Source organism: Asterias amurensis, chromosome 8 (assembly GCF_032118995.1).
Source record: "Asterias amurensis chromosome 8, ASM3211899v1".
Taxonomy (NCBI): Eukaryota; Metazoa; Echinodermata; class Asteroidea; order Forcipulatida; family Asteriidae; genus Asterias; species Asterias amurensis.
This window is the reverse complement of record NC_092655.1, coordinates 3,199,078-3,261,534: the sequence shown is the minus strand read 5'-3', so window position 1 is coordinate 3,261,534 and position 62,457 is coordinate 3,199,078. Positions and strand designations below refer to the sequence as shown.

General features: G+C 37.6%; 2 protein-coding genes across 2 annotated transcripts; one reads left to right on the top strand and one right to left on the bottom strand.

Moving 5' to 3' along the window:
- The first annotated feature begins 9,153 nt into the window (after positions 1–9,153).
- On the top strand, positions 9,154–29,072 carry LOC139940406 (max dimerization protein 1-like). Its single transcript, XM_071936637.1, has 6 exons — positions 9,154–9,378; positions 9,554–9,635; positions 10,763–10,795; positions 18,408–18,522; positions 19,551–19,713; positions 22,783–29,072. The coding sequence occupies exons 1-6, from the start codon at positions 9,306–9,308 to the stop codon at positions 22,905–22,907; spliced, it is 591 nt and encodes a 196-aa protein (XP_071792738.1). The 5' UTR covers positions 9,154–9,305; the 3' UTR covers positions 22,908–29,072.
- On the bottom strand, positions 27,460–53,833 carry LOC139940405 (uncharacterized). The gene is made up of 12 exons (XM_071936636.1): positions 53,673–53,833; positions 50,708–50,772; positions 50,026–50,116; positions 49,505–49,631; positions 49,099–49,143; positions 48,530–48,604; positions 47,586–47,736; positions 45,999–46,060; positions 44,068–44,127; positions 43,528–43,582; positions 37,966–38,070; positions 27,460–27,602 (listed from the first exon to the last, which is right to left on the bottom strand). Exons 2-11 carry the CDS (start codon positions 50,736–50,738, stop codon positions 37,988–37,990), a joined length of 780 nt encoding a protein of 259 aa, XP_071792737.1. The 5' UTR covers positions 50,739–50,772; positions 53,673–53,833; the 3' UTR covers positions 27,460–27,602; positions 37,966–37,987.
- Positions 53,834–62,457: the final 8,624 nt, after the last annotated feature.

Below are 62,457 nucleotides of genomic sequence, written 5' to 3'. Positions count from 1 at the left end.
ACTTGGCTTTTTACAAAAAGTTATAAATATCGTGATTTACTTATTATTTTATGGGGATACTACACTTTGTAATCAAAAGTGACCTAGTACAATCCATGGTCTTTCTGACGGCAGATACACTGGTCATATAAGGGTAATATCATTTTTTTCCAGAAAGAATTTTTCTACAATAAAAATACAGTTTTTATCTATTTTGAGAAGTGCACAGCACTTTCTTTATAATGACAGTTTTTTGGTTTGTTTTTAAATCAGACAGTGCAATTTCGACTCATTTCCACTTCGTGCAATCATGGAGGTTTCTACCTCCATGATGCAATTAACTATTTCCTCCTGTGAACTGCATACAAATTCTGCCTGCCCTGCAGGAAGTCCGGGCTATGTGGTTCTTTTAAAATCGTGATCACAGGTTAGGCCTACCCCCTCCTTGCTCTACATTAATATGGCCTACATGCTCCAAGGTTTTAGAAAAATAACATTGGAAGGGTCTGCTCAGTATTTTGCTGTGGTGTTGAACTGGAGATGTAACACTGAGTGCTCATCGCAAGCGGCATAAGAAAACAGCAAAACCAACAGCATCAACAACACCAACAACATTCCTCACTCTCGTTTATCCATAAAATTAATTGGCTGTGTATTCTCACATACACAACCTAGAGTATGAGTAGGCCTACTCCTATTGCTCCACCCATTGATGAACCATCATCAAGAACACAACATCAACAACAACAACAACAACAACAACAACAACAACAACAACAACAACTGGGAACCTCATTCTCGTCTATCCATAATTGGCAGTGTATTCCCACAAGTCAGACAACCTCTGATAGGATTGCTCCGTCCAGTGATGAACCATGGAGGACAATGTTCCTAAATGCATGAACCATGATGGAGGGATCAACCATCCCCAAGAAGAAAAAAAACAACAACAACAACAACAACAACAACAACAACAACAACAACAACAACAACAACAACAACAACAACAACAACAATTGTAACCTCATTTTCGTTTATCCATATGGACAGTGTATTCTCACGCTACACAACCTCACACTGAGGATTGCTCCAGCCATTAATGAACCATACTTTCTTAAATTAGATAAGAGGAGGATAGAGTATGCGGTGAAAAGCAACAAAGAAATTAACATTTCTATTGAGGACTCGGTCACGAAAGGCCACACCCCGAACTGCGTTTATAATTTGTACACGGTTCAGCTTTCACAGTGACCACCCCAAGCAATTCGAAATATTTGTTGTGCCATCTTGTTCTGCATGAACATCTGATATTATCAACTAGTATTCAGTTCGCTCGCATCGCATACCTACGATCGCCATTCAATCCGCAAGACTAACCCCGAGATAGATCGGGTCACATGACTGGCAAATTCCGTTGACGTCAGCAACCATTCAACCAGGCACCCTAGTTCTAGGAAGCTTGCCTTGCCGTGAGACTGCTGTGTTAAGTACGTGTTTGCACTGCGTGACCCCGTTTATCGACGAGCTAGCTTGAAACACTGCCAATGTTTACATTGTCATCCGGGGACTTTAGATACATTGATGACGCAGTAGGGATGCTTTGCATTTTCTCTCAGCATCCCTAGAACACTGAGACCGAGTTCGAGTTTTGCACTGAAACGTGTTAGTGAAAAGGCAATACATGTAGTCATTAACTCAGCGTAAATAAAACAAGGTTTATGCATTGTCCAGAGTGTTTTTGTTCATTCATAAAAGCTTGTGATTATTGCATTGATTTAACACGCGGCGAACTATAAAAATATTGTGGTTTTGAAAGTTCATACCAGTACCCTTTTCGCCCCCATGGAAAGGTGGGGGGGGGGGGGGTAGAAGATTATTCCGCCAGTCAGTGTCATCAGCAGGTCATACAAATCAACATTGCTTATTTATATCCACTGTCGCTATCAAAATAAGTCTGTTACGAACACATTCCGTGAAAAAAAAACAATTAACTGTTATTTCTGATAAAACATGACCGAATGATTTTGATTGACACTTTCACAAAGCTATCTTATGACGGCTAAATGAAAACTACTTGGGAATAATGTGACTTTCCGAAAAAACAATGAAACACTTTCCCTTAGTTCACTTAGCTTTGAAAGAATCGTTGTCAACAGCTTTGCAAATATCCGTTGGCCTAAATTGTAGCTGATTAAGTTCATGAATATCAATCAACTTGCTCTGGGAAAACTGAAAACACTGACATCAGCAGGAGATCATTCTACACCAAAAAGGAAGATTGGGTGATCGTGAATTTGAGCTACCTGATCTCTAAAGTCAACGCAAACCATTTGCCATAATTGTAAGTGACCTACTTCTCGCTCGAAAGGGGTGCAGATCTTTTTGCCCGTCCAATGAATATAGGCCATTTGCGAAACGCCGGTGTCGCGTGTAATTGTCCTTTATGCAATACTATCCGGAGGACATTATTGCATATAAAATAATGTTCGCCGGACGGTTTTGCATATGCAGTCGTGTCCGCCCGGACGCTGCTGCATGATGCAATTGTGTCTGCCCGGACACATTTGCATACGCAGTTGTGTCCGCCCCGTGCAAAACCGTCCATGCAGTAAATTAAACGCCCTTGGTCGACAGAACACGTTCGCCATTTTTTTACAAGCTAAAGTGCATGTCATGAATGACATGGGAAATGTTCGGCCGTTAGGTATTCCCTGCAATCATAAAATACGTGAATAGTCATACCGCATACGTATGGTTACGCGCGGTGTCCGCCGGACGGTTTTTGCATAGCCCCGGACACAATTGCATATGCAAAAGTGTCCGTAGCAGACAGTATTGCATGGCGGACACAATTGCATCTGACACCGGCTTTGGGTTCGGGCTCAGGCAGGTCCATTGAGTTGGAAAGTGCGCGCTTGCCATAAACGGGGGTGGGGGGGGGGGGGGGCTCAATCGGGGTTACGGAGCCCAGGCACACGAGCCGTGGTTTCCAAGGGCTGCTGTCACATCTTATAATATTTTGAATACGAACAATAGTTTTGGAAACATAATTTGAAAGTATATTTAGGCAATATGTTGCTTTGCAAATTATGAAGTGAGAGCATGCTAATGTTAAATATGCTTGCGACGTGAATAACATGATCATCTCGGAAGAGATGGATCGGACACTGCTGTGAATCACCGGAAGTGTTGGAAACAGGTCAGCTATACAGTTTCGACCACTTCCGGATGGCCGGACCGGACCGGAGCTGAGCGTTGGAGCCGGCCGGCATGAGTGGCACTGTATGATATCGGGACGCACGTTGCAGCTGATGGATGAGTGGCGGCTTCCATCCGCTCCCCATCGGGATGGAGGTTGCGAAACACGGATGCGGTTTGGGATACAACGAATCAATGTTCTGAAAGTGACTATAAGCCAAAAAGAAAAGGCTGCGTTCTTATAGTGTTTTTTTTTTTAGTGTATAACTTACATCACAGCTTATCGTTAATCATGACAACTGCAAAATTTTGACGCAAAAATGTGACACAGCAAGGTTAAATCATGGAGGAATAAATTAGTTTTAAATATACCTCAAATGGATTGCACATGCATGACTTCATTGACCACCATTTTTGATGAGACGTACACGCGTGCAAGGCTGTCAAAGAAATTGTAACACTCCCCTCTCTCCTATTCACAAGCTCCTCCCCCCCCCCATCGACCCTCATTTGCCACCTTGGACCCTTCACTCCTGCGTAGTGTGAATTTATTAATAATAAACTGTAGGCTTCCCTTGCCTTTAATGTGTCAGAGTTTGGTTGATGGGAATCGTATTTCAAATTAGTACTGCTTGTTTGTGTTCATCGAGAGAGTGATATAGAGATCCTCAATTATTATGTCGACCGTATAGTACTGCGACTCTCTCCTAAATTGCACACCGCGCCCAGAGACAAGATTGGTCATTATTGCAGATGACCTTGATATTGTAGAATGAAACCAAGTGTCTGTTCGACCCCACATGATGAGGAGGTGAGATTGACCTTGATGCGGTAAGAGGATGCTGTGGAGGACGGGGAAACGCACGCAAATCATAACTGTTAATTTTGAATGGCTTGGTGAGCACGTGGGATGGGAGGGGAGAGATAGGCGATGTCATCAAGTGATGTTGGATGAGCGTTTGTGCATGAATGTGGAGTTGCCTTAAGACTTTGGCATGCTGTGTACAAATTAAGAGACCAGGAGGTGCTTTATGTTACGATGTCACATCAGATTATAACATGGTCTATATGGTTCATGCTTCTATTACTACCACTTATCTAAACTTATTCTTAAGCAGACCCCTCGACAACTCAAGTCAAAACTCATATGGTAATTACTCAAAATGAATGTTAGCATAAAAACTTACTTGTGGAAAACGAAAAACAATGAGAGAAAAATTAACTTTTCACTCAACAATTAATAGACTTCAGCCTGAGATGGGTGTTTTGTCTTTCATTATTCTCTTGCAACTTCGATTACCAATGGAGTCAAAATGTCCACCTGTTTGTTAATTTATACATTATGTTGTAACACATTAAGTGAGAATACTGGTCTGACAAATTACCAAAGGTGTCCAGTGCTTCTCCTTCGTAATCCCTGCTAAGCCAAGACTTCACCAACCCAGGCGTTAAAAAGGTCCCCATTAAACCCACACAGACCCAATGGGGAAATAATGCAGTTATTATTCAAATGAGGATAAGAAACCTATAGTGGACGAACTTTATGTGAAACGGATAAATCAACACGGCGTCCCCGGTGATGATGCTAAACAAATCCAGAGATCCTTGAAAACGCTTTCTAGCTTGGGTGTTGAATACCCCCCCCCCCCCGCACGAAGGACCTTCGAATTCAGCGAGTATTTATTGTGAATACCATTTTATAGCATACAACCGTTCTTCTGTGACGCATGTGATGGCATGGTTAAAAAACAAACATCGTGAGTTGATACACAAGAAAATCTGTAATGACTTAATTAAACAGTGTTTTATTGTTTGAAGTTCTGCTAGATGTATAAAAGTTATATTTAATTCATGTTCCACCTCGTTGTAATCTTGATTAAATATAACTTTTTATTGTGGGTTTCATAAACATGTATGATTATTGAAGGGCAGGGCCCGGCGGGAGCAAACATAAATTTTAAAGGGGAAAACATAATTCTAATTTTGTGCTGCTGAAAAACTTTAAAAATAAACGAAATGACAGAGAACATAATGCCAGCGTTTCACTTTAAAATGCTAGAAAATCGTGTATTAAACAGGCATTTCTTATTTGAGTGTGAGCAAACAAGAACAAATCGAAGACGAATCACAAATCCACACAAAAATAAAATGTAGTCAAATTTGATCAAAACAAGGGGTTGCTATCTATGTCAAAGCCTGGTGTGATCATCTTCGCTTGGGTATAAAACCAGAGAGTGAAACTGCTCATCAATCTTACACAATTAGATTACAGACTTACATTATGGCTTTTTTAAGGTTTGTTTGTTGCAGTTCTTGATATCGACGCAATAATCTCTACAGAAGGTCATTATAGAATATTGATTGGGAGTCGAGGTGTCATCAGCCACTGGCGGTAAGAAGTCACGTTTTCACTTCTGAACTCCTGATGACTGAAACAATAATTACGCAATGATGCTCTCTCCCTAGTCTCGTTTTTATCGTCGAGTCTATTAAAGGGGCTGGACACTACCAGTAAATACTCAATATAAAACTTTACTTGCTAACAATCAATGATGAGATGTTGATAGTATAACACAATTTGATAAACGGATCCCTCTGAAGTAACGTAGTTTTCGAGAAATAAGTAATTTCCACCAACATTATTTGAATTTGATTTCCAGACCTCAGAATTAGGTTGTGGGGTCCCGAAGTCAAGCATCTGATGAAAGCCCATAACTTTGCGTGACAAGGATGTTTTTTCTTTCATTATTATCTCGCACTTTGACGACCAAATTGCGTTCAATTTTTCACAGGTTTGTTATTTTGTGCATTATGTTGTTTGAGAAGACTGGTCTTGAACAATTACCAAAGATGTCTTTAAATGAGTTGGGTACGTGCGAACAAATTAGCGTTTGTATTAATTGACATGCAAATAGGACGTTATAAAGAGAGAAGTCCCTCGCATAAATCTTTCAGGGTTACTTTAGTTGCACGTTCTCTTCTTGTGATTCAATTTGTCTTTTTATTCAAATGATTGGGACGTGAGAATTTTTTATTTATTTGTATGCATTTTGTTTAAACTCAAGACAGTTGCTGTCTAGCGAAATTTCTCATGATATCCGGTTTATTCCGTGACCACCGTAAGTTGCAACGGGAGGGGGAGGGGTGGGAGGGGAAGGGGGGTCCGTTTTAAATCACAAGTTGGTGGATTGTAAATTTTCTGTGTAAACTGTTAGATTGTTATACACTGACATGAGGTAATTGCGATGTTTTAAAACTATTAAATTTAACGCAGTAGATCATTTCGTCACCACTCAGGCCAGATTGTCCAAGAAGTATTTAAAAAGTTGTTGTTGTTGTTGTTGTTGTGGTTGTTGTTGTTGTTGTTGTTGTTGTTGTTGTTAATGTTGTTGTTGTTGTTGTTGTTGTTGTTGTTGTTGTTGTTGTTGTTGTTGGTTTTTTTTAAAGAGGCTAAAGGAAACGTTGCCAGAAGTGACCCCCTGGAACAATGTGTCCCCCTCTTGTGCCCCCTAAAACTTTACCCTAATTTACGGCACTGTCCTGTGCGCTCGCAGAGCATGTCAACTTGCGGAGCTGAGCATTTTATTTTAAGAACTTATGGCCTAAGTCTTGTATCTTTGTTTTTGTTTTTAAATTCTTTCAAGTTTCGCACTCACTATTTATTTGTACACGTGGAATGTTTTTAACATGTTTTACATAGAGATAATAACAGGAGATTAATCAATTTTGAGATCGATGTCGGTTGTTGATCGGCTTTTCACATTTTCACGTGACTTGTCACCTAAAACAAAGGAGTATCCGGTTACAATACAATCGCATTGCTAACATGACAATAGGTGTGTGTTTTATTGTAACGTGTATACCTGGAAGTGTTGGGATCAACTAAATATTTCTTTTGATTGCAATGCGATCGTGTTGAAAAATTTAGTGATTTGAATCCAATGAAGCATTGTAACGCATCAGAATTTGTTTTTTATTTGTGGGGTTAAGTTCGGTAAACACGTGGTCACGTGGTACAGCTTAGTTTAATCGACGGTTTTTTTTTAAATAGTTATTTTAAACAAAGCATATTGCTGCCACGTGAATAAAAAACAACAATCGCTCGTATCGTGTACGTACACGATTAAGAAGGTGAGATTTCTTTTTTATTCATGTGGCTTCCGTAAGTTTGATTAAAGGCAGTGGACACTATTGGTAATTACTCAAAATAATTATTAGCGTAAAACCTTTCTTGGTGACGAGTAATGGGGAGAGGTTGATGGTATAAAACAATGTGAGAAATGGCTCCCTCTGAAGTGCCATAGTTTTCGAGAAAGAAGTAATTTTCCACGAATTTGATTGTGAGACCTCAAGTTTAGAACTTGAGGTCTCGAAATCAACTATCTAAACGCACACAACTTCTTGTGACAAGGGTATTTTTTCTTTCATTATTATCTCGCAAGTTGCATGACCGATTGAGCTCAAATTTTCACAGGTTTGTTATTTTATGTATATGTTGAGATACACCAACTGTAAAGGCTAGCCTTTGACAATTACCAATAGTGTCCACTGCCTTCAAATCATGCACAGTTCGGTATAAATCAACCAGTGAGAAAAGCGGATTTGTGAATAGGTATTCATCAGAGCCCGAATTTAATTTTATTTGAGGAGGCATGCGGGAGGGATGATGGTTGCTTGGCGAAACGAAGCCAGGTACCCGCATGGTTCAATCATTCGGATTTAACATGCTGTAAAATAACATAGTATCAGTATGAGTTGCCCTTATAACTACCCGCCTTTATTGCAGCATAAATTTCCCTGTAATCTTATTCATACTGCATTTTGTAAAAAAAAACCTGTTGGGATTGCAAAACAAGGGGGGAGCAAATGCATCCAAATCGTTCACTGTATAAAGTGTCTCCACACAGTTACTAACACAACTTTCCACACAACATGTGCAATTCCAAGGAAGGGGCCGGCCAATAAAACAAAGAAAACAAACACCCCTAATTTTCCCATGCACTTTACTCCGAGTATAAGAGAGTGTGCCCAAGTGTTGAAACCGCGCACAGAATTGATTACTCGTCACTTTCTGCTAATTTTAACGCGTAGGCCCTCATGACATTGTATTTTCGTGTGTGAGTTATTTGCTCAAGAGAAACGTCGAGATGCTTTTCATATGCGTGCAAATAGTACCCTGGAATTTGTCTCTGATGGTCTATATCCGCAGTCACATTTTCAATTCTAGTAGTTACCAGACCGAGGTAGGAAGTGGATTTATAGTTTAGTTGGGTTCTGTCTGTAGTGCGAATGATTTAATTATGATTGACTAGTACCATCACAACTCTCGCGATCTGGGAGCGTGACCATCATTGGGAGACTTTCAGAGTTGACCCCGTTATGGATGACCCAATCAAAAAATAGTCCCAGGAGGTCCATACATTTTTCATAACTGATCTTGGTGTAAAATAACTATTTGCAATTACAAAATTTAAAGCATGTTTAGACACCAAGTTTAGGCACCACCCCGTATTGCCTTGACCGCGAGGGATGTAAAACTATTAAACACAGCTGCTATAGTGAATTACTATACTAAGCTTACGATGTTATAGTTTATGTGCGCCAGTGCTTTATCAGAAAAACAGTCATTGTAGTTTATAAATATGAAACATGGCTGACATTGCTTACTTTATGATTTTTATGATGCATAGATAGATCGCGTGCGTATTTTTCGAGGAGGCTTTTTAAACACTGTAAAATCCAACGTGTAAGAGCACGTTGTACGGGTTTGTTGATGTTTTGAGCGAACAGCTGGGCGTGGCGGTACCCACGTGTGCCTCACATGTCATGTCGTCTCAACACAACAAAGCGCTGATTGGCTGTCTAAAAATACCTCACGTAACCTGGTCGTGCAGACCAATGAAATTGGCTGCTTTTACACGTGACAGGCTGCTTGCATTTTGACCTCTGTATGTCATATCAACGTGCGCCTCTAGAGCTAGGCAGGCGCACAACACACGTTCACAACCGAGTAGAAAAAAACAGAACGCGATCGCGACCGTTTGGTGAAAAGACACGTACATGATTTCGACAACAATTTCTTCCAGTTTTCTAGCTTCCAAATCTTGGATATTTTTTTGTAAACCATCATGGCAGCAGTATCTATGACGAACATTAACCAACTACTTCAAGCTGCAGAATTTTTGGAGAGGAGGGAAAGAGGTAAGGGCAAAATTTAGTTTTTCGTTTTGGGTCAGATTTAGGGGATTTGACAGATGTCACGTGCCATTTTTTAGACGGATCTTTCTTACCAATTTACAATACTGTTTTCCTCATAACCTTGCAAAAATATCACAATCACATTTACATTCACAAATACATTTTCCTTTTTTAACAGAACACGGGTATGCATCCACAATGCCATATAACCACGAATCGTCGAGACGGAAACTCAAAGTAAAGAGGCTTCACGCAAACAGGTAGAATACCTTTTTTTCCAGTTTTACTTTTACATAAATAACAAAATATTTTTCCCTTTTTTTGGTACTAATTTCTTTCTCAATGAATGACTAATATTATTTGGTTTGGTAACACTGTACCCAACTATCCATCGTGACTTTTTGGACTTGCAACAAAAACAGAAAATTATAGAATAAACAAAAAGCCAGTCCCTTTTTAATTTACAATGGGAAAACACTAATTAACAAGACAATGGCAGAAAAACTTATTTTTGTTTTAGTTAAGTATTATAACTGTAGTGTTACTTAAGTCAGATAAACTGGAATCCAATCTTTTAAAAAAATTTGGTTATCGTGTAGACAAAATTATGTCAATCATTTACAGGCACAGCAGTACATCATTTAAACATTTGACATGAATATTTCTGAAGGTAAATTACTAGATAACTAGCTGGGGGGGGGAATGAAGTAAATGTTTTAATTTCTCAAGCCTGATTGAAGGTATTCACTGTTATTTATGCATCTCAAATGTATTTTACATTCACATTTTCATCAATTTAAAAAAATTGTTTTAAAAAAATGATTACTTTGATAAATTTATATAGACCTCTCTATCAAATAAAATCAAATGAAACTGACACAAGGAAAGGGAATACAAAATAATGTTCCCCTATTTGTCAGAAAACTGTCCAAAGTAATGGGTAGCTTTTAATGCCCAGTAGTTTTAATCACAAAATAATGATGATAGATGGGATTTTTCATCCCAAAATCTTGACATTTTGCATCACAATTGCATACAAATATTATTGCCTTTTTAAAAATATCATTGACTGGTGTCTAAATTGGTTTTTCTCGACTTGAGCAAACATACTCCTGGGTTAATGAAAACGACATCTGAAAGGGGTAGTTTTAATCTTGTTGGTTTGGTTTACACCCACAAGATGTATGGGGTCATTGTTTGTCTGCTATTGTTAATTAATAAGAGATTTAGCCACACCTAGTACAGTGGGCTATCCTTCAATCAACCGTTAAAAATCAAATTAACTCAAAACAAACCCCCATTGTTGCAGAATATCAGGTTTTCCCAATCCCCAGGTTTGGTAGTTCCCTAAAATATAACACAGAGCTTATTCTTTTATTAATTTCAGTCGGTCTTCACACAATGAACTTGAAAAAAATAGGTAAGTACTGCATTTATTAGTTATGTGTCACATCCACATGTTCGTTGGGTAATAATAAGCATATCCTCCACGTAGTGCACGCTACCCATGCAGTGCACTGTACATGTGGCCCATAGCTACACACATGTACACACACAGCCAACCAACCGTTGGTATGTTGTTGTCCTTCCCTCCATTTTGCTCATGAATAATGCATATATTGATTACCGCCTTGTGACCCCTGCGTGCTAGTTGTGATGATGTCAAAGAGCCCTGTCCTTGTGGATTTCCCAGCATCAATACTTTCCTGTGGGGCCTGGGTTGGCTTGTTTGTTTGTGGTGTGTGATGTAGTGTGTACACGTTATTTATAGGGAGTGACACAGTCATGTTTGTTCTTGTTTTTATGTGGTTGTAGTGTACTACAGTTATGTCGAGTCAACAAAAAACTGCGCAACTTGTTATAATTTGGTAGCTCCAGTGGAATACTGACAAATTGAGTAAATGTAGTTAAAATTATAGCTCAATTGAATATTATGTTGTGGGCTATGCAGTACTTGCTTACTAGAACCTACACCAAATTGTGACAAAGACAGAAACGTGTTAGTTCAAAAGCCCTCACTTCTCAGCAAAAGAATTGTAGGGACTAAGGTCCTTCTCCACTTTAATTAAGCAAAGTTCTAGCAGTCTGCAATAAACTACAAATTTCTTATAACAGGAGCACATTGGCTTAAAATCTCTCAAAATATTGCTGTTTAAAATGTCCCCTTATCCCTTTCAAGAGTTGTCAATGCACAAAAACACTTTCAGTGTTTTGTAATAGTGACTAGTGTTTAAAAAAAAGCCATTTCATCATGAAACACACCAGGAGCCCATTTTTTGTAATTTCTTTTTTTTTTATCAGAGTGGCAGACCATGTTCTGATATGAAATATACAAAACCACACATTTTCAAGGAATATTTATGTGAATTATTAGTTTACTTCAATAGTATATTTTAAACCATAAAATTTCAAAACAAATTCTTATTATAGGCCAAATTCTTATTAGGCCTATAGGCCAAAGTGCCAAATATGTAGACTTCAATATTATTATTAATAGGAAAAGTACCCCTCAATGTGTAGGCCCTAAAGTGTTAAGAAAATTAAAATGTTTCTTCAAAAAAACATGAGGTAATAGTAAAAGAAATAAATACCACAAATTTCATGCCTTATCAAAACAGTAAACAAAATGTTAAATGCATTGCCCAATGTTATTGTGTTAATTTGAGGAAATGTATTTCTAGGTTGCTGCGAAACAATATTCATTGTAATTGCACATATGAAAGGTTGGGGAATTTACAATTGTTGGCATTTGCAAGCATTATAATGAAAGCGTGCATTCATATCTATTTGCGGTGCTAAAGTCACGGATGATTTTCCCAATTGTGCAATCGATGACGCTCGAAAAAAATTCCCTATTACTAAGTTGGGCTCTTTGATTGCCCCATAAAGAGCCATGGTGGCAGTTTCTCATTGGTTGTGAAGAAGTGTGCCTACACATGTGGTGGACAATTGTTTACTGATGTCCTGTTACAACTTGTTTTGATTTTGGGCGAGCCCTACCTACCCTGGCCCACTTTCAGGGGAGGAGTGTACCCAGAAATGATGGTAGAGTCCGCAGATAGAGTGGGTGGCTTACCTATTCTATTCAAATTGATTTGGGGTTCAATTTGGATTCAGTAGGCAACCAGTCAATACAACTCTTGTTGGTCTTGGCAGCGAGCCAAGCATTCCTTGTTTACCTGGCTCACCTGAATAGTGAACTTCTAAACAGGGAAACTACACTACTACATTATATGGGCCTTTAACTAAGGAAGTTGTGATAGTAGGGCCTACGTGCCCAATAAATGCTTGTATTTATCCATAACCAATGGGGGGGGGGTCTGAGAATGGAGAGAAAGTACCTTCTTAGGGAAGATTACCCCTGTAAAACCTAATCCGATTCCCATGGGCAACTGTAGTGGTGGAGTATTTAACTTGGACTCCAGCCAAGGTTTTACTACTACATGTATTGATTTATGGAGTCACTGGGCACAGGTGGATTGTAGTAAGGTTGGCTCCTGGTCCCCACTACCCATTGTAGTAGTCAAGTGGTTGGATTTGGTTGTAGGTGTAACTGCACATTGCATCATCTTACTGAGAACCTTTACTGTATACTACATGGATCACATTTGCGTGTGACCCCCCCCCCCCCCCCCTTCCCCGCTTCTAACCACCCCCCCCCCCCCCAAATCTCCTGAATCACATTTAAATCTTTCAAAAATGTTAAACCTATATCAGAGATTTATTGTGTCTTTTTGAATCGGGATCCCAGTCTAGGCTTAGCTTGGCTTTACTTAAACCCACAATGATGGAGTTGCACGAATTGCATGAGGGTGGACTCCTAAAGTACAGGGAAGCTTTTAAATCCAAGTTGGCTTAAGTGACCGAATCTTTAGAAAGCTTGTTTTATCTGACTTCATTTGATTTCTGATGAACAAAGTTGGATATGTACTTTGTTGTCCCATAGCACAAGAATTTAAATGATCCTGGAATTATTTCAAAGTCTTCCAAACATGTTGATATTTTTTACAGGCCTGATACCTCATGGAAGCATTAGTAGACAATTGTCTTCATGCCTTGTGAAATATTCCAGCTTTCATGGAGTAAAGGCCCTCAGATCCTTTAAAAACGGGAAACTCTACATATGTACCTTGCCCTAACACAAACGCAGTTTCGGTTCTGATGTACCGTGTATACATGTTTGTTACAGAGTCCCATATGACTAGTCTTCGTACAATGTGTTCCAGCCCAGTAATGTTGATTCTCAGCTGGTAAAATTATAACAGTTGCGTGAACTGACCCGCGTTTCTACATGTGCTAACATTCAATGGCTGTAGCAGGCCCTTGTTGTTGTGTTAGGTTTTGTGCTGAGGAGTTGTTTACCAATGTGTGTGTGTGACAGTGCTGGCAGTGCTACAACAATGGCCATTATTGGGGGGGGGGCTGTTAGGCGGCCAAACCCTGGATTTGACTGCTCTTTGACCCATTGCTGGGATTTGGAGTTTCTGTTTAGGTTGGAACAGTATTTTGAAGAGAATTGACACTGGACTCTTGTGTCAATGCGAGAAATCTGCGGCGGCATAGTTATTAAATCATTCCCAATCCAAAGATTACAATGAGATTGTATTGAAGGATTCATTTGGTAATTAACAGGGCGGGAAAATTTGTTTGATACATTTGACAGGTACAACAGAATTTGTAAAGCTCTGATAAGAAAAGATAAAAAATAGAAACAATTGGTGCATCTGAATTGTTGTCTGGTCAGTGTCTCACTGTGGTTTGTGTGAACATGGGCAAGGATGTACTAGAACTCCATCTTGACCATCCGTCCATTGTTTACTCATTTTGTTAAAACAATATTACACCCAATGGAATATTAGACCACCATCTGTCAGTTTTCATTCCATGGGTTTTATTGATCAACCCAAATACCTAATTGAAAATAGGAAACGATTGTTTGTGTGACCCTTTGTAAACAGCAGGGATTAAATGATTTTGATTAATTAAAATTCACTTCGTTAGAACGTTAATTATGGTAGGAGATTAATTGGATTTGTTGAAATTATAAACATGGTTGCGAAATGTTCAAGTACGATTTGAAACTGCATGGAGGGAAAGATCATTGACACAGTTCTAGGAAATATTAAACTAAGATTTATGAAACTGATAAAATTCTCTTGGAAGTAAGCCATCTTCACTTGAGAAGTCTTTCGGTCAGTAATTTGATCTGTTGATCAGTTCTTGTTTGCTATCCCTGAATAATGCTCCCCAGCTGTGATCTTTCTTCCAAGATGACCACTGGAGCCTACTAGAGAAGTTACACAATAATTGCCACATGCCCCCAAGTCACAAACACCTGAGGACAAATTCATTGAAACCAAAGTCTCTCCCCCTCAGAGCGAGGCCATCTTGAGGTGAAGGTCAACTTGTCAAATGTCAGTGTTGATAATGTACCCCACCTGTTGGCTAGACTTTATGAGATTGCCAGGCACAAATCAACTTCTGTTAAAGGCATAGCTGGAAACAACCACACCCCGATTCCCCCTCAAAAGGGAGGGGGGGGGGGGGGTGTTTTGAACTGGTGTGTAAATTTGATTGGTCATACACACCATGTGGGGAGGATTGTCGACTGCAATAATCAAGGAAGACACAAAATCACCTGAAAGGAACCAGGACAGACATGGAAGGAAGTGAACTTTTGTGGGCAGGAAAGTTTCAAGATGTACTGGGAGTACAAGAAGGGGAAAGTCATCAAGTAGGCCCCTATCTGTTATAAACTCAATCATGGTTGAAACAATGTCGTCCCTCCTCCCTCCTGTAGTTTAAATTTTGTGGGTACTGTGCCCCCTCCTATCACCGAGTTTATGGATCCACAGCTTTCTCCCAAAGACACCACCAAACCGTAAAATTGTGAGCAGGAACATTTTCAATTGAGTGAAGTTCACAACCTGTACTGTCATTTGATCCATGCCCAGGGCAGGGTCCTAGTAGTAGATGGCTCACAGAGCTCCTGGATGGAGTGAGTGATCTGATTTATGTGACAGTGTTTTCAGAATGGGTGACACCTTGTAATGGTCTAGATGAAGGACAACATCAGTGGGGGTAAATTGACTGGGAGGGACTTCAACATTGAACTGAGGATTTATAGGCTAACTACATGTATTAGGCCTACTGGTTGTTCCTCGCTGCTAGACTTGATGCAAGCCCTTTTTCCATTGGGTGAACAAACATGTAGGGGTTCACTTCAAAATTTCAAAAGACTCCATAAAGAGGCATGGTTCGCACTGGGCACATTCTACTACATTGTACGCAATTCTCATTAGTATTGTGGAGACTCAACACATTTGACTGAAGTACAATAAAATACAAACGTATCAAAATTACTTTCAAGTTAATTGTAAATTGTTATGTGGCAATCAATCCTCTTCCTCTGGCTTGATGAAATTGTTATATTTCAGCTGAAATGACAAATCACAATGGTACTCACTTGCAACTTGAACAAAATATTTGTACTGGCAGTGAAAAATGCTCCGAATGTAGGTCTACACTAGCAACGCACTGCTCCCCCCCCCCCTTTTCGAATTCGGGGACAATTTGAGCTGCAGAAATACACTTGAGTTCAACAATTCATTCTTCAAAGGCTTCAGCTTTTAGAAACTAAAATAAAAACAGGTTTCTCCGGATCTGTTTTCACAAATGGGTGTATCAACAATGCATTGTATTGTGCACTCAGATTGGGAGTTTGATTCAAACGACCTGGCTTTACTAGTGCTACACAACCGAGAAATAAAACGCAAGGCCACATCCAAGCGCCATGGCCTTAATTGATGTAGTAAATTCAGTCCAATAAGGGGGAAAGAGGAGTCAAGGTTGTTTAGTAAACACGTACATTACAACTGAGTAGCAACGTGTCATGGCGTTCATGGAATGTGTATGATACAGGCACACATGACACTATAGCTCCAATTACATAAACCTGTGTAGAATATTGCTTAGTAACTTCCTGCTTAGCAAAAATAAGAGCAGGGTAACGGTGATGTGTCATGACACAGTGCTTAGCTACTTTTTGTGCTGATAATCAGCTCTGATGATATAAAGGCCCCTACATGTTTTATGTAAATTTACTTGTTATCGATAAATTGCCTCTGTAAATGAAAATTTTTCAAAAGTCAGTTTGTATTACATGCGGTAGAACAAGCTCACCACAGATCAAGTCCGAACATGTCAGGACATGTCCATTTTTGCCGTAGATCAGCTTCAAGGCTACCTCGACACTATGATAGGAATGGATGAGCAATACACCATTGGAGGTTGGTTGCACCTCTGTCCGAGAGATTTATATTGGCAGTGTGTGATGCCATCAACGTTATTGAAACGGCTTGCTGGGATTAATTTTTGCAATCCCCCTATGGGTGAGATTGGAAACTATGCTTGTTGCATGGTAGGGCATTTTTTAACTTTGATTAATAAAAAGCTTTTCAAATGGCTGATGGCTATGGCATCTATTCATAATTGTAGCATTAAAAAAAAAAATGTCAGAATTTTAAAGCCAATTGCGTGCAGTTCAAATTGCACACATATGTAACAACCTCACTTGCAATGCTTGGTGGAACAAAAATTGTGAAATTTCTGTTCACAATTGAACAAAAAAAAACACCAGTCAGACCGTGGTCAGACACACTGCTTCGTTAAAATTGAGTAATTGTGGTTGGAACACATCTTGAATGTACTGACAGGCACTGCATTTACCAAAAGGGCTGTGTTTGTAAATCACAGTGTTACACAAAGCCCAAGGACTCTGTGATTATAAAACAAACAAACACAGGTTGTTTGCTTGGTGCAGGTGTGGTTTACGAAGCCACAGCAATGCTGATCTTGTCAGTACATGCCTATCATGAAGGTGAACCAACCATAGAGAAACCACAGTCATACAAGACTGGTTCAGGCAAGTCTGCACTCTGCACTCCCAGTCTAGTGCAGGCCGACCGCCAACCTACAGAAGTAGCGTGTACGCAAACTCGGCTCAGAGTCAATAACATAGCATGACCGTTGAGCTTTGCTTTGAATTACGTTCAACCCCATGAATTGGAGGAAACTTAGATGTATACATTGAATACGTGTTGATTTTTGAATTCCATGCAGTGCAAACCAACGGTCCAAAGTTTGTTAAGTATACATTTTTTCAGTTGAACTGTATTTTATCAGGTTTTTTTTTCTGACAGTTCGAAAAGCTTGATTTTTACAGCTTGCCCTTCTCTAGAAAGACCATGGACAGACTAGTCTGGAGAAATGTGAGCTCAGTCAAATCAATATATTATAACGTCCAGACATCCACGTGTACCCTACTTTTATAGAGGTTGTCCAATCCATCAGCGAGAGTGCAAACAAACAATACAACAGTGGCCTAAAGTCAGCCTGCTAAGTTCCCTGTCGCTCGATACATTGCTTGTCACTCACTGAACCCACTGTTTGTACTTAGTCCATCAAACGTTGTTATCCTACATTGGAGTTATTTTGAGGGGGAAAGCACCACCAGACCCACTACCCCTGTCAAGTCATTAGTCTCCTAATTCTTCCCTCGTAATCTTTAAAGTCTCTTGTTTAATGAGTCCTGACAGGCCCTAAACCTTCCATGGGGACAGATCAAAATTGAATTAAATGTGACATTAAGAGTATATTCGGATCACAATGTAAAGACCTGCTTCATATTTTCAGTAACGTAACAAGAATCCAACCTGCGTAATAAACAAGATTGGATTTGATAATTTTGCAATTGGTCACTTTTATTGAACTACTTCTGCTCCTTGGGGTCATAAACTGTTTTCTTTGCAAGGGGATGAAATGGATGGTATGCGTTCTCGAAGTTGGAATTTTGCTGCCAATTTGTAGAGGGGGGGATGCCTGGTATTAAATTTCTTGTGGCATTTGTGGTTGTGGTGTCAACATACTCTCGCATAACAACACTGATTTTGTGTTTGCTTAAGATTAATCATTTAGGTGTGAAGCTAAGTTGAGATCCTTGCTCATGATTTTGTTTTTCTTCTGTTCTGCAGGAGAGCACATTTGCGAAACTGTCTAGAGAGACTAAAAGAAATCGTCCCTTTGACAACAGAGTCAGCAAGACACACCACATTGGGGTTACTAACAAATGCCAAGGATTTCATTGCGGTAAGTAGAATATCCCATGTGCCCTTTGGAATCGTCTTGTCATCAAAACAGAAAGATGACATACTGGAGAGAAGAACCATGGCATAGGCCTATGAATTAATTTTTTATTTAGTTTCACTACTCAACAAGTCAGGATGGTGTTGGCCAGCAGCCATACAATTTGAACTATCTGAGATTGTCAGCCCAGCCTTATAATGGGTTTCCCATTCCTAAAGAAAACACATCCACCATATGGTAAAGCTGCGTTTGTGATGTGAAAATAAAAGGGTGATCACAAATTTAAAAGGGGTTACTTTTGGAAAATAGATGGACCTGGTGGGATCACTCTGAAGTCAGTCAACATGTCACTTTGTTGTGCCAGGGGGTTGGGGTGGGGTCCTATTATCCTAAATGGCCTGGAGTGAATACAACAACAGAAAGGGTCACTTTTGATGACAGTCTGTCAGCTGATTGGGGTGACTGGGTTCAACCATTGCTCTAAGAGATGGTGGGAGATCAATGGATTAGTACTGCACAACATTAACCGTGTTAAATGCAGTTTGCTCGGGTCTGACTCTTCAAATTGAATCATCTTGGGTGTGGCAAATTAAAATAGCAAAGTAGTAAACCAAACAAGCAGATTTTGCTGACAATTCTGGACTGATATTTCACAGAGGCCCTATGTCATTGCCTTGGTGCCCCTTGACTTGTTCCAATAAAAAAATTACAATGTCCTTAACGAGCTGCCCTTTACCAAGGAGAAAATGCCTTGGTGCATCACACAGCAACAGCATTTTAGAGAGCAGAGCGCTGGCATGTTTAACTGAAGGCCATTGGTCCAAATCCCGCTCTAGTTAATTTTGCTTCGTTCAACCTCAAATTAAAAATTGCAGCATGCAAGTACTTTCGCAAAGCATTTAAATTTTACTTGAATTATTCTGTTTCAATACAAGTAGCAAAGAACCTGGTATACAAAGACTAAACAGGGCTGTGAATCTGCAATGTTTTTTTGCAATCCATTAATGTGATTTGGTGTTTTGAACGTGCAGAATTTGGAGGAGAAAGAGAAAAAATTCCAGTTTTGTAAAGACAAGCTAGCCAGGGAGCAACGGTTCCTAAGGAGGCGACTGGACCAGCTCAATCTGGGCAGGCATAAGATAAGACAAGACAGTACGGGCAGCTCATCCATGATGTCGGACGATTCAGAAAAAGGTATTGCAGCTTAAAAAATAAAATATTTCTGTTGCCAATTTATTACAAGTTATTTCACAGTTTAATTTATATTTACATGCTTAGCTGCAAAGACCCCTTAAAACTTATGATGAAATTTATCTGTGACTTAAATAAGGTATTATTACTCGTACACCATTGGGGTTTTGGGGGTAAATTAAAGTATTTTTAAAAAGCGAAAAGAAAAATCATTTAAGCTTGAATGGAATTTGTTTAACACTTCATCCGAGTCAATATGCCCTGCCCTTTATGTACAGGGCTACATCACACGGTAAGCTTAAAGGCATGCACTGTTAATTAGCAGAGCTTCTACACACATACAGAAATGCAATTACTTGGACTACATGTATCGTGGAGCGGGAAATATTCTCCAAATCCTTGCGGCTTTACGCTCTGTATATTGTGCCTAGTGGAATATTTGTACAGTGCATACATACATATTGTACTTGTATTGACTTGAAGGGGGATGCTTGCAATTGCAAACAATGTGGTTAGAAAAAAAAATCAAATTACCTACATTCTTTCTGACCTAAGCTACATGGGGATTATGTAATGTTTAGAAGAGTGAGTTGGAAAATCTTAATCAGTCGGAGCAGGTGTGGTTACAAGTGACACCAGGAAATGCTGGCTCTCTCTCTTTCTCTCTACAGTACTAGAGCTTAAAAGCTAGCAGGCTCTACATGCTCATATATTAGGGTCAAAGGTCACTGTGGTCATTGTCCATGGCCATCAAAGGCCAAACTGATCAGATTTATGCACTAATATCAACAAAGGTAATACCCCAGCTGAGGTAATACCCCAGCTGAGGTAATGCTGATAGCTAGCTGTGGGCAGTGTCCTCATTCTGCTACTCACTCGCTGGGATTCATTTACAAGGGCAGTGCCAGTGTAGTATCAAAAGGATACATTTCAAATGCAAATTTGATTCTTTTTTGGAGATGTGCATGGAGGTCAGGACTAGTGGCCATGGGCACTCCTGTGATGTGTGAACTTGTTTTGTTTTTTTCAGAAGGGTAGGAGTTTTATCTGTTAGATTGGGCCTGAAGGTGGGAGAAAGAGATTAATGTAAATCAGCTGGATTTTACTTTTACCCACCCCCCCCCCTCCAAAAAAACAATTGGAAACCTGGTTATTTGCATAATGTTGCTTTTTAAAGCGCAAAAATCACAACACCTGTTTGTGAATATTAAGTTTGCTGTAAATAGTGTACCCTGCACTACATGTACTAAGGCTTAATTAAAGAGTGCCAAGCAAAGTAACAGAAACTGATCACAGCACACTGTACACCACACAGGATGTGATCCAGTCCATGCATGTTACATTGTTAAAGGGAAAGTACAGCATGGGTTTTTGGACTGGAGAGGGAAGTTAACACTGACCCAATTGCTACATGCAACAGGCCTGGAATTTCGTCTTTCAGGAGGGCGAGGCTATTTGAATTTTGCAAAGGGCACTTCCATTAGAAATGTTTGAGTCTATGGGAAACTTTTGAAAGGGCAACACAGACCATGGCCTTCATGTAATCCCAGGTCTGCATGCAATTATGTTTAAGAGGTTTAAGAGTTATTCATTTATAATTCACTTGCCCTTGCTTTGGCTGACCATGGGCTGATGATTAAAAAGAAATTATTTTCAGATCTAATCAGCTGCAAATAATTAGTTTAAGTCAAGCTACTTATTAAATATATAAAGGTGTACTTTTTAAGATAAGTGACAAAATATACACCGACACGATAAGAATCATGCACGTGCAAAAAAGTATGTATGCCCATGAAAATGAGACATTATGACGTAAATGCGCCCTGCCCCAGAGTAGATTAGGCAGACAGTGAAAGCAACAATTAAGCGCACGTGTAAAGTAGAAAAAAAACTAAGTGTACATCTCAATCTGAAATCTTGTCTTCTTCAGTACTGTACCCTGACCATAACAGACTGTGTCGTGGAAGTTATATTTAGATGTATGTCAGCCAAACAGGAACCATAGGAAATTGACTCAACACTGTCTTGGTCGGGGCAGTCATAATACAACCCCACTCCAACGCACTTGCACTTGGCTGGTGTAGTAGTTACCCATTGGATTCTACTACGTTATGATTCATCCAGTGGGCTTAGTTAACTTGTGGTGCACCTTGTTTTATATTACACTATTTCGTTCTAAATGTATGATTTACTCAGAACTGAACAATTCACACAACTTTTTTTGTCATGCTGCGCCATCTTGGTCATGTCCCCTGTAGACTGTAGTAGTCTTGAGTACTGATTGCCATTAAAGAAAAAGGGGCCAGTCTATTTTCTCTAGGGTTGGTGATATTTTGAATGATGGAGAGAAAAACATGTCTATTACAGGTCATGACGTGGGTTATCGTCATGTACTAATCGTCCATTTTTAACTGACGCAAGGCACTTTCTTTTGTTAGTAAAAGGGCACTTTCTTTTGTTAGTAAAAGGGCACTTCTCAGTGACAAATTGAAAAGCCTCATGTAGAGACCTTTCATAGGGCAAGTGATACAACATCTCTGGCTCTTGTAAAGTTCAAGGCCTATTCTTGTTTAGTAATCGTCGTGATGGCATCTGACAAATTTTGTGCACATGCTGAGCGCTAACAGAAACTATGTCCTTTGTCAATATCAAATGGTCTTTACTGCATTTTGCATCGGGGAGTTGTAATGCACAGTACATGTTTCCTACAAGCATAAAAGAGAGAGTGCTTTACATGTATGTATTTCAATTGCAGATAATCGTTTGATAAATTATGGGGTTTGGCAGGATTGCGTAACTGCAGTCCTTACATTTGCAGGCCTCGTAAGAACCCACGGCACCCATAGCAAAGGCCATGGTGCCCTGTGCTTTTGCTGAAGTGCCCTTTGCAATACAAGTTCCAATATAAATTAACATTTTCCTCATAGAAGTGCCCTTTATCAAGAGCCCTTCAAGAGCGAAGTCCAAAGCCTGCATTTGCATGCACATACCAATTTATTTCTTTGCGGGGAGAAGAAAGTATGAGACCCATCAGCTTATAATTGCTTATTTTTGTGTCATTTGTTTGTACAGATGATGTTGATGTTATTGGGTACAACAGCGACAGCGACGAGAGGAGCGGGTCGGAAATGACAGGGAGCGATGGTGGCCTTGCAGTTAGTACCAAGGAGATTGTCATCACGGAGCAATCGCTCTGAGAAATGGTCCCCCCTTCGGCTTCATCTCCTCACCGCAATGGAATTTTTATATAATTCAGCCAGTCAGATCAGATTCATGAATGTTTTGGATGGTGGCGTCAATGTTGCTCGGCGTCATCGCCGCTAAGTGGAAGCCATATTAACGATTGATATCGGAGATTCTGAGGTGATGTGGTGTTTTAATACATAGTCACAGAGCAAGCACAGGGACACAAGGGGTTCGACTGTCTGTTTGAGATTGGTTTGTTTTTTCCTTGTTTGTTTGTATTTATTTTATTTATTTGGATGAATGTTTGCAATGGTTGATCAGAGAAGGTTGGAGTCCTATGCATTGAACACAATACTGGATTTCCCTTCTCCAAAGCAGTGGCCAAATATTTTGTGGTACAGTTTTCTTATTTATACATGACAGAGAAGGACCCCTTCCCTCCCAAGGTGCTGAATAACAAATAACCAAAACTGGAGCATCAAGCTTAATGGATTAGTGTTGACCATTGCAGGATTGCACATGTTGGCCATGGTGTTTTATGCCGCCCGAGATTTTCTGCACAATTGAATAAACATAATTGTAGTGGAACAGAGCATGCCCAGAACCATGTGGTTGGTCATGCCCAGAGAGACCTTTGGCTAATGGAGAGAGAGAGAGCGCAGTCCATGCTCCTACAAAGCCTAAAAGCCATTGCTAGATCCAGGTCCAACCATGTGTGCATCAATCTGACCGTGCAAATGAGTGGAAGTAATGAGTTTGGCCAACCTAGGCCACTAAACAAAATCGACTGCCACTCCTCAGGGTTAGTCAAGTCACGTTCATGTATACATGTACAGCTGCAGAAAGTGCATGGTATTTACTCCCCAAGACAAATTACATGTACTTTTTATATTATTTTACATGTACATTACATTACTATCCTATCCTACCCTTGGTTTTACATTACGCCAGTTTGAACTGTGAGTGGGATAGACATCTATGCAAATTGCAGGGAAGTGGGTGTTTATTTATGCATGGACAGCCAGTCTGTGGTGGATTTTAATTCCTGTTGTGGCAGAACACAAAGCGAAATGGATCACACACGCAGTTGATTTGTTCTGTCCCAGTCAAACTACTGGGTTTTTGTTTTGCCATGTGTAAGAATCTGTAATGGGCTGGGCTGGGCTGCCCTGTTGGGTCCAGTGTAATGGCAAGCCTTGACTACATGTGCATCCTGCTGGCATGGTCAATATCTAACAAACAAAGAATACTAGAGTAGTGCCCCTGTGTCTGTCACAACAAGGGTGTGTGCCTAATGTGCTGAGGTGTCATCTTGCACAGTGGTGGCTGGAGCTTTGTCTTGGATTAGATTAGCCAAGAATTGATACTCCTTTCAGTCACAAATAATGAATAGTGGAACAACAAGAGAAGTTGCCCCCAGTCTTGCCTGGGAAAAAAGGGACCTCATATGTTCCAGCCATCTTGTTTGACCCTCCCGTACACAAACAAAATTAACACCAAAATGAAGCTGAAATATCAGCATTGTTTTCATTATTAATTTACAGACCAGCTTCACACAGAAGAAAAAATGAAATACTTAAAATCGAAAGCAAAGCCAAATTCAGAGCACCCAGTGTACTAGTCATATCATGGAGGAATAAATTATTTATTCCTCAATGGTCATATAATGCTAAATTTTTGAAGAATTTTCAATGTTGGTTCTTGTTTTGTTTTAAATTACATGTACTTGCTTATTATTGAATGTGAGAAACATGTCGGCTTCAAAAGTTGATAATTCTTTCCTCTTAGGAATGTTCTGTGCCGAAATGCATAATTTTTTTAAATTACCATGAAATTGTTAATGAATTTTATCCCCCTACTCTAATTTATATATGAATGAATTCGATACCCAATTGAAGTTAACATGATTGCTTATTTAAACAATAATAGATAGAGGACAATTTATGTACAGAAATATCGGATTCGTGACCAGACCAAACCGGGTACCAACAAAAACGGTTTGCACTGTTTATTCTGATATGAATCGTGAACGAACAAGTGTAATACAGAGCCACGTTGCAGTTGGGATAATTTCACTAGCTCATAGCTTCTGGCCGAAAAGATTAATTGGTGAAATGGTGTATTTTACATCAAAATATATTGTACTTTTTTGCAGCTGGTACTGTAAAATATATATCTCACTTAGAGTCCTTGGATTGGTAAATGCAAAGGGAAGAAAAATACAGTGACAATATTTACTGGAACAGTCATGGCTGGATGAACCAAAATTCATCACGGCCTAAAATTGTTAAGAACGTTGCAAAGTGGGGATCAAAACTGGCAATGAGTATTTTGACGGTTCAAACAGATATTCAGGCTAGGAGCAGAAGACTTGCAATAGAAAAACAGTTTAATATACAAGATCAAAAATGTATTGCAAAGTTAGGATGCTCCTTTGCATTTTTGGAACCGTGGTCAGTGTTTGTCATTTATACATGGTGTTCACTACTCGGGTTCATTGCAAGTTCATTCATATTGTAAAATGAAACTTTTGCATTTATCAAAAGGTAAGGATGTCTATACATTGAACATTCCAGAAAGAGTCCCCAAACCCCGACTTGTTAATTGAAAGCTTTGCAGCCAAGCCGAGACTTCCTAAGGCCAGGGATTCTGCTTAAAAAAAGATACCCCTTCTTTTAGAAGACACTAAAAAAAAATACAACTGGAATATACGCATTGGTCATGTCTTTGTGTTTGCTCTGTTGTATCCAACTGTCCGATATAAGGAGAGTAAAGAAAATCGACAAGTGTGTAAGGTTAACGACTGGCACCTGTATAAAACGACAAAATGCTGCAATTCTTGTCTTTACTAAGTCTTAAGATTTAAGAATAGACACAGTTAAAATATACGATTTCTAAACTGCATACACTTGTTCCGATTTATTCCCTTTTTCTTTGTAAGCCAAACCTATTGCCCCATAGTTATTGGGGGGGGGGGGGGGTGGGGGGGGGGGGGGGGTAGGTGACCTAACGACAAGGCAACCCCTCATGTAAAGATCTGGTGATTTTATTGTATAAAAAATCTCTTGTAAGTTTCCCCTGGAAGAGATTTGAGTGACGGAAGTATAGGGAGGCAGTCCATGGAAATTTTCTTGGTTTTCTCATTTGTGTTGGCGTGTGTAATGGTTAGGATGCGAGCAGATATTCCTCAACATTTTCTGTTTTAAATTCAAGCTACTGTATTATTATGCCTAGTTGGTTTTTGAATGTTATTAAATCAGATTTTAATTTTTGCAAATGTTGGCGTGCTTTTAACATATTAACATGGTTTCTATCAAACAGAAAGGTTCAAGACTAAGTATCAGGTTTTTTAAACATTGTATGTTTATTTGGAAACAATATAACTTTTTTATGAGAAAAAAAAATCGCTCTGTAAGGCATGAAAAATTGAATGTGCCTTAATTTTGACTGATAAAGGTACAAACTTCTAGGGTAGGGACTTACTAAATTAAGCAAAGCTGCTGGTGCAAAAGTAAAAGCTTAACAATTATTTACAAAAATAAGCAGAGATTGCGACTTGAAGCACAGACGAACTGATAAGTTCTTGACCACAAATTGCATTGGCTTAACAAAATGATTTGCTACAAAGTACCATTCCATGTTCAGATTCCAAGATTTGTTGGCTGGAATTAACACAACCTTCAAATACTTGGGCATTGGACTACAACAACTGATCACACATTTTTAGCTTGAAACCTCCAGAGTCCATAAATTAGCTGTCCTATGCACTTAGCAGCTGGCTTTATTTATTTTATCAATGCCCCTGTACCAATTATATAAACAGTCGCAACCCAGCAGATTTTTTACATTTTTTACACTCCTTGTTGCAATTTATACACCAGATAAAAAAAAAACACAATCTTTAAACAAAAGGAATGGTAAAAAAAAGTAAGAAAAGCATCTGTTCAAAGGAATTATTCCATTTTCTTTGGGATTAAAAGCAACGTTATAGCGTACACATCTAAAAATTGGCAATACACACTTACATTAACCTCTAACTAACTTGCAATTTTAACAACAACATTCAAAGCAGTGTTTAATAAAACGCATCCTTCTTTCCTTTATTTTTGAACGCAACTTAAATTCATTCATGAATACAATATGTCATTACACTGTCTTATATGACCATAACAAAAGGGGAAACAAAAAAACAAATGATATTTACTGTTCTCTATAACAGAATGTTTATTGCTTTAAGACATCCTTAACAAACTAAATAAATAAGGACACCGGCATTCAAAGTAAAACAAATTAATGTTCCTGTACTAAAGCCATGTGGAACTGACCACTACTGTTCTAATAGTAATATTACGTGCATAATTAAACTCTAAAGCAGCGTCATGTCCTTGTTTCTCATAAAGAGACGAAAAGAAAAAAGTTCAAGGAAAAGTAATGGTCATTCATATGATGAAGGACACCTGTGGTAACTGTACACGTTTTATTTATGATAAATGCATAATGAGCACTCCCCTACTGAGTATAATGCATGCGGTCAGGTCATCTGAGGTTGCGTATATACTGACTGCTTTATAATTGCATTCGGACCACTGTCACTGTCCAGTCTGTGTGGACTGACCATGACAGAGCCCAATGGCAGGAAGAAGAGGCTTTCTGATGACCTCCTGTCATTCTCTTCATTCATTGATTCATGGGCAAGCGTCCGGATTCTGTAGTGGGAAAGACATTGAAAAGGTCAAGTGTTAAACCTTCGTTTTGTAAAACGAACGCCCGCAGGGCAAACACTTCTGGACTGTAGAGAAATAAAGAAATCTGGCTGTTACGTTTTGCGGACGAGAACGGGGTTATATTACCCAATTAGTAAGCTTTACATATAAATTAAAATAATACTACAAGTACAGGTACGCTGCAAACCAACTAATACTTTGACTCGATTGTCAAGATCCGGTGACATGTCCTTAGCATTTTTTTTTATGGATTACAACAAAAACTACAGTTAAAAAAACTGTATTGAAAATATTCACTTGGCTTCATAGAAACCGTGGACATCCAAAACTGAGCAAAAACTCATCTCATCAGACCGTACAATAATATCAAACCTTAACATCAATTCTTAATTAAGAAAATTTCATTACTATTTCTGCCTGGCTGTAATACAAAACGTTACAAGCTCCAATGATTGTGAAACCATTCCCCCTTGGTAGTTACATGTAAATTGAATGCCTCTCCTTTGGGATTGCCCACTGAGGTTTCTGCAGACTCTGATTATTGAATAATGATAACTGAAAGATCACTTGGACGTCCAACAGAATCTAATCATTCTGAGAGCGTGTACTTTACTGGCATGATATCGTTTTATCACCATCAGAAAAACGCTAAATATTTCAAATCGCAATGAATTTTAAAATGCACTTTTATCACAACACCCCTCATTGCTTGTATTATTATTTTCTAAAAATGATTTGAAACCATGCACAATCTGTTTCTTGCAAATTGAACAGCTATTTTTGGTGGAATGTAAAATTTACTGCGTATTTTTGATTACTTTGAACAATGGTAATAATTGTGTTTTTTGTTTTTGTTTGGTGCTATGGACGGCTCATTGTATGCGAAATGGAAAATTCCTCCTTTAACTAAATGGCTCTGCTTTTAACAACAGTCTAATGCTACTTGTAATTATTATTTATTAGCATGTTTATAAAACATAATTTTTATTCGAACTATGAATCTATGAGTACCACGGTGGATAGAGGAAAGACTAGTAGGGCCAAGTGTTGTATCAATGTTAGAGGCTTCAGTTCTGTTTTTAAAATCCTAGATCTTAGATTGAAATAATTAATATATTGAGGAAAAACTGCTCCTGGAATATACTGTTACTTGAATTTCTGTGTTGTCTGCAGGTTTTCTTATTGATAGGGTAACCCATGATAGTGTGTTTTTAAAAACAAAATGACTTGATTTTAAAGAAGCAATGAAATTTCAAAGAAGAAACTTTTAAAATGGCTGCCTCCAGAATGTGTACTTTTGATATATGACGTTAACTGGTTCTAAAGGAGTTTGTTTGCTCTGTGGAACCACAAAAAAAACGATTAGTAAAGATGTATGTTCAATTTTAGCATGTTGATCTATTAAGAGGGGAAATTTTTAGAAAATGGTTTGTTCTTTAAAAAAAAAACTGAGAGAGAAAAAAAAACATTAAAAAAACAAAGAAACTGTGTCGTGTCTGGCAAAAATTTTGTAGATTGTAGATAAATAAACATGGAGAGGAATACAATATTATGTACATAAGAGATTAAACGTACTCCTGAAATGATGGTTCATACGAAATGTATGCTCTCTCCTTGTACTGAAAATAAAAGTTCTATTTCAAGAAGATATACAAGAAGCTGTGTCATTGTCTTTGATTGTCTGTCGGTTTTCCGTGTACAAATGTTTTAATCCTGTATAAATGTGCAGGCCTTCAAGCTTCGTTTTTGAAAGGGCAAGTTTACCTAGACATTTTGTCCTTGGTAGAGGGCACGCTATGAGGAAACTACATTTCTACTGGGGCATTTCAAGGGCACCATGGCAATGACCTCTGTTGTGTCCGTGAAGTATAGGGCCTGAATGTGAAGATGTATTGACATTACTTTGAAGTGAATATTTTTTTCCAAAATGATTTACATGTACAATATCGAAAGCTGCTGTACTACCTAACCAATAGTTTAATTGGCATTGATTTTAAAAGTGATTGAGGAGCCCACTATGTAGTGGTCCAGCATTTTCCTGAAGGTACCCACAACTTCACTATTTTCTGTTACTTGTTAAGTTACATGGCATCAAACATGTGCGTGTACCAGTTAACAGCATTATGAAATTACACCCAGCTAGGTATGAATGTTTACATTATTTATTTCACGGGTAAAATAAACAATGAAACGGTTGCATAACGTTGAGCAGATGGCAGGGATTTATTACTTTACAAAAAAAAAAATATATATATATTAATTACCCCTCAAAAAAGCTTCTAGAATACGGGAAATCTAAGAATTTTGCTCAAGAATGGCAACGGTTGTGGGTTTGAATTCCACCTGAGTAATTAAATATGCTTGTGGGTTCCTTAACAAAGAGTTTGAAAGTATGGAGTAACCAGCGCTTTACACACCTATATATGGGTAGAACACAAATCATTATTCTAAATCATAATGCAAAGTTTAAAATCTATTTATAAAAACAAAATAACATACAAACAAAAATCCTTTAAATCATTCAAACAAGTGTATCCTTTCTACACCATGGTAGATTCAGTGCACAAATTTAAGCTAGCCTATTCTTTGACAGAGGTATAATTGTCACAAAGGGAGAACTATTATTTCAAAAAAAATTTAAGCATGTGATCAGGATATTTTAGCATATAAATCATTGGAATAATTTATGGTTCGTCTTTGCAGCACTCTGACAACACGCAAACATTTTACATTAAGAAAGATTACAAATAATTTAAATAAGGGGAAGAAAAAGACACAAATTAATGCACCCTCATTATTTATTTTAGGCTGCATATTCCATGCGAATTGAAGTTTTACTGCTTATGACATGACCTACATGCAACTACATACATGTTTTTGCATTCCTCAAACAGGAACATGTCAAGGATTTTCTTGCTTTATTTTCACATTCTGCTCTGAGGAAATTCCTCATCCCCACCTCCCTTGACCCGGTTCAATGTCTGGGCTACAGTGCCATCGGTGATGCGAACTCAGCACATTCAAACTAAGATTACCCACAAACAGCTGAAATACACCTACAATTATCACAACCAAAATTTCCTCAATGTTCTTATGTAACGTCACACATTTCATTTGAGTATATAATCAATATAAACTTGAGATGAGAGCGAAAATTTATCAAGCACAATTTCGACCTACATACAAATAACACAACAGCGTTGATACTAGTTCAAACCTATATATGTCATCTGTACTGAACTGCTACACGTAGAAATTATAAGTGAGCACAATACAGTATTGCTCATGGCCTTATATGTAATGAACCCTATATTCTACTCTCCAACCAATGGACAAGCAGGCTACATTATGTACATGCATGAATTAAGCCATCGGTGTAATCAAGCGTGTTTATCCTAAGCAAGTGGTAAATATTGATTTTTATTACAGGGGCACACTGTGTTTTCTCCCATGCTTGTAAAATCATGGCCAGTATGTTCTGTGGTCAGTCTTTCTTGGTGGTATACCATAGCATAAACCTACTGTTGGTTGAATTTAATTATGCGCTCGCATCCTTAATGAGCTTGGGGAATTTCTTGACTGACCAGTCATGGATACAGCTGGAGCTGTGTTACAATGTGATGAGAAAATGCTGACGGTGAAAATACATATAAATTGCAGAAATAAAGCAACATACTGCAAGTTGAATCCTTGGGATAAGAAAGCACTAAACCATTGGTAAAATAGTTTTAAAAAAGGTCAAAATGAGCAGTATACAGCCATTCACTCAATAGTTTAAGCGACACTGACCATGCTTCAAATTTTAATCTGGGAGCTCACTGATTATATTATAAAGGACAGTGTCACTTCCATCAAGGATTCACAGAAAAATGAATTAAGTCACTGTGCTAGCCAAGAACCAAAATGGAGAGAAGACAAAGAAGGATGTTTCAGTTTTAGATGTGGGCTGATATTTTCACAATCCGGCGTAGATTTGCAACAGGGGTTTCAAAAAATTTAAGATCAAATAAACATCCTTGACCCAGAATTTTCTAATTGCATAATTGTTTAAAAAGCTAAAACTAAATTAAACAAGCTCTAATGAGTATTTTTGTTGTTCAAATTCGGTATTAAGAATAATTTAAAGGGTGGCTGCAGTGTTTTTTTTTTTTTAATTTAAACGATTAAACATGACTTTTTAAACCTGAAATATTTTTTAAATATTTTTTATTTAATGCGCAAGTATTTTAAAAGTGGTTTTCAAGAGATTAGGGGAACCCACCCCACCCCTAAAAGGGAGCCTTCATGTGAAGTCATGTCCAGAACCCGAGCTGTCGGGCCCCCTGGCTGTGTGCACATAGAGACGTGTGCACTGTGTGGCCTGGTACCTAGGCGCGTGTAGTTAGGGACCAAACTCTTTTTGCCGACGATATGTTTGAATTCCCAACGTGACGTCGATGGTAGGGGGGCGGTAACAATCCACAAAAGGGGGGGCATGACTTATTCGCTAATTACGCAAGTGAGATATGTCGGGGAAAAAACAAAACACATTTTATTGATGTTCAATACATATATCAGAAATAAATGACAGCAAAATTAACTGTTTTATTTTAATTCACTGCAGCATCCCTTTAAAGCAAAGATTTGATTTGATAAAAAACAAGTTTTTCGTTTGTATTTCTCGCTCCGGTGCGCGCGAGACTTGCACAGTCTATTGACACACAATTCACCTAGTGCCACATCGGATTCCAAGCAGGGTCCTAATCCACATAGTGCCCCGATGGGATTCAAACCAGGGCCCTTAAGGTGGCAGGTGGGGAGAGGATAGATACCACGATGCAAACCCAACTGCCAGTTTGTGGAGGCGACATTTTGTTTGTCTGACCATGGTGTCCCACCATGCTGGTCTGAAAACCCTATCCACTAAAGGCTTTATACTATCCAGTTCCCCGATGGGATTCAAACCCGGGCCCTCGAGGTGGAAGGTGAGGATAGATACCACGCAAACCCTAATGCCAGATTGTGGAGGGAGGTTAGTTAAAATATTTTGTTTATAATGTGAGTGACCATGCTGGTCTGACTGACGTCCACTTCAAAACATCTGACCCGAATTGACATACAATGGAAATTAAACTAACATGTGGCAGTTTAATGAGAAGAGTGTTCAATAATTAGGCAGGCAATCACTGTTATGTAACAGGAGGTTAATTAGTATGTCCTAGAATCAACCCTCATCAAGGATTTGCTCACGTTTTTTAATCTAGGTCTAATTCCTCAGTAAATCTTTGGATATCAACAATTAGTATCACAGGGAAAAGTTGTGCGTTATGGAATCAAGTCGCCAGATGAAATGATGAATTGAAGGTACACCCCCCCCCCCCCCCCCCCGCTCCCAATCAGATTGCATAGATTTAGACTGAACGTATGATAAGTACACCAAGTGCCAACATTGAGTAGCAAATGATGATTTTTGAATAGATTTTGTGTCGAATTTTGATTGCTATAAAAGGAAAATCGTTCACTGCCCAAAGAAACCCAAAGGAGTCTCTATGGACCTTTATATTGTACAAGAATGCAGCGATCTTGTAATACTTAGCCATCCAACCGGGAACAAACATTTGAATACATTTTTAACACACATTTTGATAAAAATCTTTGCTATGTTTGTCTTAAAATGATACATCCATTGAAATTCATAGACCAAAACAAAATTCACCTTCTCTTTTTAGAAGCAGTGATAAAGCAGGCTTGATTTGGTAAAGAAAATGAATTATGAAAGATGATATTCCCCTTTAAAGTGACTTACAGGTTTGCATGCCAACAGACAGCAATTTCATAAATGATTAATTATGTTCATTATAGCCAGTGATGATTGAACGTGGGACCATGTACAGCTACCCTTCCTTTAAAGCCTGTTTACATCCATCTTCAAGCATAAAACGGTAACCTAATCAGGCATGATATTTGGACTATAGAAAAAGGTGGGAGAATATTTTTTTCCAAAAGGTGCATCATGGCCAAGCGGTTAAGAGCACTGAATTCAAGTTCTGGTGGTTAAATCAGCGTTGTTAGGGTTCAAATCCTGGTCATGACACTTGTGTCTTTGAGGGAGATGCTAAATACTATAATGACTTCTCGTAGCCCAGTGAATGTTAGTGATAACCAAGGCTATAATTGTGAAGCATGATCCAGTCTTTACACCACCATCAACCCACTTCTGATATTGGTAGGTCTATGTTCAACATGATTTGATCTGCAAACTTTGCATTTAACCACCCCTGGCACCAAGGTTCTTACTGGTGGTGCCAACAATATTCCAATGTGCAATAGGTATGTTAGTGCAAAACAAAAAATTGCACAGACCTCGGTCCATTACAATTAACATCTTGTTGATGACACTCATGTGTCGGCTTTTTCTTATGGAAAAACCCCCAAAGAATTCTGCCCCATTCTTGTGGATCTGCAAGCAGACACACATCTTGACATTATTGTCCTTGTGATGTCAATTTGGTAAGCCTTCTTGAGAAGCCAGTTTTCTCACCTGGGGCAGATCAGAGCAGTCACTGGTCTCAAGTGCTCCTTGATAGCACATGAACACAATTACGCTAAGCTGAGTTACAAAAGTGTTGTGCACTTTCAGCACACAATTGTAGATAGTAAAGATTAAACCATGAAGTATTTTGAGCTCAGCAAAATTGTTGTTTAAAAGTTCCCATAAAGTACCCACCAAATTTACCCAATGATAGAAAATAAGAAGGGGCAAAGAATCAAAAGACCATCTCAACTTGTTCATAAAAAGAGTGATATTAAACATTTTTGTTCTAACGTAAAAATTTGTTTACGATAATATCAACCACGAGTGCACCATGCATTGAACTAAACTCAATGTAAGCCCGATAGATTGGAGTAGTATCTGCTACCATTCTAGTCTTAATAACCATATTTTTATACCGCGCTTACAACTCGTTCTAAGCGCTATGATGTTGGTGTCCTTGAAGACTTTAGAGAAACGGCAACAAAATACAGAGATACAAATGTACACTAATTATGCAATAACAAAAGCAGAAATAAACATGAGAAAGATAAACAATAGTCTTGATTGGCTACGCTATTTCTTTTTTAATTATTTATTTTTAACAGGGTTCGGAAGAGTACCAAGTGTTGCTGTTTGATATTCATACATGGGTGGGCTAACTTTTATTATCCCTGGCCTGGGCTGTATAATACAACATCAATTTAACTATTGTGTATACTGAGTCATAATGTTGAGTAAAAGGCTTGCCATCTGGTAAACCTTTGGTAATGAATCGAGATCTTCTTTGTGACTCGTTAAATAAGAGCTCTAAAAGCCGACATCACTTTGGGTCAAGAGCCACCCAGTGAACTGTAAATTGATGTTTTATAACATGGGAAAAGGGAATAATGTATGCAGTGCATCCATTAGAGATGAACCTAACCGGGCGTAATGATGGCTCCGATGTGGACATTGTTGGATCACACAAACACAAGTGCAGTATGGAGGGGGGCTTTGGGGACACTAGCAGACCTAATGGTGTGTGTACGGCATTGTTAATTGGAAAGGACAATATTGGCTATTAAAAGTGTATTGAAATGTATGGTAGGAGGATTGAAATGAATTATTCAAGAGGCAGGGGAGTGGGTGTGGATTGCAGGGATGCTGGGAAAAGCTACTTAAACGCAGTCATTGTGGTAACTCGAGTACTGCTGATTGGTCAAACAAATCTAGCTAATTTTATTTGTATTATTGTTAGTATATTTTTGGCAATGAAACCAAGGAAGCCTCATAGTGAATTTAATCACTGTAGCTTGCAAGCTAGAGAAAACCGGTAAATATTAGGTTCTTGCTATGTTTATTAAAAACACAGGGATTGATCCCTTCTCTACTGTGATAAGTCTTGTGGGAAAATTTTTTTAAAATGATACATAATTCATGGCAAACAAAAATTATAAAAAAGGTTTTAAAAAATTACTTTCAAAATAAAGAAACATCACATTCTTAAACTTAAACTACATATTGTACATTCTTCAAGGACCTAAGACAAAGTGGCTTAAAAAAGAAGGTTTTACCCTCTGGTTGTAACCCCATATGTAATTTTTTTAATCTTTTAAAACGTTACTTATTTATTTGCTATCAATATTTGTGTACCTTTGTTGTTGTACAAATGGAAATGAAAAAAAAAAAAAAAAAAAAGCGTAATTGTGTATCTCGAAAATATACAGTTGTCAGGTTAGCTTCATTTTCCCCCACTTTAATCAGCCTGATTTCACAGTTCAATAGTCACACGGCATCGCAATAACCACTTCTCCGAACTAATGACCTCATAATTAAGAAACAATGGCAAACTACTTCCTAGACTCAGAGCACCAATGGTTACCTTCATTAATTGATGTCGCAGGCTGGGCCTTTATAAGAGTCACCCATTATCATTAGTCCCTGTGCAAGGACACTCTATGCAAAGAATGCTTCCCAGAGAGAGAAAACGTGAGCACAATCAATTCCAGCCAACAATAAGTACAGATCTACTCAGCTTTTTAAGGTCATTCAAGTCATCAGACAGAGTGCAAACAAACAATTACTGGCTGCATTAAAGATAATGGTGGTGCAGACACGTAGAGTTTGGATGAGATGAGGTTTAGCTTTAAATAGGGCAAGGTCTGAAGAAGAACTAAACTACCAACTAGCATGCTGTTTTACACTCTTTGAACAAAGATAAGGTATATGCATGTAATAAATATGTATGTATGTATGGCAGAAATATGTACATTTCAGGGTAGGACAACATTTTGTTGAGCTGCTTTTAAGCAACAATTGGTGCATAACACTCTTCTGCTCAGAAAATAATGAGCAAGATCCTAGTTACAGATTCATGAGGGAACATATTTTGGCTGGTAACCATAATATGGTAAGCACAATTTGTTTTGGGCTTAGCTACTTGTTTGCGCTTAAGCAACTCGATGAAATTGGGCCCTGAAACAACTCGGTTTTGGCCCTCATGCCCTTTCAAAAGTTTCTCATAGACTTAAAGATTTTCCAACTGAAGTAAGATTTTCAGGGATGCGATTGGGAAACATGAAAGTTCCTTAACAAAAACTTGTGGGTTTTTGGTTCCCTTTACTCTAGACCTGGAACCTCCAAGATGTTACAAACTAAGGAGGTTTGAAGACACAGTGCAACACCAGAAATACAAGACTTAGTTACAGGTTTGGTCACAGTGTGGAACCTAGCTTCCTTTTGTGATTGTTTTACCTCTTTTTTTAAGGCATTTTTCAGAAAATGCTGAAGTCGAGAAAATCTTGAGAGATCACATGCCTAGCTTCCAATTAAAAAAAGTTCCCCTTTCCTATTTCTGATTCTTCTTTACTACTTCACACATCACAGTGTTGTTTATTGATTTGTGCTACCACTGGCCTCCAGTGGCAGAAGAGATCAAAACAGAGATATCAGAAGAAGCAGCCAGACAGAACAAATTGACACAAGACAGTCTGAGTTCTCCTAGTGAAGGACACTGACAAGATTCAAGGTGACAAAAATTGGGCGTTGTCATGCTGGGACCATCTTCATTAAAGGGAAGGTTTGGTAATCGCTCTTAAAGGCACGGGACACCTTTCGTAATTGTCGAAGACAAGTATTCTCACTTGGTGTATCGCAACTTATGCATAAAATAACAAATATGTGAACATGTGGACTCATTTGGTCATCAAAGTTGAGAATATAAAAAAAAATATAAAAAAAACCAAAAAAAAAACAGAAATTGTTACAGTAATTGGTGTGCTCCAGGAACCTAAAAAGGTTTCAAAATTCAAGTGAGAAATTACATCTTTCTCAAAAAACAAAATTACTTCATAGAGAGCCGTTCTTCACATATTACTTCAGAAAGAGCCGTCCTCACAATGTTTCAACTATCAATTGCTCAACGCTGCTCATTAACAAGTCAGCTTTTATACTAACAACTACTTTTAGTAATTACCAACATTATTCTGCAGTGCCTTAAAAGGGAATGTATACATTTAGTAATTGCTCTTACAATTAAAGGCAATAACATATTAACTTTTAGTTAGAAGCCCTCTGCAGCTTTTAATAGACTAAGGCATTTTGAGAAACATTTCACTTGGAGGGAATCCATAGGGACGAGGCCCTGTATTAGCCTAGGCATTTTTCTGGTGCCCTCCTCTTATAACCCTTTGTACCTATTGCTTTTATGTTTGTTATTATTTATGTGATATTTGGAGAAAAAAATAAAACAAACAAAACAAAACAAAACAAAACAAAACAAAACAAAACAAAGGTAAAATTGTGTCAGTTTTGATGAACCCCAAAAATCTGCGAAGGTGGCTTTATACTCACATAAACGTAGGTTGTGTTTTCCTTATGAATCAGTGAGTAGAGCAGGATCTTTGACGTGTGTTTTCAGGTACTTCATCATACTGAATGTTCGTACTCTTCTTATCCCTGTCAGAGAACAAATTGTTGAACAAAATATTACAATACCATTTTTCCAGGGCTTGGGAAAGTACTGAGTGTATGCAAATTTAAAACTCTATTAAATACCAATTTTTGTTTCATGGGCATGCAACCATTCGTCTAATGCATGCACAATGTCAAGATTAATTTTTTGAAATTTTCATATGAAATAATTTACTAATAATATTATTATCATAGCCATAGGCAGAATTAAAGGCAGTGGACACTATTGGTAATTGTCAAAGACTAGCCTTCACAGTTGGTGTCAACAAATGCATAAAATAACTAACATGTGAAAATTTGAGCTCAATCGGGCATCGAAGTTGCGAGATATTAATGAAAGAAAAAACACCCTTGTCACACGAAGTTATGTGCGTTTAGATGGTTGATTTTGAGACCTCAAGTTCTAAATCCGAGGTCTCAAAATCAAATTCGTGGAAAATTACTTCTTTCTCGAAAACTATGGCACTTCAGAGGGAGACGTTTCTCACAATGTTTTATACCATCAACCTCTCCCCATTACATTAAGATTTTATTCTAACAATTATTTTTAGTAATTACCAATAGTGTCCACTGCCTTTAAGTAATTTTTACAGATAAAAATATGTATAAACTGTATATTCAAAATAGGTACGTACAGGTATAAAGACTACGCTACAAATGCAAAAACAAAACAGAAAACAAAGTGCAGTTTCAAGCTTGTTGAATTTGAGTTGTTTATCTGAAAGTCCAGTGAGAAGAAAAGCGCACGAGTCAAGTTTAGAAGTGACCACCAAGGCAAGAACAAGATGGTATGGGTTCAACCAATTATAGAAGAGCTAATTTGCAGATATCGGTTAAATAATCGAAGACAGTGTCTGTAATTCAAAACTCTTTAATAAAAGTACTTTACTCTACTCTCTTATTACAATAGTACCAAGTTCACAAGTTTAAACCCAAATTACCGGCATCTCAACATAACTATATTTATACATGTATCAACCATAACCCTAGCTTGTAAATCATCAGTTTTTTTTCAAACAAGGAATGGTCCGAGGGCTGTCTTGAATATAGAGCAGTCACTGTTTACAACTAATAGATAACACTGTTTTACTGATAACAATATGAACTGCGTGACCTTGTGCAGTAAACCATCCAGGGGACTTCCTGGAAACTGAAACATTTTGTAGTTTTACAAAGTGTGTTCCGTGTTTTACTTCCCCCCACTTTCACATGCAACAGGACCTTTCCCATGAAGTACGTAAGAAATGTGGTCAAAATGAGGTTTTTTTTAGTACGGGGCTGCTGGTGGTCTGACCCACAATCAACAAACACACACACACACAAAAAACGAGGAAAAATAGTAGGGTTGTGAACTGGTTGCTTAATACAAAAATAGCATTAATAAAAAAAACTAATAACATGCAATAAAGAGCACATTCCCTTTGAAATCAGTCATACTTAAACAATACAGTTTTCCCTAAAGTAAACTGGGGGCAAACCATAAACAAATTATTTCATAACATTAGGCACCTCAGGGAAAGTATAAACTGGTTAGAAACAACTTGCTTGCACCCCCCCCCCCCCCTCTTCACAGAGCTGGTGGCAGTTTCACTCTCAGCCAACTCTACTTTCCGCTCAGTTTATCCATGATCCATGGAGGGTAAAATGGTTTATCTAATCACCCAGAGCTAAATCAAATATGTAGCATTCTTATGATTACAATGAGGACTTTTGTCTAGTTATGAATGCCGATTGTTCCATTGTTCACTCGGGGGGGGGGGGGGTGGGGGTGAATGACCTAAGGAACTAGCTGGATGTAGTGTACACGAAAAGCGATGCGCATACCTCAAGTGATTTTATTGATTTTTCTTTTCTTTCTTTTGATCTTTTTCCTCTCTCTGGTGGTCACATTGTCATTTTAATCGTCCTTTCTTAGAAGGAACTGAAAATTTTCATTCAAGAGGTTCAGGTTGCTTATCAGTTTATTTATTTATTTATTTATTTGTTTGTATTTACTTTTTAATTTATTAAAAGAGAAGATTTTCGGTTTGGTCATCCTACTTAGAATGAATGGCAATAAAGACAAACAGGTACTACGACAAAACATGTGATGCGATCAATCAAAATGAGTCGTTTGTCGACCTAGGTCATGTTCATTTGTTTTACGTTTGAAAAGAGCAATATTAAGCTTAATACAGTTAAAACCCCATGCTGAAACCACCTTTGGTTCTAAAGTAGTGAAAGTAGAAACACCCGAGAAATGCAATAAATTAAAACTGAGGTAAATGGGTTTAAAGTCGAGTTGTTAATTGAAAATATGTACATCCCTGCACATTTTCATTCAATATTAATTTCAACCTGTTTTTGATAGTTTATAGGCCTATCAGGACGGAAGTTAATCTAAATAAGCACTTGAAATCAGCATTTCAAATTTACGTAAACTTATGTGGTGAAATTTTCAGCCCTGTTGGCTCGTTTTGGTTTGTTTCTCCATAATGATATTCTAAACAAACAACTCATTTAGCTTGACCGCATAACATTATGATGATGGTCCATGTATGAAGGTATAATGGTTCATGCTATTGTCCATCTACCTGCAGGTTTTAATCACCAGGGGAAAGTGGTCAAGGTTGGCCGAGCACAAACAGCAATCAAAACACTCTATTGTGTTTGTGCATGGGTTTCCTCTTGTCATGTGAGGGTACAATACCAGGAAATGAATGAATGCATCCATGAAGGGATGAAGCTGTGCTGTAATCATTTCCTAGACTATCAACCAATCAATTCATAAGGCTCAAATTTGGTGTAAAATTACGCAGGGCTTATATAGCTCAACATTTTAATGGACCGGAATTTATGTCACAAGACCCGAGGATCTTTATGAGAAAGAACTTTCTACACAGTTTTAAATCGACCAGGATTTAATACCGAAGAACAGAATCATTAAAAGAAATAGCTTTCTAAACAGGTTTTACTTGGAAATTGTTTACTGGGCCAGAATATAATTATTTCACAAGACCAAAACCTTTCCTTTCTACACAATTTTTACATGGCATTTTTTTCTCTCTGTAAAACAAGCACTAAGAGAAGTTCTTTAAAAATGATAATAATAATGGCTTCTTAAATAGCCCACTTGTCTGTCAATCAGATAGCTTGTGGTGCTGTAACAAACAGTTTTTCTAGAAAGATGTAAGACTACGTTTGAATTATGAGACATAATCCTTTTAATCTTTTACAAGGTGCTGTGGCGCAATTTGCTGCCGATCAACCCAGAAATGCCAAGGCGAACCCCTTCTTTAAGGAAAAGTGCACTGGGTTATTTTACTTCAATAAATAACACATGGGACCAAAGGCTTTTTGTCCCCTCCGAAGGATGATGCATCGTGGATAAGTGTCTCATTTTTCTTATGGGTTAGTTAATATATTTTGATACTCAACAAAATGGTATAAATACAGTACCAGATTAAAAGTTAAAATTTTGAACATCATTTCTTTCTGTTTAAGATATTACCTAGTGACTATTATTGAACTGAAAACACAAGACAGCCAGACTTGTCTGGTCATGAGTTTACTGGCCAAGAGCTCAAGTCATTGGCCTAGTGCCGACAGTCTAGTGTCAAACTTGAGACTTGTCCTTTTTTTCAAGAGGATTCCTTCTTTGAATAGTGAAATTACAATTATACTGAAAATAATTGAAGGAATCTGCTCCAGCGATGCAAAGGTTGTAGGTCTGAATATCACCCCAGTTATTTGCCTGTCAACTTATTTTTTACAGAACCCAAGAATGTATTTGATATAAAGTGCTTCATACACATCTGTGCATGGCTTAACAAAGTGTCAAATTTGTCAGGCACAGGAGTTAAATCATAAATTGGGTATTCCTAAAACAACAACCAAGTTCACAATTTTCCATTATTTCAAAGGTAGTTAAAAGCTTACTTGGTATTTAAGTTGGTGCTAGTGTTGGTTCCGGTACCAATTGTTTAATGAAACATTGCCCTTTTTTCTTTGCAAATCGGTTTAACATTTAATTTTTGAGGAAAAGACAGTCATCATTTTAGCTAAGCAAAGACAGCGAAACACAAACAAAATATATGCAGGAGAGAATGCAGATTGTACCGGTAATGAGCTAATTATACAGATTGTTAATGCCCAATAAATATTGACTACATTAAAGGAACACGTTGCCTTGGATCGGACGAGTTGGTCTATGAAATGCGTTTGAAACCGTTTGTTATGAAATGTATATGGTTAGAGAGTTGTTTTAAAGGTAGAATATAATGATCCACACAAGTATCACGCAAAATTGCACGGTTTTCATTTTACGTTGCGAACTAACACGGTCGGCCATTTATGGATAATTGGCCGACCGTGTTTGTCGACGAGGTAAAACGAAAACCACGCAATTTCAAGGCATATTTGTGTAGATCATTGTCTTCTACTTTTACAACATCTTTCTAACCATACCGATTTTATAAGAAACAGTTACAGAACGCTTTTCAAAGACCAACTCGACCGATCCAAGACAACGTGTTCCTTTAAGATCAGCTAGATGCATAAACATAAAAGAATGCTGAAGATGAGCAGTGGAGTCGAGGGAGAAATAAAAACCTGCTCAATAACATCAAACACCAACCAAGTTTATGTGAAACCCTAGCATATGCAACAGTTGATTTTATTGCGTTGTGCAGTGAACTGGTTCGATAATAAAAGGGATTCAATCAGTAAACAGAACGTTACGATTGATTTTATGAGGCGAAGCAATCATCATATAACACATTTAAAGGGATACAAGGTGAGGGGGCACATACTACTGCCAGAGTAGGCCAGAAATAATAATTATAATAATAATAATATCGAAGTCTTATATAGTGCACGTATCTACCAAACAAGGTACTTAAGGTGCTGGGTATATACAAACTTTCAGAAAGAAAGGTTATTGCAGTGATGAATTTTGAGACCCAATTAGTTAGCACCTTATAAGGGTTTACAAGGTGCTACGGTGCATTAAGCAGCCACTGCCAGGAACACCGGGGCGAACCCCCTACTCTTTTTGATAAGTGCACTGGGTTCTTTTACATGCGTTACACAACACATGGGACCAATGGCTTTACGTCCCATCCGTAGGACGAAGCAATGGTCAAGTGTCTTGCTTAAGGACACAAGTGTCACGGCATGGGATTCGAACCCACACTCTGCTGATCAGAGGCAAACCAGCAATAATTTCTACCAACAAGCAGGCCTGGAACTTCTTCTTTGAACATGTTGAAAAGGGCAAGGCCATTATCATTTTGCAAAGGGCACTTCCATTGGAAAAATCTTAAGTTCAGTGGGAAACTTTGGAAGGGCACCAAGGCAAAGACCAGGGGCAATGGAGGCCATGGCCAACATGTAATTCCAGGTCTGAACTAGTGCAGTTTGCTTTATTTAGCAGTGATATGGCTTTAGTATAAAGGTACTTACCAAATACTTTCATGAGTTGGTCGTCACAAATGTGATACTGTTTGTTGCTAGGATCCTGACAATAAATTAAAACAAGTTCACATTCAAGCAAGACAAATGTACATCAGTAATGTTTTTTTAGAGTAAACTGTTTACATGAAACAGTTGTGAGTTTGAATCCCAATATGCCTCTGATCCCAGTATCCCCGCTGCAAATTTAATATCTCTTATATTGTTGCGGTACCCACTGCCATAGGATTCGTACTGCCTCTAGCTGCTAGGCAATCTCGGTAGTCTACTTGGTAAGACACTGCCCTAGGATTGCAAGGGTTGTGGTTTCGAATCCCACCCGAGTCACAAGACTCGGGAAAGTACTGAGTATACAGTGCTTATATCAGTGTAAGGGTAAAACCAATTAATATTCTTCATCCCAGATGCAAATGTTGCATCTATTTTTTTTAGGGGGTGGCCAAAGCTCAAGCCAAAGATAATAATCTTGGATAATTCAAGGGTGCTCATTTAGACAGGCAAATTTGGACAGGCAATCATTATTTAACTTACTCTAAGATCTCGTTCTTTGACAATCTCCCACATCTTTTTGACTACCTCTGATCTAGGCATCTGAAAGTACAAAAATAAAACCAGAAAGTAAACAGATGATGTCAGGTAACAACACCTTATGGGTAAAAACCAAAATGATTATCTTTTATCACTGATGCAAATTTAAAACCTATTAAATCTTTTGCAGTACCCACTGCTTAAACATAGGATCTGAACTGCCTCTAGCTACCGGGCAATCTCGGTGGTCTAGTCGGTACGACACTGCTCTAGAATTGCAAGGGTTGTGGGTTCCAATCCCACCCTAGTAATATGTACGTGGTTTTGTTTCACAGAACTCGGGTCCTGAGTACACAGTGCTAACACACATCTGTGTTTATGAGCAAAATGACTATTCTTTACCCCCAATGCAAATTTAACATCTAGTAAACAGTGAAGTAGTTGTGACAGGAGCCAATTCTAATTTGAATGGTAGGCCTAATAATGAGTGGTGAGAATGCATTCTCTACTCAAAGCTGGTTGTGTTAAGAATCTGAGTAAGTTTAATAAATAACAAACAAAACATGAAAATAACCTCTGATTTATTCAATTGTTGCAGTACCTGCTGGATTCGAACTACCTCTATCCATCGGGCTAGTTCGATGGCAGGGGTTTCCCTTAACTTTTTTTTTCAATCGCCCGCCGGGCGTGTCAACCACAATTCTCGATCGCCCGCAGGTTTTTTCACTAGCCCGCATGTATTTATACACAAACTTTTCCAAAAAAAACCCCCCCAAAACCCCCCGAAAATTAAGCCCTTAAAATTGCTTTTTTTTAGAGGATTTTATATTTGAATTTTTACCTTAAACTATCCCTTTTCCATCAACAACTTTAATGGCTTCATGGTTAGGGTTCGGTTGATTTGAACATGTTTTGAACTCCGTTTGCAACAAAATCTTCATGAATCAACGATCAGTCAACAACGCACATATCGAGAAATAATTCAATGAACTTTGCATCGCAACGCCCTCTGTTGGCAAAAGTTGTCCATGTTATTGGAATTCCTCCAAGGCTGTACATTGTGCACAGTCTGCAGGCATTATGCACAACGTGCGACAATTATTTACTCCGTTCGCGAACATGTACTGCATTGAAGTCTAGTCAAGAACATCGTGAATTTGGAATTATCAACAGCCATCAATGGCCAATCACAGCGTGCAGGGTGTTGGTCAGAATGGACTTTGGACGACTGTGTGTGTGTTGTGTATGTGCTGTGCATACTGCATGGACATACCAGTGGGCTATCATGTACATGTACTGTAAGGATACTCGGCACCATGTGGTTTGTGCGTCGTGTTTTCAATTGATTGTACGTGTTTTCTGAAACGAACGACAGCAATTCCGGTCCCGATCACGGCAAAATTAAATCTAGCAAGTATCTAGAATTGTCAAACTTACTAGTTTAAAAGCTTTAGTAAAAGTTTTCTGTGGGATTTTGCCACTGAACCCTCATTTATATGTGAAAACGAATAACTATTTGACTCGCCCGGCGGGCTAGTGAGAAAGGGTTTTCACTCGCCCGCCGCTATTTTCACTCGCATTTGTCGACCGGGCGACCGCTAATTTCGAACCCTGGATGGTCTAGTAGTAAGACATCTGTTCTAGATATGCAAAGGTCTTGAGTTCAAATCCCACCCAAGTGATTTGCCTATGGATTTTGCTTTCACAGAACTTGGAAAGTGTACAGTGCTTAATACACCAAGTTATATACTTAATAAACAATAAAGAATTTTGCTAGACAGACGTTCATGTTATAGTTAAACCCACATTTGTGTCATGGTTGTACAAATTTGGTCAAGATTGATAAATAGGGTTTCTAAAAACATACACCCTCCACCCAAGTTTCATAAGGGAACAAAAGAATAGGCGACAAGGTTTTTAACAACAAGACTTACTCTGTCTGTTCCCATGATGTCTGCTAACTCTGGTGATAGAACCATCTCTTTCTGGAACATACCTGCATCAAAAAGCCAAATGGCACATGTTAATTCATAAAGAGTGGTGCAAAATGTCATAACTATTATTATTAATATCATTACTATCATCATTACTATAAGTAGTAGGGAAAATAGCCTTAGCTTTCGTCAGAGGCGTTAACAAGCACAAACAAGAACATTATTCATACATAAGTGGCACCAAAAAAACTTATACATGTATTACTATTATAGGCCTGCGCATTATTATAATTCCACTTGTTTATTAAAAACATTGCACCTAAAACTAAAGGCTATACTGAAATAAGGTAAACAATAGAAATAGATACTTTACAAATAATCACTAAAGTAAAAACAATTAAATTTACTATCACCGAGCACAATACAAAGTAAAATTCATAAAAGGGTAATAAACAGAACTGTAAATCATGTGCCAACAATCATTCAATCAGAACATACTGATTGTAATGTGAGTTGTCAACCATCGGTTCTTTTCAGAACCATCACTACTCAGAAGAGATTTACACATGGTGCTACCGCAAACCTCAAATAAACATCTATAACTGTATTTGTAAAAATTAACACAGTTAAGATGCAATACAAGGAGATTGTCTTATAGGTCTCCAGTGTAACAGCCAAACCAAACAGTCCTATGCTCAATAAATCTGTGCGCTGTACACGCCAGATTAGAAAAAACAGGCACACATTTCTACTGTACTTAAATACTACAGCACTTTCAGGGGAATATTTATTTTTTCCTGAATGGTTAAAAAATGTGACTTTGATTTAACCAGTTCTAAAGATTCCAATCCCAACTATGAGCCAACCTGTAAAAGAAGCAAAAAGTCAACACACTTTCAAGGATCGATCAGGATTCAAAAATAGAACACAGCACAAAACCACACAGCACTGTGTGGCTTTGTAAAAAAACAAAATGTATACATTCGTAGGGGGTTGAAAATAGTAAATCATATTTATATGGGGATTCAGATAAGACAATTCAAGCAACAAAACAGATGTCAATAAATCTCCCTGGATAATGACATAGTATTTACAAAACACACACAGATAATATTGTCAAAAATGAATTGGCAAAATGAAGAAGACAAATTTCTGTAAAGGAACACATAAAATCTGACATTATGTGAATATATGGCAAGGATGAGTAAAAATGTAACACTTCAAATAAATACACAGGGGTTCCTTAATGCACAAGCTGGCGTAGCTGCCTAACACGCACAAATTGCGCATCAAGACACACACAAAATTTGCCCAATATGCAAAACAAACTATTAATAAATAATAAAACAATCATCAAGATAAACTTTTTATATTGCTCTATAACGCACATTAGGGCATTGTATACCAAGATAAACACCAAGTAGAAAACATTCCAGTGTTTTAAATTTGACCAAACTCCAAAAGTTTGGTCCAGAATACCACACAGTTTTAAAAAGATCCATGGGGAGAGCCCTGCACATCATGGCATCTTGCCTGCCAGGAAAAGCCCTGGAATACACAAGGCCTATATAAGCGAAACTCACTCACTCTTGGTGGGTGTCTTCCTAGGTTCTTTTGTCTTGGATGTTTTTGTTGGTTTTCTTCTTGTTCTTAGTCCCCTCCTTCCAACGTCTTCATTCTCATCATCCTCCTCTTCTTGCAGCATCCGAGCAAACTCCTCATCATTAGCCGTCTCCGACTGCTCAAAAGATTATACAAAAAAGGAACTGATTTTAAAGGGGAGGTATAGGTTTGATAATAACAATATCAATGACAATAAAAACTTTTGGAAAGAAGCCTACAGCGTTTGATAGTATAAAGCATATAAAGAAAAATTTCACTTTGAAGTAATGTGGTTCTGTAAAAAGATGACAGTTTTTGTGCCCCAAAATTTTAATCTGAGAAGTGTTTTTGTCAGCAATGCTTCTCAGACTGCGTTGTTGGCATCATGCAGCGGGTAGGTTAGACAGACAACACAAGGAACACAAATCAAAAGGCCAGCTCACATCCAAAAGAGCTCTATAGCTACTTTTATATGTGTAGTCTTCTTCTTAACCACTAATGTCCTAAATAAGGATACGTGGGGAGTAAATTCACAAATGCAATGTCATCTGGCTTGCCATCTTAGAGGTAAAATGATGATGCAACAACGGAAATGCAAAACTGTATAATGTGTGACAAACTGGCCAACGACAATATGAGGGAGCCCTACTCATGAGACGTGATGTGCATTAGCAGGGCCTTAATCTGAGCTGATACTCCACAAGACTGTGAGACTCAAAGATTTTACCGGATCAGAATTTACTTAACAAGACAAGAATATAATGAGAGAATGAACTTTCTCAAAAGTAAATCTTATGTAAAGTGATTCTATTTGAACAATTTGAAGATGTCTTTCATTTGTTATTTGGGTAAGTATACTTTGATGTTTGACACAGAATTAAAGGTTTTAACAGACTCAAACGAGCCCTGATAAGGTCTATAAACGTTACCTCTTCTTCTTCAGACTCCTGCGTTGAATTCTTGGATATCTTTGCTTTGGGTGAGTCTGCATCTTTGTGTTTCCTCTATCAGAAAGAAACACCACAGGTCATTATAGAATAATAATAATAATAAATAATAATAAGACTTGTAATGCGCACATATCCACCCTGCTGGGTGTTCAAGGCGCAGAATGCTACCAAAACGACGCTATCATTTTAAAGGGAGGGTCTTCAAAATGAATGACCATTAAAACATAGTTGGTAAAAAGCACTGCAGCTGTTATTAATGTATTTTAAACTCTGAGAAACAATTCCCTTTCAAAGGAGTGTGGTTTTAGAGGGAGGGATTCAAAAACATTTGAACATAAGAAAGAAATGTTACTCAGATTGTGTATTTCAATTACAGATCCTCCATAGTTTCATGGTATACATTTTGTATAGGATTAAAACAATCCAATGATTAAAGAAACCAAAAGGTGAACTTTACCTTTAATAGATTTTAATCATTGCGTAACCTGGTGCTAAAATATTGGATCCAAAGTTATTATTATCATTATTATTATTAATGATAGTCTTACCTTGTGTGAATTGGAAGGTTTATCCTTGTGCTTTGATTTCTTCTTCTGCAATAAAATATCAAAATATTTTTGAACCAATAACAATTTGTGGAATGTACATCATGTAAAAGGAACACCAATTCATTTTGCAAGGTTTAAAGGTTTAAGTATGAAAATCTGAGAAACCATTCATTCTCAGATTTCTGAGGGTTGGTGTGTGTTTGCAAATGCTGCAGCAAGAGATGTTGTTGGTATCCGCTGTCACCTCGGTGAACTTTCACTGTGATGTCTAATGTTTGTTTCTATGTAATTTAGCCGTGAAATGCTTAATCAGCATTATGTTGACCAGAACCAATCTAAGCCCCTATATTTTAAGTAAAAAGAACATCGTACTTGCCCAGCAGTCCTTATGAAATAAGCAAATTACCTTTTTCTGTTTACTACTCTTGGAAATGTTACCCGCTCCACTATCGTCAGCTGTTGCATTCTGTGATTGCTCGCTCTGACTTTCCGAGACGATTAGCGCCATGACGATATCATCAATTTCCTTCTTCCTGTGTGTACAACAAGGAAAGAGTTTGAGCAGAAAACCAAAATCTCATAGACCTTAAATTGAGTTATGGCCACCTGTGTCAGGATCCCTGTGTCGCATTAGTGCTAATCATTGCACATATGAATGGACCAGACTATTTTAGCATCTGGCCTATGGCTCCAATGGCTCCTCCCAGAAAGTTTCATTTTGCTGAGATGTAGAATAGCTATTTCAACAGCTCTATTCCACATACTGCATCTCTTCGGAACTCCTTGCCTGGTGCATGTTTCCATCCATCCTACAATCTAGACTGTGTTAAGAGAAATATCAATTCCTGCCCATTTCTTCTTATTGTAGCCCCTTAACCTACACGCAGGTGGCTTTTAGCAAATAATGTAAGGAAGGGGAAGATTTACCTGTTCGAGAGGTCTGTCTTAAATTCTTCCTCAAGCTGCTCTCTGATTTTCTTGGAGGACAGCTTCGCCAAATCTGACCCCCGAACAATCTCTGCAGAAAGAACAAATATCCAACATCAATTAAGTGGCCTAATAAGCAAAAGCACTTGTTAGGAAGTAGCCATTTAACCCTCTTTTGGGAGGAATGTTGGCCCTAAAGGAGGTACATAAAGTAATGTGGTTTGAAAAAGAGGTTTATTTTTCATCCCAAAGTTTAAATTTGAGACTATGAAGCCGTTCTCAGGCACACAATTTTTTTCTGTCATTATTTTCTTGCAACATTCGATGACCAAATGAGTAAGAATTTTTACAGATTTGTTATTTATTGCATACAACAATTGAGGATCTGGTCTTTGACAACTACCATACACCCTGCCTTTAAAGTAACACTACAGAATTGTTTTTTGCTAACCAAACAGTTGCTGGTGGTGTAAGCACTTTATGTAATCCACCACTCTGGCTGGCTAGTTCAGTATTGAATTAACCCCAATTTTATTTAGAATTAATAATGGACAAATGGAAAACTTTTTTGACAAGTGATATGGCAAGCTTACTGGTCCCGATGGCTAGTTGCTGAAAAGTAAGAGGGAAACAGTGCAAGTCAGAAATGGTCAAAGCGTACATTTCACATAATAAACGGTACCTTTTATTCGTCCACGGAATATTTCACTCATGATTTCCTCGATTGTATTTCGATAATCAACAAGTCTGTAAAAAAACAACAAACAAAAATATATTTTATTTGGCTTCAATTGCAAATTAAACATAAAGAACCACTTAATAATTGTGATAGTTGGGTTTATAATATAAAAAGGGTTAACAAGTTTTCATAGGGTACCAGCTTTAAACAATTAATAATATTTTGCTAAATCCTAAAATAATTTGAAGAAAAAAAACATAGAAAGTGCAATTTCTCTGTTCTCTGTATGAATGATATTCGGTTACCCTTCTTGTTAAAGGCAGTGGACAATATTGGTAGGCTGTTTCAGTGAAATTTAATGCAGCTGATTTTTTCTCTGACAAGATGTGGTCTGTTAAGGTGTATTCTTAGGAGTAAAAATCAATTTAAAATTTTGAAATCGGATGTTTGGTTGCAGAGATATACCGTTTTTAATGAACGTGGATTGGCAAAAATTGTACCCGTGTTCAAGTTCAATTGTTATGTTTTTCTTCATATCGGCTACGGCCAAGTTTAATGCACAGCCTATGGCAATAGAGGGCTCACAATAGGCGAGCGCCCTCTATCAATGGGGAGGTTTACAAACTGTGCTTTGAGGCGCTTGTATGATTTTTACGAACGGCAAAAAGTTATATTTTGTGAATCAAACTGAGGAGCGGCATCGTGGGGGAAATTGTTAACTATAAAAATTAAACACGTGTTAAGTTTTGCAGGTGTTTTTGTGAATATTCTTTATTAATTATGTCAACAAATAGCATCATTAAATTAACCAGAATGGAATAAAATTAAAGAGTTTATGACTGGTGTTTTCTTTAATTTAAGATCAGTTGATCCTTTGATTTAAAATTGTAGCATTAACACAGTAAAAATTTAGAACAATCTTGAAAAACTTGAGGATGAAGGCACTGGTATACATCGATTATTTTTGTTATATTTACAAAGACAATTTCTAAAAACTAGTGGCTATACAATCAATTTTTTTGTTCTACTTTCGTTTCAATTAGTATAGGCCTTTAAAAATATATAAGAATACTAGTTTCTTATGACTCAAGATGAGCAGTCTGTTATTATCAATTCAGAACGTAGAAATTATCAAAAACAAGATCGGGCAGCTTTCCCCCAGCCAAGACGAAACATTATTATTAGAGCCTCGGCTTATCAAACTTATTGTAACACACGCCCTCTTGTGGTGGCACATCACGGAAACACGAAGATGTACATGTACAATCGTGCGTATTTAGGACAACTTTGCAAGAAATGGTCGAACAAAACCTTTCGGAGGGAGAAGAAAACATAATCAAATTACACCAGATTTTCACAAGTTAAACTTAAAAGTATGGGAATTAGCACTGACAAAGTCGCATTCAATTTTGATGATTGTCTCTGGAAGAAATCTTGATTCAAAAAATGGAAAACGCCGACAAAAAATTGGTTTTTATGGTAAAAGCTATGCGACTAGCTGTACGACGTGCAGAATTTTATCGGCTACACGATGATGTAATCGTTATTTTATTTTGTGTAAACATGTGCTCCCGCATCGCAAAAAAACGTCTTTGAGTTTCTTCGGCGCTTTCCGAAGATTTCCAAAATCCGTCGTCCACGGGGTTCATAGGTGACATCGTGCACAAACGAATGGGCGCTGCACGCGAGGCCGAGCCTGTTTTTTGTCGTTGCTCTCTATTTTTTACAATATCTCCGAAACTATTCATCCGATTTCCAATATTTTTGAAATGTAAGCACGAGGAGAGAATGCTCCTGCCTGCTGTCAAGTCTCATAGTTGTGAGTTGTACAAAATGTGAGTTATGATTTAATATATTTCGTTCTTTTTTTTCGGGGCTGTGTGTGTGTGTGTTTTGGTGCACGTGAAATCAACTTGATGAAACTGCCTACTATTGGTAATTACTCAGAATAATCATTAGCACAGAACCTTTGTTGGTGACGAGTAATGGGGAGAGGTTGAGGGTCTACAACATTGTGAGAAACAGCTCCCTTTGAAGTGCCATAGTTTTTGAGAAAGAATTAATTTTTCACGAATTTGAATTTGAGACCTCAGATTTAGAATTTGAGGTGTCAATATCAACCATCTAAACGCCCACAACTTCGTGTGACAGAGGTGTTTTTTTTTTTCTTTCATTATTATTTCGCAAGTTCAATGGCCGATCGAGCTCAAATTTTCACATCTTTGTGTTTTACGCATATGTTGAGGTACACAAACTGTGAAGGCTAGTCTTTGACAATTACCAATAGTGTCCACTACCTTTAATGTTAGGTATAAACAAAAATTCAAGCATTGAAAATTCTTTATTTTGTAAAGTGACAAAGATAAACATGTAAAACAAAAGTATCAAGGGATTGTTAGTTATTACATTATCAATATCAACAAGGCCTACTTGCCTTCTTGAGTAAGAGTTAATTTTAAAATAATTCCTGAGAGTGAGAATGAGCGTTGTTCAAAACTGTTATCAGCAACTGAACTTCTTCAGTAACTTTTTAAAGTTTAAAGTACAAAACGAAAACAAACAAATTGAATGACATGTCATGTACACTAAAAATAGCATGCACACAGAAAATTTTTGTTCACCAAATCTTAATAATTTCGTAGGAACATCTTACAAAAATTGGTCCAGTACAAAAAAAACCTTTTATTTTTAATTTCACAACATTTCTGGAAGTAATTTTAAATAGTTTTTAATTAATTTGGACACAAGTAGGCTTTTATTTAGTAGTCTGCTAAATCACAATCAATCAAGTTATTTTATGTGCACCATTCAATTCATCATGTTCTGAACTGACACTGCATGTTTTGTACCCAAACTTACCCAAGTCACAATACGTTGGTGGTGCTGCGGGTTTTAAACTTTGTGGGTTGTTATTGTTACTCTCTCGAGCCTCATCTGACATTAGAGGCCGTACAAAAAGTGTACTTACCAAACAAATACAGGTGAAAGATTATAGCCTCCACCAAGGTCCTTGTTCTATGCCTCAACCGACTTCTTATTAGAACACTGAAATAAACCTCAAAAATATAAATAAGAAAAGTTTAAACGCATGCTCCTCATGTTTCTTGATGTTGTTCGTATACACATCCCATACACTGGCATGGTGCACTTTACCATTTGTATTTGATTCATACACTGAGAGTCTGGGTACTTTTAAATCGAGGAGTTGAGCACAGGGAGTATCCGAACAACGTACAAAACTAAAAGGTTCCACCACGAGAGGGCGGTAGTCGTGATATTTATTTTACAAAACCTGCTTAGCACAGGAAAATGGTGCTTAGCAAAAAAAGCTTGGGGGTCTACCAGCTAACATAACAACAAAAATTACAGTTTTGCCATTGTTGCCAAATTGTTATCTAGGCATTTTCTGCTAAAAAGCAAGAAGATTAACAATTTTCTTCAATAGATGTCATTTTTTTATCTCAAGGGCATCAGTAGTGAAGTAAGAAAATAATGTCATTTTGAGAAAAGGCTCCCTCTGAGAAGTAACATAGTTTTTGAGGAGATAATTTGTCACTAAAATAAAGGACTTCAGCTAAAACCTTTTAAATGTGTTTCTGAAAGCACACAGAAACAGTGTTTTTTCGTTCATTATTCTAGATCTCTTGCAACATTGATCATTATTGAGTCCTAATTTTCACAGGTTATTATTTTTGATATGTTGCCGGATACACCAAGTGAGAATACTGTTCCTTGACAGTTACCTAACGGTTCTAATGCCTTTATGGTTGTTGAGTTATTACTGACTTTATTTGCATGGTAATCCAAATAATCATGCTTTACTAGAGGAAATGGTGGAAACTAGTTTAATTTGTTCAGGATGGCAAATCTCAATCTCAAAATAAAGGCACCCTTGTTTTTTTTCAAACATACCAAGTAAAACAGTAAAGTTTAGGAAATGTAATTGTTCATGTGTTTACCATCCTCTACAAACTTAAATAGTGCTTCCATCAACACATAACAAAGTCACTGTAAATAATTACAAGTTTGAATCACTTTTCCATTCATGTTCTTATTTACATTTTTATTAATTAAAACAAAAGATATTTTCCATTTTGTAAGTCATTCCATTAGTTTTACTTCATTGAGGCACTGTATACAATTGGTAATTGTCAAAGAAAAGCATTCTCACTTGGTGTAGGTCCCAACATAATGCATAAAATAATAAATCTGTGTACATTTGGTCATTGAAGTTGCAAGAGAATAATGAAAATAAAACATCCTTGCGTGAAAAATGTGTGTGTTTTCAGAAGCATAATAAAAGGCTTCAGGCCTGAAGTCTTTTTTTATTTCAAATATTTGAATGAAAATTACCTCTTTTTTCTCAAAAGCAATATCAAAGCCGTTCTCTCAAATTGTTTTTTTTTTTTAATTATCAACAGCTCCCATTTGCTCATTACCAAATAAGTTTTGATGCTAATAATAACATTTTGAGTCATTACCAATAAATAGTGTCCAATGCCTTCAACTTAGAGGGCCCAATTCCATAAAGCCTGTAAGCAAACAAAATTGCATTTAAGCACAGAAAAGTATTGCTTAACAGAAACAGGTTACCAGCCAATTGTGACTGGTGCCTCACTATATTTTTGCTTAGTAAAGAGATTTGTCATTCAAGCAGTATTTTCTGCTTAACAGCTTCATGAAATTGGGCCCTGGTGTTTGAATGGCCTCTAATGATGATTATAATCAAAGACGGAGACCTGATTTTGAATGATTAGATTTTTAAAAAAACATCATACTTTTAGTTTCCATTTGAACTGTCTTTACTGGTTAAGGGGAATGTATATGTTTGGTAGATGAAACCTATTGTTTAGTTCGATCCCTTTATTGTATTTGAGATACCATAAAACTGTGAAAATATAATTTGAAAAAGGGGTAGAGTTTTTTTTTAGTTTTTTTTTTTAGATATCATCAAAAATCTGGAGCGGGTATGTCTCGAAGGGAGAATAACCTGTAACTGAAATACATTATCTGAGAACTGTTACTGCAGTAACGTGTCTCAGATTTTAATTTTGGGGGGATGAATCATTTCTATTACCGAAGTTCCTTTGTAGTGAAATTTTACCAAAGCTGCTGTAGCCTACGTATCACAAAGTAAGTTTTTATTGTCATCAACTTCCAGTGAGTCATTACCAAACATGTACATACCCTTTAAGAAAACACAACAAAGTATTAATAAAAGAGCAGTGATGTTAATGCAACTTTTTCCTGTAAATTGAGTTCTGTTACAAAATGAGATTAATGCTGACTCAGAAGGTCAGTGATCAACACCTGATGTTATGTTGTATATCCCCTCTCCTTTAGGACACAATTTTAATCCCATTCCATTTGGGATATCATTGGAAAGGCCTAGTCTAAAACAGTTTATTCTCATTTTGATTGGAACTCAGTTACAGTCCTCTATTCAAAAACTACTAATTGTTCAGCTGTTTAGAACCCTTCTTGACCCCAAAATGGAATTGAAAAGACACACAAATGAAATGCCCCCTCCCCCCCCCAAAAAAAAAAAAAAAAAAAAAAATGAAAGTGTCTGGTTTCACCACTTGTCTAATTGTAAGACTAATTCGGGTGCCATTTCCCCCCTTGGGTGTACAAAACTCAATGGGGGCAATGAGTTTTAAAGGAAGGGTATACTTTTGGTTATTGACAAATACCATTCTAGTGTATGCCAACACATGCATCTGTGAAAATATGGGCTTAATTTTTCATAGAATTTGGAAGGAAATAATGAAACCATATAAAGGTTTAAATCCTACTTAAAACAAAAAAGTAAAAACATCCCTGTTGCATAATATTGTTTACTTTCAGATGTCTGAGTGAGGATTACGCCAGAAGCCTATCTCAGATGAAGGAAATTTGAGGAGAAGTTGCCTCTTTCTAAAATTACATTACTTAAAAAGGGGTCATTTCTATCATTGTTTTAGAATATCAACAACTCTCCGGTTACTCCAAGTACGTTTTATGGAAATTAATTTTGATAGTTACTACCAAAAGAAAACCCAGCCTTAAAGAAACATTCACATTAGCGGCTCAAAGCACCCCCAAAGAAGGCATCTTGACTCAATTGGTTTAGAGAGTATATGTGACAAAATGTTACTAAAGGAAATAGGAATCTTATAAATTCTTTCTATAAATAACAAATTAGCTTGACGTTTCAACTTTAGCAGAGCATTTCTCAAAGGCTAAAATGACAACACAACAAACATGAAGAGTGACATATAATAGTGAAGTGTATTTTCACTTCAATGTTCATTAACATAAGATATTCATGAATGTTGTGTTGTCATTAACATCCTTCAAAAAAGATTCTGCTAGGGTCAAAACATAAAAAAGGCCACCTACTAATTTAATATTTATACCAGTCCTTTTGGTTGGTAAGCAGTTTGCAACAGCTAATTTATATTGCAAAAAATCTTCTTTAAACTAATCTTAGATGGTAAAAATGATTTCCCATTTATAGATAAGTCACCAGGACAGACACCGGAAGTTATTTGCCTTCATGATATTTGAAGCATGGTACACTTTTTGAACAGTTTTGGAAATTTATTTGTTTTTGGAAGTTCATGTATTTTGCAATCTGTCAGTTCTCATTTTTATGAAAAGCGTAAAAGTTGATGAAAGATGAGCTAATTTTTGTCTTTGCGGAAAAGACTGTGCGGTAGGAAATAGTTAGTTTGCAATAAATCATCAAAGTTAATCATGCTCAAATATACATGGGAGAAGCAAACACCAAACAAAAGAACATGAACGTAAAAGAAAGGCATGAAATCCTCTACCGACCCTCAGAAGAGCAACCAAGCTCAAGGTTTGCCCTATTGTAGCAGCACACACTCCATCCACTGATGAGGAGGTTGAGAAGGCAATCTGTGTTCATCTTGTAGGAGTTGATCTTGACTAAAACTAGGAATCCCTGTGATAGAAAACAGAGGACAATTACTGATCACTTTTAAGACTAGTGTTGGTGCAAGATGTTTCTTATTTTTACCTTTCATTCACAGCATGGCCTATATACATGCTCATTCATCTCACCAATAGCGCCTGCAAAAACCTATGGTAAAAAAAACCAGTGCACAAACCACCCTATCCTGACAGTATGGGCGATTTGTGCCCTACACCAGGTTCTTGGCTGGCGCTATTGGTGAGTTGGATGAGCAGGTCAGCTGTTTTAAGACTGTATTGAGACAAGTGAAGTTGTAGGTTGATTTGGAAACAAAGAAAGTAGGGGAAAGTTTGGCAAAGAGAACATAATATCAAAGTAAAAAGATCGCTAAAAACAAGTCTTCTAGCAAATTTGGTTTTAAAACTAAAATAGAAAATACAAGGTAAATGGTATCTCTACTTGTTTTTAAGTGTTTACCTTGAATAATCACAGTAGGACGACAAGTACATCCATCATTGAAGGCAGGCATCACCAGAACCAATCATCCACATCAGGTTGGTAGAGCACAATACATCAGATACATGAAAAAGAGGCGATATAGACCCAAAATGAAAGAAAACTTCCATAAACCTTCCTTTTTAGGTTTCCATTTTTAACAAAAGAGAAACTCTTTTTTCTACAAAAATGCACAGTTAAATCTCTATGTATGCAATGGAAACAAGAAAAAGACGGATGATGATGATTTTAATTGTGGTTGAGAGTGTATGATGAGCCTCAAATGAGCAAGATCTCAGCTGCTGAAATAGGAATTGGCAAATACATCTTAGATCTTCAAGTCTGAAGAAGAACCCATAACTTGAATGGTATGAAGAGTTTGAAATACTGCCGATGAAAACACAGGTGTGAACTGTTCTTTTAAGGCACAAGTGCTTTTAAAATTTAAAAAATGATGGCAGAACTTACTTGGTAGATGAAATTTAGTGTCACTTTTGTTGATAACTACTTTCAGATGGAACAAAATCTTGAAGGTACAGAATGCAGATGACTTTCCATAAGCACGATGCTTTTAAGGCACAGCGTTGAGGCCCTAACCAGGCACTGGCTGAAGTTAAGCCAATTTAGCCTGGGGTGCAGTTTGTTGTCATATTCCAGGACCAAAACTCCCTCCTTTCCAGGTTTCCATTTTGAGCAAAAGAGAAACTCTTTAGAACAATCAGTACTACAATATATTATGCACTGAAGAGTTAAATCTCTATATGCAACAGAAACAAAAAAAAGAGGGATGATGAAGACTTCAGTTTTTGTTGACAATGTATGATGAGCATCTAAATGAAGATCTCAGCTGCTGAAGTAGAAGTTGGCCAATGCATCTTAGATCTTGACGTTGTGAAGAAGAATCCACCAATTGAAAAGACAGCTTGAAATGAACATCTTGGAGGTTGACGTAAAAAATTGGCCCACTATGCTGACACAGAAAATAGACCAATCATGAAGAAGAACTCATCAATTCCGTCCTTTTCAGGTTTCCATTTTGAGCAAAAGAGAAACTCTTTAAGAACAATCAGTACTACAATTATGCACTGAAGAGTTAAATCTCTATATGCAACAGAAACAAGAAAAAGAGGGATGATGCAGACCTCAGTTTTTGTTGACAATGTTTGATGAGCATCTAAATGCAGAAGATCTCAGCTGCTGAGTTAGAAGATCTTGAAGTTGTGAAGAAGAATCCACAAATTGAAAAGACAAGCTTGAAATGAACATCTTGGAGGTTGACGTAGAAAATTGCCCCACCAATAGACAAATCATGAAGAAGAACTAGTAAATTCCGTCCTTTTCAGGTTTCCATTTTGAGCAAAAGAGAAACTCTTTAAAAACAATCAGTACTACAAATATGTACTGAAGAGTTAAATCTCTCTATGCAACAGAAACAAGAAAAAGAGGGATGATGAAGACTTCAGTTTTTCTTGACAATGTATGATGAGCCTCTAAATAAAGAAGATCTCAGCTGCTGAAGTAGAAGTTGGCCAATGCATCTTAGATCTTGACGTTGTGAAGAAGAATCCACCAATTGAAAAGACAGCTTGAAATGAACATCTTGGAGGTTGATGTAGAAAATTGGCCCACCAATAGACCAATCATGAAGAAGAACTCGTAAATTCCGTCCTTTTCAGGTTTCCATCTTGAGCAAAAGAGAAACTCTTTAAGAACAATCAGTACTACAATTATGCACTGAAGAGTTAAATCTCTATGCCACAGAAACAAGAAAAAGAGGGATGATGAAGACTTCAGTTTTTCTTGACAATATACCAATCATGAAGAAGAACTTGTACATTCCGTCCTTTTCAGGTTTCCTTTTTGAGCAAAAGAGAAACTCTTTAAGAACAATCAGTACTACAATTATGCACTGAAGAGTTTAATCTTTATATGCAACAGAAACAAGAAAAAGAGGGATGATGCAGACTTCAGTTTTTCTTGACAATGTATGATGAGCCTCTAAATAAAGAAAATCTCAGCTGCTGAAGTAGAAGTTGGCTAATGCATCTTAGATCTTGAAGTTGTGAAGAAGAATCCACCAATTGAAAAGACAGCTTGAAATGAACATCTTGGAGGTTGACGTAGAAAATTGCCCCACCAATAGACCAATCATGAAGAAGAACTCGTAAATTCCGTCCTTTTCAGGTTTCCATCTTGAGCAAAAGAGAAACTCTTTAAAAACAATCAGTACTACAAATATGCACTGAAGAGTTAAATCTCTATATGCAACAAAAACAAGAAAAAGAGGGATGAAGAAGACTTCAGTTTTTGTTGACATTGTATGATGAGCCTCTGAATGAAGAAGATCTCAGCTGCTGAAGTAAAAGTTAGTCAATACATCTTAGATCTTGAAGTCTGAAGAAGAATCCACAAATTATTCTTAAGATTTAAACAATGATGGCACAACTTTCTTGGTAGATGAAACTTGGTGTCCCTTCTGTTGATAGTTATTATCCGATGGACCAATTCTTGGGGGTACAAAACACAGATGACTTTCCATAGGCACGATGCTCTTGATGCACAGCTATGAGGCCCTAACCAGGCACTGGCAGAAGTTGAGCCAATTTAGCCTGGGGTGCAGTTTATTGTCATACTCCAGGACAAAATAGTTTGTTGTCATCTAACAAGTGCAGATTTGAGTTACTAAAGACAAGCTTGTAATGAACATCTTAGAGGTTGAGGTAGAAAATTGGCCCACTATGCTGACACAGAAAATAGACCTATCTTGAAGAAGAACTCACAAATTCTGTCCTTTTCAGGTTTCCATTTTTGAGCCAAAGGGGAACTCTTTAAGAACAATCAGTACTACAATTATGCACTGAAGAGTTATATCTCTATATGCAACAGAAACAAGAAAAAGAGGGATGATGCAGACTTCAGTTTTTGTTGACAAAGTATGATGAGCATCTAAATGAAGAAGATCTCAGCTGCTGAACTAGAAGATCTTGAAGTTGTGAAGAAGAATCCACAAATTGAAAAGACAAGCTTGAAATGAACATCTTGGAGGTTGACGTAAAAAATTGGCCTTCCAATAGACAAATCATGAAGAAGAACTAATAAATTCCGTCTTTTTCAGGTTTCCGTCTTGAGCAAAAGAGAAACTCTTTAAAAACAATCAGTACTACAATTATGTACTGAAGAGTTAAATCTCTCTATGCAACAGAAACAAGAAAAAGAGGGATGATGCAGACTTCAGTTTTTCTTGACAATGTATGATGAGCCTCTAAATAAAGAAGATCTCAGCTGCTGAAGTAGAAGTTGGCCAATGCATCTTAGATCTTGAAGTTGTGAAGAAGAATCCACCAATTGAAAAGACAGCTTGAAATGAACATCTTGGAGGTTGACGTAGAAAATTGCCCCACCAATAGACCAATCATGAAGAAGAACTCGTTAATTCCGTCCTTTTCAGGTTTCCATCTTGAGCAAAAGAGAAACTCTTTAAAAACAATCAGTACTACAAATATGCACTGAAGAGTTAAATCTCTATATGCAACAAAAACAAGAAAAAGAGGGATGAAGAAGACTTCAGTTTTTGTTGACATTGTATGATGAGCCTCTGAATGAAGAAGATCTCAGCTGCTGAAGTAAAAGTTAGTCAATACATCTTAGATCTTGAAGTCTGAAGAAGAATCCACAAATTATTCTTAAGATTTAAACTATGATGGCACAACTTTCTTGGTAGATGAAACTTGGTGTCCCTTCTGTTGATAGTTATTATCCGATGGACCAATTCTTGGGGGTACAAAACACAGATGACTTTCCATAGGCACGATGCTCTTGATGCACAGCTATGAGTCCCTAACCAGGCACTGGCAGAAGTTGAGCCAATTTAGCCTAGGGTGCAGTTTATTGTCATACTCCAGGACAAAATAATTTGTTGTCATCTAACAAGTGCAGATTTGAGTTACTGAAGACAAGCTTGTAATGAACATCTTAGAGGTTGAGGTAGAAAATTGGCCCACTATGCTGACACAGAAATAAGACCTATCATGAAGAAGAACTCACAAATTCCGTCCTTTTCAGGTTTCCATTTTTGAGCAAAAGAGAAACTCTTTAAGAACAATCAGTACTACAATTATGCACTGAAGAGTTAAATCTCTATATGCAACAGAAACAAGAAAAAGAGGGATGAAGCAGACTTCAGTTTTTGTTGACAAAGTATGATGAGCATCTAAATGAAGAAGATCTCAGCTGCTGAACTAGAAGATCTTGAAGTTGTGAAGAAGAATCCACAAACTGAAAAGACAAGCTTGAAATGAACATCTTGGAGGTTGACGTAAACAATTTGCCTTCCAATAGA

Coding starts and splice junctions, on each gene's coding strand:
- LOC139940406 (XM_071936637.1), top strand. CDS start 9,306: ATGGCAGCAGTATCTATGACGAACATTAACCAACTACTTCAAGCTGCA. Junction 9,636..10,762: donor AAGAGGCTTCACGCAAACAG/GTAGAATACCTT, acceptor TATTAATTTCAG/TCGGTCTTCACACAATGAAC. Junction 19,714..22,782: donor GTCGGACGATTCAGAAAAAG/GTATTGCAGCTT, acceptor TTGTTTGTACAG/ATGATGTTGATGTTATTGGG.
- LOC139940405 (XM_071936636.1), bottom strand. CDS start 50,738: ATGAGTGAAATATTCCGTGGACGAATAAAAG. Junction 50,117..50,707: donor ATTCCGTGGACGAATAAAAG/GTACCGTTTATT, acceptor TTCTTTCTGCAG/AGATTGTTCGGGGGTCAGAT. Junction 46,061..47,585: donor TAGGAAGACACCCACCAAGA/GTGAGTGAGTTT, acceptor TTTTTGATGCAG/GTATGTTCCAGAAAGAGATG.